Below are 72,089 nucleotides of genomic sequence, written 5' to 3'. Positions count from 1 at the left end.
ATATAGGTTGAAGAGGATTTGAAAATCATTGTATTCTGTTTTTATTTACATTTCACACAATGTCCCAACTTCATTGGAATTGGGGTTGTAAATTTAATAGCTTTACTATTTTTATATTTGTTTTGATAGTACCTGTACCTAGATGTGTTATATGGTTAACTGATTAAAAAAATGTTGAAAGCATAAAAGGTTCATTCAGTAGTTCAGCGCATTTGGAACCAAAACGGCGCCATGTTCCAAATTGATGCTACTCTCTCCATTAAGGGAGTATCGTCAAAACCAGTCCATGTAAAAATTGTTTTCAACTGGGAAATGTTCACAGTAGAGCAAAATTTCACATTATTTGCAACTGTTTTTTTTTTTTCGATGTTGCCACAGCCATTGTTGGGGTTTTGTTTCGTTTTCATTTCGTCACTGTCATTTGACAGTGTGATGGAAGCTCCAACTGAAAATTTTGCCAGTTGAAAATGAAATGTAGTCAGGACTGTACTGTTTGGTATGTGTCTGGAGAATAAAGTCTCCCCGAGCCAGTGTTGGTGCATTCATGTGCCGTTGGAGAGTTGTGGGTATATTTAAAAACCCAGAGTCATTGTTATTTCAACGAAACTAAGTGTTCTTGTAGCTGCTGCACTCAGCATCAAAGAGTTGTGAGAATTTCGTTTGAAGCAACATTAACAAATCTTGTTAACGTTGTATCTGCTGTGGTTATCGTGATTATGCTGTGTCACTTTAATGGTGGTTGACAAAACTGTTGGTGTATTACCGCCACCATCTGGACAGGAGTGTGTGGCAGCAGACTGACAAAGTAAAAAGCAAAAGTCCTGCATTGAAAATGTTGCTGAAGTAACACTATATAGAATGGCCCATTTCGGAATGATGTATATTATATGTTATTGGATTATATTTATGCACTTTATATGATATTATGGCATCTTTCAGTGATGTTGTGCAATGCAAATACCATTCTCAATTCAATTTATTTAGTTTATATAGCACCATATCACAACAAAGCTGCCTCATATTCATACAAATAAGGTCTAACCTTACCAATCCCTAGAGCAGGCACACAGGCAACATTGGTAGTGAAAAACTCCCTCTGACATTGAGGAAGAAACCTCAAGCAGACCAGACTCAAAGGGGTGACCCACTGCTTAGGCCATTCTACCAAAAAGGTTTACAATACAGAACACAACACAAGAGCAATTGATGAGTCCATGCAGGCGTCCAGTCCACCGTCAGGGGAGAGGCGTCATCGAGCCACTCGTTGGATCTGTTCCTGCAGTAGAGTCCGTTCCGTGTCCATTTCAGAAATCCTCTAATCCAGCGTGTGGATCCAGCCGCACCTCGGACAGAGAGAAAAAGAAAACAGTCAGTCAGCCAGAAAAACTACATAATTAAGTATAATTCGTCAGCATTAAGCAGCAGGAAAGCAGAAGCGATGCTAAGATGATCCTAGCCTTAAGCTTCACTAACCGACCCAGACTTCAGATTAAGTTCTCGGCCGAGACCCGCTCTGTTTACTATTGAAATTAATTTTTAAAGGGTGATCGCCAGCCACTAGCCCTAAGCTTCATGAAAAAAAAAAACAAAATTTAGATAATACTATGCCAGTATGCTAACCATATGAAAGGGAAAATAAGTGCGTCTTAAGTCTGGACTTGAATGTCTCTACAGAATCTGTTTTATTGACACATCGAGATCATTCCACAAAACAGGGGCAAGATAAGAGAAGGCTTTGTGGCCCACAGACTTTTTATTCACCCTAGGGACACAAAGCCGTCCTGTGCCCTGAGAACGCAGAGCCTGGGCCGGTACATAGGGCTCGACTAAGTCAGCTAAGCAGGGAAGTGCTAGTCCGTGAATAATTTTATAGGTTAATTGCAGAACCTTAAAATCCAATCTCACAGAGAGAGGAAGCGAGTGAAAAGGCTGAATCTTCAGTATGTTTCACAAGTGGAAGAAAGCAGCCTTCCTCATATCTCTAATGTGGAGGTCAAAGGACAATGTAGAATCAAAAATCACCCCAAGGTTCCTCACTTTGTCAGTGTGATGTATGACACACAAATCTAGGCATGTCTAATAATAATAATACTGGTCTCTTTTAATGTTTCATATTTATCACTTTTGATATAATTTCTAAGTTTCTGTTGATCTGAAACCAGACAGGATTTGACTCCTCGAGTGCACCAGAATGCAACTCACAACATGTAGAATTTCAAAATTTCCAGACCCCCTTTGGTGGCTTTGGGCCTTTGGCTCTCACATGTGGCCATTGTGCAGCCACTGGTGTTCTGCCAACTGCCTAATTCCCCCCTTCTTACTTTACTTTTATTACTGTGGCATTACATAACAAAAGCGTTAACAGAAGCATTATGCTCCATTGTAAAATGCCATATTTCTGCTATTTCTTTTAAAGATAATCATAAAATATGCTTTTGATGTTTAATTTAGCATGGCTCTTCTTTAGTTTATTTGTGGCATCATTTTGTGTGTCCTGTAGCCTGTGTTTGTTAAATGAAGTCCCTGGTGAGGCTGCCAGATCCTTCAAGCGAAGAGCTGATCTTCCATATCTCTCACATCGATAAAGTGTACATGCTGCGTACTGAAAACATCAACGAGAGGTAGCTTCACATTCACCGCAAAGGTGTTTATGTGTTTCATGTCACTTGCTTTAGGTTTGCTGTGTTTGTGGTTTCAGGACAGCGTGGGTTCAGAAGATCAAGGCTGCATCAGAAGAGTTCGTTGAGATCGAAAAGAAGAAAAGGGAAAAGGTTTATCAAGGTCGGACTTTAAACTCAGACAGCCACACTCGCTATATGTAATAATTTCACTGGATTAATCAGTCTTTATTTGCAGCTCGAGTTATGAAGATTAGTGCAGTTGGAAGACTTCTTGTTACTATCTTGGAGGCTACTGAGCTCAAGGCATGCAAAACCAATGGTGAGCATGACTCAGATGTTTTTACAGAGTCCTCCTCAATGTACAGTGGGCTAATAATCAGTGCAACCAGTTAGATGGTGACACATAAGAGACTCAAGTCACACATACACTGAGTGGCTGTACTTTAGTTACTTTTCAGCAGGAGCCAGTAATATATGTTGGTTCATCAGTTTTGTGATTCCTGAATATTCACTGCAGACAGGCCATAAGTGGGCAGAACAGGCTGTTAACAGTACAACAGTCAGGATGAAATCCTGGTTACTCCTGCCTGTCAAAGTGTCTATGAGCAAATCACTATACCCTGATTTGCTTCATCTTCACAGGCTTACCCATCATGATGGGTAAGCCTGTGAAGATTAATCGTGGGATTTGCATTCCAGTTATTTTTTCATGTATCGATTGATTGGCCCAGTTTGAAACCACATCACATAGGAATGCAGCTGTGTACAAAAAAACTGCTACAGCAGTGTTCTTTAACCAGATGTTTTCTTAATCAAATATTTTATTTACGGTACCTGCGCATCAGAATGCCCACCTCCTTTTAGTACGAGTTGTGCACAAGACATAACAAATCTGACACAGTCTGCCACTAAACAGGTGGGTTATTTGTTATGCTGCGTTTACACATAACGACGACAAGTCACGAATGCCATGAAGTACACATTCTTGGCCGCTTATCACGAATGTGATTATTCGGGGCAGAGGCGTCAGGTGTCCTCAGGAACTGCTGCAACCTGTTACCACACATTACGATTAATGGCACATGTTGCCGGAGAATTATCAGGAACCATTACGCATGGTCAAGAATAGTGTTCTGCGTTGTTACGCGCTATTGCGCGTAACAGAGCATCGTTAAGTTCTGTCACGTTGTGAACGAGATGAATTGTCTCCACACACACTCCCATATTCATCCAACCGAATTCAGATCGCTCCAGTTTTCAGAAGAACTTTGTGACTGCATGCATAGTTGGGCTCTGTGCCATGGAGTGGCGCAGAGAGGAGGAGGAGGAGGACAGAGCCAGATGTGTGGCTTCATGCGGCTCTCGTCTGGCGCATTTTCCCAAACATCAGACACATGCAGCAGGTGGAACACCTGCAGGAGCGCGCTGAAGAGCACTGAAATTAGACTTTTAGCCGACTTGGTGTCAGCAATCAAACTGAATGTTGTGCAGCAGGGTTTAATTGTGCGCACACTTCTTCCTCCGCCGGACAGGAGGAGGTGCAGAGATGTCTGGCTGCATGTGAGTCTCCTCTCGCTCCTCTGGTTGCTCAGACTCGTTCTCCCGCTCATCGGTTACAACAGCAGGTGGAACACCTGCAGGAGCGTCCTGAGGAGCTTCAGCAGGAACCGTGGAAGGACACTTGGAGCCGAGTTTAATTGTGCGCACGTGACAGAAAACTGATTCGTCGTGGCGCGCAGTGAAATGTGACGCCGCGTTACGAGTCATGTCAAAACTTGACAGTTTCCGTGTCACTTCGTAATAACGCGTGACAGTTTGGGCTCCAAGAACCATCACAGGAACCACTACGAACGTTGTCACGTTCTATTAAGGATCACTACTCATCAAGACGGATCAATACGCTCAGTTGCGACCTCCACGACGTGAGACGAAATGAGGGTGGTGTGTTACATTCGTGGAAGATTTTTTGACAGGCAAAAACATGCTCCAGGAATATCAAGAATATCACGCACCAACACGCACTATTAAGAAACATATTCAGATACGTTAAGTCACATTAAGAATGTCAGAAATGTGTCACGAATGACAGAAAAATGACATTCGTAACGCGTCTTGCTTATGTGTAAACGCACATTTAGGGAGGCACCGATCCCGATACCAGTATGAGGTATCGGCCCGATCCTGTATTCATTTACTCACATTTGTAATCATAAAATGCCTTCATACAGGCTTTCATGTAATTTACTCATAAGTCAAATACATCTCAGTGGTGTCCACTGATTGGCTGAAAGCCGCTGTCCATCAGGGGAGTAAATTCACAGACACACAGTAAATAAAAAGTCTTACCTGTTCGCTTCAGTAGAATTCATCATCATATGATCTTGAAGAAAAATAATCCACATAAAGCCTCCTGAGTTCGGGGTGGACATTTAAGGAAAGTAATATTGGCTGCACCCTCATGAACCCACCCACTCCCTTTTCAGGCAGAATTTCACACTGAAGCGTGGATACGGTATGTATTTCGTATGTAAAATTCCAGGGGGAAATGTGAAAACATTTTGCTTATTTTTTTCAGATGGCATTTTTCCAGTATTTTACTCGAGCAACAATCCAAACCTTAACGATTTAGATTTTGCATTAAAATGAAAGAGTAAAGCAGAAGTCATCATCACTGAAGAAACTGGAATCAGTTAAATCTTGTCTGATTGTTCTTCCCACATCAAGGTAAAAGTGATCCCTACTGTGAATTGACCATGGGCGCTCAGGTCTACACATCCAGAACATTGATGGACACTCTGAACCCAAAGTGGAACTTCAACTGTCAGTTTCAAATCAAAGATGTCTACCAGGATGTCCTCAGCATCACTGTCTACCAAAGAAACCAGTTTTCACCTGATGGTCAGTTGTACACTTGTTTTTTTTTTTTTTTCGTTTTTTTTCTCCTAACCTTTAATCTCTTCATAAGACCCAGTATCTCTTCAGAGTGAATCACACTATAACTGGAGAAACGTGTGTGCACGTGCATGTACCCGTACTTGGGCCTGATCTCCTAAGATCTCAGATAAGGAGTGCAACATTGCGTGGGCAATCCACACCTTTGTGTGCCATGTTTTTTTGGCGTCATGTTGGCAGCAGTGCAGTGTCACAGTGAACCCATGAACATAGCGCCATTTTGATTCCTACTGCACTGAACTACTGAACGATCGTTTTTCAACATTTTCAAAAATCATTCAACCACATACAGCAACACATCCATTTACAGGTGCTATCAAAATAAATATAAAAAAATAGTTAAGCTATTAAATTTACAATTTATAATGACTTATGTAATTAATTTAAAGCCTGATTTATGCAGCTGCACAGCTGTAACCCCGTGTTATGCAGTGACGTGCGTGACAGGTTTAAAGTTCTCCGTCGCTGGATTATGCATTTTTCTGGACTAATTTCATCAAGCTTTTCTTTCGACAGTCATCACCTCCAATCAAAGGTAAGCTGTACAATTTCATCTTTTACCGACTTCGTGCTGTAAATGTGCAGACTTTTCTGATCCATTTGTAATCAGCACTCACTGCACAAACTTTTAAAATATGATGGCAGATGGAGTAAAAGCAGAAAAGTGTCAAATCACAGCCTTTTGTGTTTGATTTAACAGGTGCACGTCATGCTGCAAATCCGACTCTGAGCACGGTGTAAAAAAAACAGTCGGACTTTTAATCACAGAAATGGCTCCAGTCCCACTTTCCTCAAATCGGCGAGTGTCAGCACTGAACTTTAATTTGTACTTCTGCACATCCAGACTGCTTGGATTTTTAATGGAAATACATTGTGATCGGACTCGGGCAATTTATACGATGTGAGCGAAAAATTCATTATACAAATCTGCTATACACGGTGTCTATTACATGGGAAACAATACAAAAACATTCAGACTTTTTTGTCTGGTGACTGCGAATATCTGGTTTATACGATGATGGTTTAGATGAGTTTTACTGTACATGGGACTGAGCAATAAATTTACCTCTCAAAGCTTTGACGATGAAGTCGCTTCCATCCCACAAAGCTGACTTTATTTTCCCAAATTTTTCTTCTGTTCGGATCTGAAGGGTACTGCACATCTTGAAGCCCTTGCTTTGTCTATTTGTGCATCCAAATGCACAACAACCTGGCATTTTCAGCGAATAAATAAATAAAATAGCTGGATTTCCATGCAGACAGATTAACAGCAAACGCTATTTTGGAACCAAGATGGCACCATGAGTCACGTGACTGTTTTTTCCAACTCGTCATGTCACCACTCTCTCAATTAAGGCACACTAGTTTTAGGTGCACACGGGTTGTTTGGTAAACATAACTTGCATGAGGGAGTCTGGGAAGGACACTGACAGCCAGTCAGAGTAGAGAGGCACCATGACATCACTGGCTAGTCTCTCTCTGGCTGCTAATCCAACATGGCACCCAGGACAGGACACCAGTCTATCACAGAGCCATATATAGACAGAAACACATTCACACCTACAGACAATTTAAAGTTTCCAGTCCACCTAACCTGCACGTCGTTGGATGAGGGAGGAACAACATGTAAACTCCAAAAAGAAAGGCCACACGTGGGAATCGATCCCATGACCTTCTTGCTGTGAGGCAACAGTGCTAACCACTATGGCCCTGTGCTGCCCCATGTTATTGACTGAGTTCAGTTCATGGTTATTAGTGTTCAATATTCCTCAGTAAAGTGCATTTAAACCATAATTGTCCATTTGTCTGTGTTTCTTTTAATATTTAGTTCTGCTCTCCCATCTTTTATCAGACTTCTTGGGTCGGACAGAGATTCCTGTGGCAACCATAAAGAAAGAATTTGAGAACAAGGGGCCAGTGACACGTCGCCTCCTGCTGCACGAGGTACCAACAGGGGAAGTGTGGGTCCGCCTCGACCTGCAGCTCTTCATGTAGCACAGATAAGGTTCCAGTACCGAGAGTCTCTTGCAGGAGAACCAAATGAGGACTGCTTTTTCTGTTTGTTTGGTTTTTTTTTCTGTTTTTTTTTTTTTTTAACACTATGCACCTGCACTGTTACAATGACCTTCAAAAAGATCTCTAGCAAACTGGATGCCACTAACCTGTTTTTCCAGCCTTGATGCCTTAATATGATGGTGCTTAACAGCACTGATCATGTCTCTTCTGAATTCCTGGATGAATCTTCAATGCCACCTGAACACACCTGCAGGTGTACTTTTATATTTCAGGATGAAGCTCAACTCGTGCATGAGCTGGCCCTTTGCACATGCAAAATGGTTAGCATTTATTAGTAGGAAGTGCTACAGTCTAACATCTTCCACCAGTAAAGACAGTGGATGTCATGTGTTTAATTACTCCGGGTCTTGGACTATGAAGATGGTTAACTTCCAGGGGAATACAGAAGAGCAATTTAGAAGCAAATGCCTTAAAAAGAATACTGAATATAAATATTAAACATCCTCTGTCCTCTCATCCAGACCCAAATCAGTCAGAGCTTCCTAACTCCACCTTTGCCAAGTTGAAAGACTTTATATGCGTCTTATCGTACCTGCTGTCTTTCTTTAGCGATAGAATCAGGAGACTGCTGAGCTGTTTAACTGTTGTGTGTGTGTGTGTGTGTTTAATGTCTCGTGGACATTCAGGACTTTAAATTAACAGGTGGGAGATGAAAGCCAGCAGTAGCTGTTGGTCGCTTGTTGCCACAGGAGTCCTCTTATAATTGTAGCCCTCATAATGTATGTTTGTGGGTTGAGTCTGTGTCATTACTTTATTAATGTGGATCATTTGTTTGATCTGTGCCTGCTGGTGTTTACAGGTGTTTTAGGATGGACAGAGATATACAGGGGGTCTTGAGATGCTACATTTATAGTTGCGTGGTTCACGCTCCTGGCTGTAACATAAATAGTTTTTGAAGTTGTAAAATTGTTGTTCAAATTGTTTGAGGTCATTGGGATGATGTGCAGATCACTGGGACAGCATATACCTTGTTTAATGGTAGACATGCTTGTGTGGAAAACGTCAACGAATCGATAATTTTCTCAACAAGAAGATAATTTGCTGGATCAAACCAGATCTGTAACATGTTACTGAACACAGAGTGGTGTTCCTGTTCTCTGTGAAGGCTTTAATAAGGGGTGGGCGGTATACGTTGTCATAGTCATCACCGGCATGATAGACTCAGAGAAATCCATTTTTCTCCATAAATATTTTAATAATGTCAACTAAAAATAAGGCCAATGAAATAACACTATAAAATCAATTATTTTGGAATTCTAATTATTTTGGCACAGTTCTGACGGCGCTACAGTGTTGAGGCTGTGATGATCAGAGACAAACGTGGTTTGTGCGGCCATTAATCTTTTTTGTTTCATTTTTTTTCTGCTGACTTCCACATGAGTCAAAACAGTTAGTAAATATTTTTCTTACAGAAGTGGCTTTAATCTTGATAATGAAGACATAATTTAACAGTCATGGAAATATTGTTAAACTGTGATTCTCTTGTGTGAACCAGCAGACTTTTACAGTGTGTTATGGGCTTATTTAATGTTTGACAGGTTTGTTAAATGTAAAACTAAAAAGCTTTGATTCATGAAGTTTTTCCATGTACATTTTAACTTTGGAGGTGCAGATTTGAAAATGGATAGTCCAGGAAAATGTTACTGAAGTAAGATGATTATTAAAGGGTTACTTTTTATTAAAGTGTTCATATCATGCAAACTATAATATGACATGACACATGTTGCCATCCAAACAGTTAAAAAGAAAAGTCATATTCATGTTACGATATATATCACCCACCCCTAGCTTCAACTAGTCATCATTTTGAGGTTACACACAAACTGAAATGTTTGTCAATGTTAGAAACCAGTATTGCTCCACTTAATCTTATTTTTACACCACAAAGATCTTACATTAAGTGTCGTTGTCCAGTTCCAAACCAGCACAAGCTTTTTCTCAAACATCTGCCATCAGAAATGAACAAGGTTAAGTTGTGTAAAAGCTTTTTATGTATTTTTGTTCTTGTCTTCTGCCTCTAGAAGAGAATTTTGTCTCTACTCTTCGCTAACACCTCTGGGTATGCTGGATATTCATGGTAAACTTTTATATTTATTTATTAATCATTTGTAACTTACAAGGTTTTACAGCATGTTTGCCACTACAGTGGCCCATCAGGTGGAATTCACTAAATGATTGTTTTGACCAAGCTAAATATTTAAAAAGATGTGTTCATTGGACACGTCGATACTGTATTGAAAGGCAGTGTAACATCTGGGGTGAGTGGAATTCTGAGTGTAAGTAGATTAGGTCATTAGTCATTTTGTTAGACCTGCTATTTTTATTTAAAACAGTTCTGTTTTAAATTCAGTGTTAGTGAAAAATGTTTTGAGAGACTGTGTGATTTTTATTTTTCAATCTGTGTCAGGGTGTTTAAGATTGTCATCTGTTTTTAACATTTATTTTCCGCTTTCGCATGCACTGATCACTGCTGTGCAAGTTAACCCAAACGGACTGTTAACCTGCTCTTTGTATTCACTTGGGTCTCTCTGGCACTCTCTCAATCAGGGTTTCATAAGTCAAATTAAAGACAATAAAAGTGACTGTTTTCTGAAATTATTTCACAACATTAAAAACTAAACGCTCTCTGCAGCAAACTGTTGCAGCAAACTAGTACACAAAGATTAAAACTTTTATTTCAGAATGGTGGCCAAGTGGTTGATGCGCTAGGTTTCAATGTGGAAGGTTCCCTGTTCAAACCCCACCCCTGCCATGTTTCTCCATGTAATGTGGAGTTACTTCACTGAGGGCATCCGGCGTAAAAACGTCTGCCAATTCCAACTCTGACCCCTTGAATAGGTTCCAGTTGAAGAGAAAACGTGTAAAATTTTGCTTGTATAAATAAATATTTAGAGGTAGCTCAAAAGCACATTTTGCTATTTTGTGTTATATAGTACTATACTAACTAAAGCTTGAAAATCACCCGTGGAAGCCATCTTGAATTTCATCTTGAAATTCATCTTGAATTTCCATGCGTATGTAGCAGTATGAATGAGCTTAAGTATCTTCAGCTGGTGGTTGGATTTTAGGCAGTCAGCGTAGGAGAGTGTTCTCATAAAAGGGGGCGGACAGTGCTCTTCTTTCTCTTGCTTGTGGAGGTTTGCTCCAGGTGTTTGTCTGGCATTTCTACTTCAGTGTTCCTGTGAAAGGAGGTAGGTGCTGGCCACGGCTGTGTGTGTGTTGAAGTGTTTGCACTATTAAATGTTGGGAAGGTGTCGTAGCATGGACCCACAACAGGGGGCGCAAATGAACGGACAATGAATAAGCCAAAAAGTAACAATTTAATGTTGTGACAATACACAACTAAATACACAAAATTTGCAAAGTCAATTAACACCAGGTGACGTGTGGGCAGGCTCGAAGATAGAAGACCCCCGACGAGAGAGAAGCGCGTCCCACACGGTTTCCACCACCAACGGTCTGAAGAACACCGGAGCCGCCAAGTCCCGAGTCCCCAGGTGGCCTCTGTCTTCGGCTGTCGACCCTGGTACTGCTGGCAGAAAGCAATGACAAGATGAATGAGTGTGAGTCCGCACACTCAGTAATCCACAGTCTGCACACAGTTAGGAGGGAGCACCTCCACCTCCAATCACACACTCGTGCAGCTCCTGATTAACCACTTATCTGATTTGGGGTGTGAGGCGAAGCCGTCGCTGTCACACCAAATGCCAATCCCACAGATAAGGAAAGCACCAGGAAAACGGCTGCAACAGAAGTTCAGATTATTACTCAACGTATGAGTCAGCAGAGAAAATTACCTCTTCGGTAGTCGATTTCTCGGCGAGGAGGTGGAGTTGCAGTCCGGCCTTTATGGTGATTGATATGATGATGAAACGAGTGACAGCTGGTGCAGAGGATGAATGACAGCTGTCACTTCTTCTGGGTCTGGCGCCCTCTCGTGCTTGGAGCCCGCACTCAAAGCAGGGTGCCCTCTGGTGGTGGTGGGCCAGCAGTACCTCCTCTTCAGCGGCCCACATAACAATTAAAATGTTTATGCAAATGGTTTTGTTAATAGAGACCTGTGGGAGTTGTCACTGGTTGCGCGTTGCTCGGCACGGGTGGTGCCGGATGGTTGCTGGGTTGGGCGCTCCGGTGTGGTGTTGATTCCTCGGCTTGTGCTGTTGGCTGGGACTGACAGAGTGGTATGTATTGGTGGCTTGTCTTCTGCCTCCAGACAATTGTGTGTCATTTATGTTTATGCTGTTAAAGTTACAGGTTCATGATGGAAAGGAGTGAGCTCTGCAGATGCTACGGCTGCTTTGCCTGGAGTTGAGTCCGTTACTCCGCCCTGATGTCTGCTGTTACCTGCCCGGATGTGTCGTCAGCCTGGAGATTAGGCTGACGCCTGCTCGCGGAATTGGATAGCGCCCTAGTGCCCTCTGGCGTTCCGAATGGGCATGTGCAGATGGGGAGTGTTGATTCATGGTAACACGTGGACTGCTTTGGTTTTATAATTGCTGTTTCTGTTTTATAATAAATTAGTGGGTTTGTGGGTAAATCAGTTTGTTTTTTGAGTGAAGCGCCTACTCGGTTGCAACGAACCTGTGTGCCTAACTTTGGAGTTAATTTGATTGGAGAGAATTCTCTGGGTGAAATTCCCACGGTGGTGTCAGAAGTCCGACTTACCATGTTCATGCATGAGTTCTAATTGTTTCATGATGAAGATGACCGTCCGCTTCGCCACACATAGAAAGGGTAACTCAGCTAGTAGTATTATATAGCAAAAATAGCAAAATTTCAATGCTTTGAGCTACTTCTATAAATTTATTTTTACAAACAAAATTTTACACAGCATGTTTTCCCTCATCAGTCTGGAACCTATTCAGGTGGTCAGAGCAAAACTTTGCAAAATATGGACCAGTCCTATACAGTATGCAGATCCTCCTCAGATTTTACTGTGGTGACTTCTAGTGAAACAGAGCAGCCGAAGGGACTTACTTCAGAATAAAATGAACTCTTTAATGGAGCTACAGTAAGAACATGCATCTTGTGAGCCTGAAACTTTTGTCAATTTCACTTTGTGCAATCAGTAAACTTAATCATTAACTTTATTATTTCAAATATGAGTAATGACAAATTCCCTGCCACTCAGTGACACTTAGATACAAAGGTTTCTTGGTGTTATCAGGTGTTAAACAATATAAATGTACAGATGGTCACATAAATGAGGAGAAACTACAGTTTAAGGCCTAAAAGGAATTTTTTGTGTGTAATAACATTTCTATTACTGCCACAGTCTTCAAATTCACAGGGAACATTCTTGGACACAGACCTTGGACAAGTTCAAAGATGGCTAACCTTGACATATTTTAAGAGGTTAAAAAGTCACATTCTGTTTGAATCTGTTCTTTGTTTTGAGTGGTGGGCATGACAACCAATCAGAATAGAGCTGCAACCCTGAGGTCAGTGGCTGGTCTCTCCAAAACTGCTTTGTTTTGTGTGTTTATATACATGTTTCTCATATATTATATAAAAGCTAGCGAGGAAATAAACACTTCTAAAACCAAAAATGCCATTTTGGACCTAATAACACATCTGAACGTATTTCATGGATGTTAGCATGGTGATGTCACAGGCTGGTAGCTAGCTACCAGTGGAGATAAATTTGTCTCATCAATACCAGCAAATGCACAGAGGGTGATCTACAAATATTCCGTTGATTTGCATAACTCCGCTTTTGTCAAAAGCTCATGTACACCCACACGCAAAGCCTCCTGCAGACGCTGTTAAACATATTGTTTTTGATTGACTTATTAATAGTGGGGCTTCACTGAACATGTACAAATTGTATCACCCTGCTCAAGTGCTGCTCTCATTGGACCGGACATCTCTGCTATTTTGGCATTGTGGGATAGCTCGCCTACAGATTGAGCTCGCCGGACTACTTTTGCCGCACTGCTCCAGCGTGCCGCCCTCGTTGGAGCGATAACACACAGAATGTGTCTCTTCCCAGATAGATCTTTTTCAGTGCAGCTTCTTGTTCTGACTTTAACACGAATTAACACCCAAGTCTTTTATCGCCAACTGTAAATGGTAATCAAAACATTCCAGTTATATCTTTCTGAACTCTTCTGCATCAAACTCCATGTCAATGTTACAATGTGCTTGAGCGATAACAGGTGAAGTTGCTCATAAACTTTAAGTTTCTTAAATATTTATTACGGCCACTCTTAAAAATTCAGTTATCTTTGTATTTTATTACTGATACATTTTCGAATTGAATTAGATGAGATATACTCTTTATCTCACAGGAATTTATCACAATTATCTGACAACTACTTTTTGCGCAGGAATTCATCAAGCATGTTGGCTGCGGGCGCATACTAACACAGAATCCCCAGAAACTGAACAGTTGTTCGGCCATAATGAGAGCGTCCACTTTTATCTTGTCATAAGCTAAGCTAGTGGCGTTCGTGAGAGTGTCAAATTATATGCAAGACAGGATCTTAATAATTAACTGCAAATTATAAAGAACACAAGGCTCATATGGCCGAGGGTATTTTAGCATTGGTCATATTCTAGCCTATAGCTGCTGCAGGCAGCTCAGTGGGATAAGGAGTTGGGCTAGCAATATGTAGGATGGTTTCTGTTTCTGCTCACACTACATGTGTGTCCTTGGACAAGACACTTCAGCTGTATTGTCTGTCTACCCAGCGCAAATGGATACAGGTTTTGGCTGAGGAAGTAACTGTGGTGGACTGGCGTCCCGTCCAGGAGTTGTCAGAGAATCTCAACAGCTTCACATTAAATATCTAAGAATAAGAACTAGCGTTGTTTAATTTCTGCGCCTGTATTGGATATAGGACAGTCACAGTGGTCTTGATGTTGTTTTAAAATGTGGTCCCTAGATCTTTTATTACGAGGAAGATTACATTTCAAACAAGTCAAAAGAAACTGCAGGGGATTCTACACTCAAGGATTTCACTCAAGTCTGTTTATTGATCATCTACTCTTCTAGTTACATATTTTTACTCCTTACTGCCAAGGTGTCATGTACCACACAACACCTATGAGTACATTTCAGTCTATTGAAATACTGGTAACACTTTATAATGGTACATTAATGCTATATTAAGCATTAACTAACAGTGAATTAAGACTTCATTAATCATTTATTATGGTTGTCCATATTAAGTATAGGTGTAAATTCATACTGGTACATTATTTCATAATTTATAAAGGATACTGAACACCATGATAAATGATTACTAAACACATTAAGTTAACTCTTAATTTAGTGTTTGTTCAAGCTTATTGCTGCACTGCCAATTAATGTACCATGATTGTAAAGTGTCAGTCTTCTTCTTTAGGCTGTTCCCGTTGGGGGTTGCCACAGCAGATCAATCGTTTCCATCTCACCCTGTCCTCTGTAACTTCCTCTGTCACACCAGCAACCTGCATGTCCTCCCTCAGCACATCCATCTCTTTTCTCCTCTTGCCTGGTGGCTCCATCCTCAGCATCCTTCTCCCTTTATACCCTGGCTCCCTCCTCTGCACATGTCCAAACCATCTCAATCCTGCCTCTCTGACTTTGTCTCCAAATCGTCCCACCTGAGTCGTTCAACTAATATCTTTATTCGTAATCTCGTCCGTCCTCGTCACTCCCAAAGAGAATCGCAACATCTTCAGCTCTGCCTCCTGTCTTTTTGTTAGTGCCACCATCATAACTGGTCTCACTACTGTCTTGTAGACTTTCCCCTTCACTCTTGCAAATATTCTTCAGTCACAGATAACTCCTGCCACCTTTCTCCACCCACTCCACCCTGCCTGCACTCTCTTCTTCACCTCTCTACCACACTCTTTATTACTTTGAACAGTTGAACACCCCAAATATTTAAACTCATCTACTTCACCACTTCAATTCCTTGTAACTGCACAATTCCACTGGGCTCCCTCTCATTCACACATGTACTCAGTCTTGCTCCTACTGACTTTCATTTCCCTTCTCTCCAGAGAATATCTCCACCTCTTCAGGTTAGACTCAACCTGCCCTCTACTCTCACTACAGATCACAATGTCATCTTCATACATCATAGTCTGTGGAGACTCCTGTCTGATCTCATCCGTCAACCTGTCCATCACCACTGCAAACAAGAAAGGACTCAGCTGAACTTTGCTGTAATCCCACCTCCACCTTGAATGAGTCTGTCATTCTGACTGCGCATCTCTCCACTTTCACAATATCTTTGTACATGTCCTGCACTACCGTCACATACTTCTCTGCCACTCCAGACTTCCTCATACAATACCACAACTCTTCTCTTGGTACCCTGTCAAAAGCTTTCTCTAAATCTACAAACACACAATGAAACTCCTTCTGGTCTTCACTATACTTCTCCAACAGTATTCTCAGAGCAAACGTTGCATCTGTAGTGCTCTTTCTTGGCATTAAACTGTATTTATGCTCACAGATCTTCACCTGTTTTCTAAACCGAGCTTCTATTACTCTTTCCCATAACTTCATACTGTGGCTGATCATCTTAATGCCTCTGTAGTTACTGCAGCTCTGCACATCACCCTTGTTCTTAAAAAATAGGAACCACCACACTTCATCTCCACTCCTCAGGCATCCTTTCACTTTCTAAGATTTTATTTTTATTTATTTATTTTTCTTTCATTTATATAGCACCAAATCACAACAGAGTTGCCTCAAACCGCTTCACACAAGTAAGGTCTAACCTTACCAACCCCCAGAGTAACAGTGGTAAGGAAAAACTCCCTCTGAGGAAGAAACCTCAACCAGACCATACTCGAAGGGATGACCCTCTGCTTGGGCCATGCTACAAACATAAATTACAGAACAATTCACAAAATGAATATTCCAGTCACAATGTCTTATTAAACAATCTAATTAGAAACTCCACTGCCATCTCTCCAAGACACTTCCATGCCTCCACTGGAATATCATCTGGACCAACTGCCTTTCCGCTCTTCATCCTTTTCATAGCTGCCTTCACTTTATCCTTACTAATCCCTTGCACTTCCTGATTTACTCTCTCCACATCTTCCAGCCTTTTCTTTCATTTTCTTCATTCATCAGCTCTTCAAAATATTCCCTCCACCTTCTCAACACACACTCCTCGCTTGTCAGCACATTACCATTTGCATCTTTTACCTCCCTAACCTGCTGAACATCTTTTCCAACTCTGTGCCTTTGTCTGGCCTGGAGCTCAAGAAAGTCATCCACTACAGAAATGGCATCACTATTGGTATTATAATGAGTTCAAACAAGGCACCTTTTCATGTTTGAAAACAGATGGAAGTCCAAAGGAAACAAATCAAGGAAATAAGGTGGATGCAGAACAATTTTGAAGCCACATTCATGAATGGCAGCCAACCGCAGCAGACCAACATGTGGACCAGAGCATTGTTCTGATGAAACAGACAACCTCTTTGAAGCATTCCACACTACCTCGGCTTTATTTTCTCCCACAGTTGTTGCAGAAGGGAAGCATAGTAGTCCATGTTAATGGTCTGTCCCTTCTGAAGATAGTCCTCGATTATGATGTCTTCAGCATCCCAGAAGACAGGGGCCATGACCTTTGCAGCAGATGAGACAGCTTTGCCTTTCTTCGGTGGGGGAGAACCCACTTTTCCATTGCTTTGACTATTGGATTCCGGTGTGAAGTGATAAACACAGGTCTCGTCCATGGTCATGAATCCGATGGGGCTGCCATGGTGTCAACTTTTATTCTTCGGGACTTTTTTAGGTCCTGTGATCTGGATCTTTTATGTGTAACTGAGATGTGATTCCAGTGCTCTCGTCGAGCTTTTACCAGCGGATTGTTGCCATTTTAACTCTCCCCGGATTTCTGGGAGAGGTGGGGACACAGCGGCTGTGTATAAAAAGGATTATAAATGCAAGCGGTGTTTGTCAGTCTTCCTTTTCCAGCTTTGAATGTATCTCATTTGAGATGGGTCAGACTAACCCTGTTCTATGTGCTGTTGTCTATCGCCCTCCCAGTATAAGAACTTTATTAATGACGTTTTGGTCTTTTTAGCTGAGATCATGCCTCATTATGATCGTGTTTTAATTATTGGAGATTTTAATATTCATCTGTATTGCCCTGATCAGCCACAATTAAGAGACTTCTCTTTTTGATTCTTTTAATTTGGTTCAGTCTGTAATTGGTCTCGCACACGATTGTGGCCACACGCTGGATCTAGTCCTTTCCTGCGGTCTGTCAGTAAGTGATATGGAAATTTGTGATTTTGGTTTTTGGATCACTTTCCTGTGTTATTTTGTTGATTTGGTACAGGCTGCTGTGCCCGCGCTCGGCGTTGTCAGGCTATGGACCCCTCTACTGCTGCTCAGTTTTCTGCTGCCTTTCAACAGTTATGTACTTCTTTTGAAGCCTCTGCCTGTGATATAGAAGAACACGTTTCTTGGTTGTATTCGTCACGTCAAACCATTTTGGATTCGGTGGCTCCATTCAAGATTCAACATTCCATGGTTAATTCTGAGCCTTAGTTAAATGATAGAACTCGTGATGCCAGGAGTAAATGTCGCTGAGCACAAGTGGAAAAAGGACTACAGGAGTCTTTTCAAACCTTGAAAAACTGATGGTACTGCTATTAGACCACAGTAAAGGAGGCAAGAAGGGAATATTTTGAGAATATTATTTCCTCTCATGGTCACAACCCACGTGTGTTGTTCAAGATCATTGACTCTGTATTAGATATTGCACAAAATGCATGTTTGGATGCCTCCCCAGATACGCTGCCACAATTTTACCCGCTTTTTTATGGAGAAGGTTGATAAAATTAGGGCTTCTATTTTAGTTCCTGTTTCTGACCCTTTGGCTTTGGTTTCTTGTCTTGTTGTTTTTATTCAGTTTGAATCTGTGACCTTTTCATTTGTAAAAGATGTAGTTGGTCACATGAAATCTGGTTCTTTTTTATGATCCTGTCTCTCCATGATTTTTTTTAAAGAAATTTTGTTGTGTATTGGGCAGCCGGTGCTTGCAATTATAAATCATAGTTTGTCTTCCAGGGTGGTTCTGGCAAAATTTAAACATACAGTGGTCCGGCCTTTGCTTAAAAAAACCCAGTCTTGATCACATGGTTTTTTTCTAATTATTTCATTTCTAAACTGCCTTTTTTGTCTAAGGTTTTAGAAAAAAATGTTTATTGTCAATTAAGCAATTTTTTGAATGAAAATGTGATTCTGGAAGAGTTTGTCAGGTTTTAAGCCATTTCATAGCACAGAGTTTGTGTTAAGATCTTTAGTGACATTTTTCTCACATGTGAAGCTGGAAACTGTGTTATATTGGTTTTGCTCGATTTAACGGCTGCTTTTGATACGGTTGATCACTGTATTTTATTATCTTGACTACATCACTTGGTGGCCATGGTGGTACTGTGCTTGAGTGGTTCCGGTCCTATTTGACAGACAGGATGTTTTCTGTGAATATCTGTGGCTTTGAATCTTCTGTACTCCCTTTGTCATGTGGTGTTTGTTCTACAGGGCTCTATATCTTGGGGCCTTTGCTTTTCTCTCTATATTTATTGCCTCTGGGGACTATTTTTAGAAGACATGGGATTTTATTCCACTGCTATGCAGATGATTCCCAGATTTATTTGCCTGAGACTCAGAGGGATGGTCAGTCATTGAAACGTCTCCTGGCATGTTTAGAGGATATTAAAGCCTGGCGTGCCTTGAAAACAGAGGTGGCGGTTTTTGGACATAGTAGTCTTTGAGCCCTCCTTTGTCGATTTGGGACCTCTGGAAGCATATTTTAAACTGGTTATTCGTGATCTTGGTTTTAAGATGGATGGCGATCTTAAATTGGACAGTCAAACTGCAGCACTGGTGAAATCTTGTTTTTTATCATTTGAGGCATTTGGCAACAGTGAAACCTTTTCTTTCCAGGCAACATTTTGAAATGGTTATTAATGCTTTTGTGGCATCTTGTCTGGATTACTGCAATTTGCACTATGCGGGAGTAAATCAGGTGCTTCTCTCCTGTCTGCAGTTGGTCCAGAATGCTGCTGCGTGGCTTTTGACAGGCTCGGAGGAGGGAGCATATGACTTCTGTCCTGGCCACACTTCACTGGTTGCCGATTTATTTTAAAATTCTTCTGTTCGTTTTTAAGTCCCTCCATGGTCTGGCTCCATCGTACCTCTCTTTCTTCAGCCTTATGTACCTAGTTGGTCTCTCAGGTTGGATGACCAGCTGCTCCTGCAAGTGCCTAGGTCAAAAGAAAGCTCAGGGGGGATGGGGCTTTTTCTGTTGTTCCCCCCAAACTGTGGAACAGCTTGCCTCTGGGTGTTAGGGAGGCACCCTCATTGGTCATTTTTATAGTTAGTTTAAAAACTTATCTTTTTTTTCCTTGGCTTTTGACACCAATGAGGCTTAGTTTGATAATTTTTTAAATTGCATTTTAGTGGTTATTTTTATTTTGTTGTGTTTTAATTTGTATTGTGTTTGTGGTGTATAGCACCTTGTGTCAGTGCTGGTTGTTTTAAGGTGCTTTATAAAATAAAGTTGGTATGAATTGTCACTTAAAGTTATCTGGATCTGCCTCAAAAATCCAAAGATTCTCCCCAGACATCTGGAACCTTGTGCGTGTCTGATTAGCTGAGAGAAGCCTTTGGACCCATCATGCTGAAAGTTTATTCATTCCCAGTTCTGTCAGAACCAAATGAACTGTGTCCTGGGAAATGCTTACAGAACTGACTGTGTGTCACTCACTTACTCTTCTGTCAGTGAGGATCATATCGTGGATCATGTTGGTGGAGGTGGTAGTTCTGGGTCTTTTTGATCTTCCTCCACCTTTGACACTTGTTCTGCTCTTGAATTCGGCTCACCAGCGTTTAACTGTCACATAAGATGGGGCATCCTCACCCAACTTCATGACCATGTCCTTGTGGATCTTTTGGAAATGTTCCCTTTTTCATGAGATTTTGAATCGCAGCACACTTTGTCCTTTTTACCAATCTGACACATCCCAATACCCCAATGCACTTCACTGAAATATTGTCTGCAACATTGCACCCAGTGTGTCAAAATTTCACACATTCTCAAGAGAAATGTTGGATTGTCAGAATGCAGAAGATGGATAAGCATATCCTGCTTTTTATGCATCAGGCTCCAAAATTTCAGTTGCCCCTTGTGAAATGAAATCTTATTCTAACAGGAAGCCCTGTCTGCCCCCTGTCATATAAAGACTGAGCTTCAGCTATCTAAACTTTCTGACCACTATTCTACAAGAATGTGAAACTGCGTAGTCATCTCTTTGTGCAGTTGCAGAATTCAACAGTAGATGTCACTGTCTACAGGCACAGCAACCAGTTTGATCACTGATGCAAATTTATAGAAAGTAATCTCCAATCATCTGTATCAACTCAGCTATGGTCAAAGAAACTCAGGTGAAAATGTGAAGCCAGGACTTTGGTTTCCTGACTACTCTGTCATTTTTATACCAACAGTGATGAAAAAGGAAAACCCACAAAATGAAAAATAGGAAGTTTAGGGCATGGATGTGCACATGTAATGTTACCTAAAGACAATGAAAAATGTGACGAATATCTTAATGATTAATGAATGCCATCTAATGTTGAACTAAACATCTACAGTGAAGTTAAAAGAATTTTGTTAGATGTGTGTCCCAAATTAATAAAGCATGTATATTCAAGTTCAGTTTTGTATTTAACATGTTGTGATGGTCAGAAAATAATTAAAACAGCTAAACAGTTCAACCCACTATGATCTTTATCTGAAAGTTAAGAGACATACAGGGCTGCCAAACAAAAAGATTTAATTCAAATCTGATGAGGGTGTTGACATTTTCACTAACTTGAGCATCGCCACCTATACTCTTGCACCTTCATTATCCCACATTAATTTCAAGAGGCACAGTATTGGACTTGCTAATTAAATTAGATTGTGCATAAACTAGCTTGGGTGCCGTTCAGATATTCTTCAAATATGTGTCACTTCAGAGAAATTATCCTTTACAGAAGAAGGGCTTCAGAAAATCACTGAAAAATTTATTGAAGGCTACACCAAGCTTGGTCTTCACATCAACCTGAAGAAGACCCCGATTCTGTATCAGCCTCCACCCAACATGGTCTATCCAGTGCGTCCTGCTGTGAAATTGCACAGGTCCTGGAGAACAAGACCCACTTTCCATGTGTCATCAAACAACATTGATGTCGAAATCCAACACCAACTCAAGTGTGTAGGAACTGGCTTGGGCCAGCTTTGCACCTGTGCTTTCAACAACAGAGACCTTCGACATGAGATGAAAATCATTCATCTACAAAGCTGTTGTCATGCCAACCCTGCTGTATGGGTCAGATACCTGGAAGACCCTTGAGCATTTTCACCAATTTTGCCTGAGTATCCTCCACATCAAGTGGGAAAACTACCTCCACCATCAGCATCCTGGCTAAAGCCAAGCTCCAGAGCACAGACCCAAAGAACCAGCTTTTGTGGGTGGATCATGTCCTTCAGAGTGATGACAGCTGACTTCACAAGCAGATCTTCTATTCCCAGTTGAGCAAAGAAAAACGGTCCAGAGAAGGGCAGAAGAAATGCCACCAGTACCTCTTAAAACATGACCTCAAGAGCTGCTCCATCAACTGGAAGACCTGGGAAGAACACATGATGGAATGCGTCAGCTGGTGAGCAGTGAAATGGAAGGGCAATGGAAGTCTTTGAAAAAATGAGGATAAACAACAAGGAGGAGAAACAGAGGAGACTGAGCAAGATACTGAGTGGTAGAAGCTTCCCGCAGCCAACACATGCAGCTTCTGTCAGAAACAGTGTTAAGTGTCAAGACTGGGCCTGTTGAGTCATCTCTGCATCCAGCATCCCATCTGGGAATCTTCCTCACCACAGAGGGATTGCCACGACAGCAAAAATGAATGTTTTGCACCGTATCCTATAGGCAACACCATCAACCGCAGTTGATATTTCGCAATTTTTTGAAACTCATTCTGTCTCAGATTGATACCAGCCAAAATGAAACTGAGCATTGGGATTTTGAGATATTTCCACTTCAAGAAATAAAATTTTGGGGCAACTGGTTTAGGGGACAATGATTTTGGAGTTTTTGTCTACCCACAGACCTTAAAGCAAAACAAAAAAAAAAAGTGAAAACCGACAAATCTGACACCACACACTGCCTGACTTAAAAAAAAAAAAAATAAGTTGCAAAATGTAAACAAAGCAATGTGATGCTGTTACGCCATAAAAGTTGCACAACTGTTTCATAATCATAACAGTATCTCAGCCATTGCCTGTGTGATAAAAGATGCAACTGGGACTTTGAAGCACTCAAATTGATAAATATTCAATTTCAATGAACAGAAACACAGGAATTGAAATCACTTAGCCATTGCTTATTTAAAGAGGAGGCTACTGGATTTCATTTAGATTAATTATTTGCAATTTGTTATACAAGATTGTGGCTAAAAACACTATGATAACAAACGTAATGTCCACTCTATAATGAATATCTGTGCCAGTTACCAGCTCGCTTCCTGGTACATTAACGTAGTTGGTTGATATAACTGACACACACACACTAACAGAGGTACCCGTCTTTGCCCGGGTGAAGAGTAGTTGCCAAGTTGCATTGTGTTTTTTGTAAAAATATATAAAGAAAAAAAATGTAAGTACATCACTGGAAACAACACATCAATACTGTGGTTTTAGGCTGTAAATAAGGTACAGCACTAACAGAGTGCTCTTGTTCAGTCTTTCAAAGTACAGTAAGTTTGTGCTTAAACTATCAAATGTGCTGTTTCATTTTGATTTTTTAATATTTTGTTTCATATTCTGTATTATATTGACTTGGAATTAATGCCATGATTCCACACACTCCAAAACAGTAGGTGGCAGTATTCCCCTCTGAAGCTGGTTTACGATCCCCCAATAAACACAAGGCAGTGGCTATCCGTACATAGCCGTATTCATATAGAGTAAAACTCACATATAATGGATTCAGGTGGACCAGGGAATTTTGTCTGTTATCAAAACCCATAAAATGGACAAACTCCACTATACGTATAAAAGGAACAACATCCATTATATGTATAAAACGGTCAAAATCCGTATTTTGTAAGTCCACTGTGGAGTGGTACCTTAAAATCCTAAAGCCTGATTTATGTTTCTGTAACTCTGTGGCCATCCAATGACGAAGCATGTGTGACCCTTTTAAAGTTCTCTGTCTCGTCTTTATGCAATTTGCCGCAGGAATAGCGGCTTTTTCTGGATTAATTTGTCCCTCAACAAGTTCCACTTCTTTATATAATCATCAACCTCCAAACCAACGATTTGGTACATACAGTTTCCCACCATGAACTGCAGGTCATTTGGGTGTCTTTATCTGACTCCTTGTAAAGCTGGTACAGTGAGGAAAATAAGTATTTGAACACCCTGCAGTTTTGCAAGTTCTCCCACTTAGAAATCATGGAGGGGTCTGAAATTTTCATCTTATGTGCATGTCCACTGTGAGAGACATAATCTTAAAAAAAAATAAAAAATCCGGAAATCACAATGTATGATTTTTTTAAATAATTTATTTGGATGTTACTGCTGCAAATAAGTATTTGAACACCTACCATCCAGCAAGAATTGCAAAATCGCAGGCTGTTCAAATACTTATTTTCCTCATTGTATTTGCGGTATTTTCTGCCAAATGTTCCTCTATTTGATCCATGATCAAAATGCAATCAGCTGGTGCACTGCAACAACTTTTACAATATGACTGGAGAGGAAGGACTGAAAACATAAAACTCGTTTAGCAGGTGCACGTCAGGTTCCGGGGAGGGTTCACAGCCACACAGAGGGCTCTGATCTAAAGCAGTTCTGTTTGGTTCGTCACACATAGGGATATGTGTGAAACTTAACACCATATTGCAGTGCAGGCAGCAAGCAGTGTTTTGTTAATAATCACCGGCCTTGAATTACACCCTGCCTTGTTTAGTGTGATCACAATTTGAAAAAAATTAACACCTGGGCTTTTAATCAAGGAAATGTGGTGCCCACTTTCCTTGAATCGGCAAGTGTCAGTGCTGAACTTCATTTCATACCTCTGTTACTGGGCACATCCAGACTGCGCTGTCTGGTGCATGCCAGGGTTTTTTAATGGAAATACATTGAGATCCAACAGGACATTTTCTTTGATGTGAGCAAAAATCTGTTATACAAAATCTGGTATATATGGTGTTTATTACATGGAAAATCATACAAAAGCACTGGGACTTTTGTTTTTGTCTGGTGAGTGTGAATATCCAGTTTATACAATGACTGTTTAGGCGATTTTTACTGTAGTGAAATTCTATTCATACATAGCATCTCTCTCATTGGTCAATATAGGTCACGTGATCATGAGGCTACGTACTTATACATGCATTTGCCTTTGATACGTAGACTCCTAAATTATGTTAATTGAAAACCCCTAACCCTAACCACAACAAGACTACGCTACGTACGAATCGAATTTAGAATTCTTAATACGGCTGCATATGAACAGCCACTTCCTAAACACAAAGAACTAGTTGTTGAATTTTTTTTTATTAATTTCTAAGTGCTAAGACACACTCTACGGTGCTGAGTTTATTTTCAGACTGTGGTTGATGACAGGAACAAGGTGAGTGGTGGAGCAGTGATTCATGATGGATTTAATCATTCACGTGCTTTGAAAATGTCATCTTTTACATCGCACAATGATAAAACATGACAGAATTGTCATTGTGTTACTATTTTAAATATCTAAAAGTATAGCTTATTTGCTGTTGATTGATTGCGGTTTTCAGTGGCGTGAGGTGTTCATGTGGAGACAGAGTCAGAACCACACACACAAGGTGATTTTATGTATAAGATACTTTCAGCCATTCATTTAAGGGTGATTCTTTAACTACGGGCATTATTGGCCTTGTAAATGTAATTTCCACCACACCATTGCCTTACAATATAAAGTGCCTTGGGGCAACTGTTTGTTGTGATTTGGCGCTATATATCAATCAATCAATCAATCAATTTTTTTTTTTATATAGCGCCAAATCACAACAAACAGTTGCCCCAAGGCGCCTTATATTGTAAGGCAAGGCCATACAATAATTATGTAAAACCCCAACGGTCAAAACGACCCCCTGTGAGCAAGCACTTGGCTACAGTGGGAAGGAAAAACTCCCTTTTAACAGGAAGAAACCTCCAGCAGAACCAGGCTCAGGGAGGGGCAGTCTTCTGCTGGGACTGGTTGGGGCTGAGGGAGAGAACCAGGAAAGACATGCTGTGGAGGGGAGCAGAGATCGATCACTAATGATTAAATGCAGAGTGGTGCATACAGAGCAAAAGAGAAAGAAACAGTGCATCGTGGGAACCCCCCAGCAGTCTACGTCTATAGCAGCATAACTAAGGGATGGTTCAGGGTCACCTGATCCAGCCCTAACTATAAGCTTTAGCAAAAAGGAAAGTTTTAAGCCTAATCTTAAAAGTAGAGAGGGTGTCTGTCTCCCTGATCTGAATTGGGAGCTGGTTCCACAGGAGAGGAGCCTGAAAGCTGAAGGCTCTGCCTCCCATTCTACTCTTACAAACCCTAGGAACTACAAGTAAGCCTGCAGTCTGAGAGCGAAGCGCTCTATTGGGGTGATATGGTACTACAAGGTCCCTAAGATAAGATGGGACCTGATTATTCATATATTCATATTCATATACATGTGCTCTGATGTTACTGTTTATCTCCATAGAAACTACCCACACAATCTTTCATACAAACTTTTTAAAGGGACATTATTGTTGTGGTGGAAATTACGGCAATAGTGTGGGACAACTACATTTTGTTTAAAAAAATCACAACAGTTGTATGACATTGAATACCCCAATTATGTTTTGATTATTTTACTGATATTTTATTCAGAGATATTTTAAAACATTAGAAAAAACGTTTGTTTACTATTCATTTTCATCATTGAAGATCATAAGTCTGGGTGTGGGACAAGCACAAAACGGCAATATTTGCATATAATGATGCTGAAAAAAGGTGAAAAAGTCATCATAGACTACTAGGACAAATTTCTTCAAGCACTTTCATTGTAAAGATAACTATAAAAGTGTGAAATTTCCCCCTTTTTCTTTTTTTCATGAAATATGATCAAGGGACATAAAAGTGCCCATAGTCTAAGAATCACCCTTAAATATGTTACAGTTCTTTCTTCAGAGTCCAGACCTTTGTCAGTTTCATTATGTTTAAAAAAAAATATTAGTTTGGTTAAGAACAATTGTTTGTTTGGTCTAACCTTACCAACCCCCAGAGCAGCAGTGGTAAGGAAAAAATTCCCTCTGAGGAAGAAACCTCAAGCAGACCAGACTCAAAGGGGTGACCCTCTGCTTGGGCCATGCTACAGACACAAATTTCAGAACAATTCACAAAATTAATATACATTGTTGTCACTTTGCAAGCATTTTTTTTTGTTATAGTGTTTATTATTTTGCATAAAGTTAAATCTAAAAATATTCAGTGAGGTGTGGCTGTAGAGAGGAAGGAGTGCAGAAATGAGTGAGAAGAAAATAAGAGAATTGTGCAGAAAGGCAGAGTGAGCGAGGGAAAAGCATAAAATTGCTACAAAGTAAAGAAGTGTGTTTTAGTAGTAGAGAACGGGGGAAAGAGAAGAAGGGGAATAAATACGTACTGTACATATGGAGATGGAGGAGGAGAGTATGTCAAGAGAGAGAAAAAGTGACATGTTCTGAGGATGAGTCTGAGAGGCCCCGAGTTCCACTTGGTTCAGTCATGGGAATGATTCGATTATCGCCACATGAACAACTGTCTTATATAACATACACACACACAGAGAGAGCTCAGAAATAATGAGTGGCCTGTGTGTTGGCCAAAAAGCCACACCAAGCACAGGAGAGACAGAGGATCCACATCACTAACAGACAGTGTCAGTCCAACACGAGCACCTCAAATTTAACACGTAATTTCCTGTATAAAGAAGGAGAATCTCTCTGCCTTCTCACCTGCTGAATTGTACATTGAATAAACTGAGTAGAAGAAAACAGAACACAGACAGATCTTGGATACAGTGTGTAAATAGTTGAAGTGAGGTTATTAATAATTGTTGTTTTGTGTTGATGATGTGGCCGAGCTGAGACGAGTCTCCCCATGCTGACCTGAAGGTTTATACCCATCTGTCATGAATAATAAAAAGAAATGGCTGTAGTGCAGATTGTGTGTGTGTGTGTGTATGTATATATATATACGTATATATACATAGCTATGTACCACCTAAAACACAATTCCTGTTCCGTGCTACTAGAGATGACTGGCAATTCCACACAATGCGCACTGCACAGAATTCTGAGTTAATATTTTACTGCACTGTGCAGGAGGTGCAGAAATGGATGCATTATGGATGCTAGCTGTTGGTGTATATTGTAAACTGTGTAAAACAAGGTTTGAGTTGGTTTTCTTGTAATGCAGGAGTGCAGCCAGAGTGCTGCAGCACTCCTGCAGTATTCACATCCCATCAAACTTACTTATACCCCAGCCAACACTGGAGTGCTATTTGTAGTCATTCTTATACTTTATCCGTGAAGCTTCCCATTTGAATGCTGAAAACAGTACATTGATAATCCAGTACACTTTTCAGTTGACCTTTACAAATACCAAAATAGTAAAATAGCTACAGTGGCTGATAAGTCACAACACTAGCAAATACAAAAAAAAAAAAAAAATCTGCACCAATTCAAGAAGTAGTTTTATCAAACGTCTTGCACATTGAGAAAATGCTTGCTAACATAGAGAACCAAAATAAGTACTGAAGTACATGTGACATTTTGGTTTAAAAACTAGCATGTTGCCGATGGGGATCCACAGGCTCTAGATTGGGTAGTGTTTATAAAATAGGTAGCTGACATTTTAGTGGTAAGGGTGGCAGGTGGAATGGCGTACGAGTCCAGAATGTTTTTAGAACCTTAGACCTCAACAATTTTTATAAGAGGAACTCAACTCTTTTGTTTCCTGTTAATTATGTAATTTTTTTATTGGTAATTTATTGTATTAATGTGTTTATGAATTTAGATTATCATGTACACACTAATTATTATTATTATTATTATTATTATTATTATTGTTAATATTTCTACTTCTATTTTGTCGTTTGATTTTTTTTTAAAGGACCACAGTGGAAATACGTGTTTTCACTTTCTTGTCATCCATGTATTTTTAATGTGTGTGTGTGTGTGTGTGTGTGTGTATGTATATATATATATATATATATATATATATATATATATATATATACAGTGAGGAAAATAAGTATTTGAACACCCTGCGATTTTGCAAGTTCTCCCACTTATAAATCATGGAGGGGTCTGAAATTTTCATCTTAGGTGCATGTCCACTGTGAGAGACATAATCTAAAAAAAAAAAAAAATCCGGAAATCACAATGTATGATTTTTTTTATAATTTATTTGTATGTTACTGTTGCAAATAAGTATTTGAACACCTGTGAAAATCAATGTTAATATTTGGTACAGTAGCCTTTATTTGCAATTACAGAGGTCAAATGTTTCCTGTAGTTTTTCCACCAGGTTTTCACACACTGCAGCAGGGATTTTGGTCCACTCCTCCATACAGATCTTCTCTAGATCTTTCAGGTTTGGAGTTTCAGCTCCCTCCAAAGATTTTCTATTGAGTTCAGGTCTGGAGACTGGCCAGGCCACTCCATGACCTTGAAATGCTTCTTACGGAGCTCCTCCTTAGTTGCCCTGCGCTGTGTGTTTGGGGTCATTGTCATGCTGGAAGACCCAGCCATGACCCATCTTCAATGCTCGTACTGAGGGAAGGAGGTTGTTTGCCAAAATCTTGCAATACATGACCCCATCCATCCTCCCTTCAACAGGGTGCAGTCACCCTTTCCCCTTTGCAGAAGAGCACCCCCAGAGTATGATGTTTCCACCCCCATGCTTCACGGTTGGGATGGTTTTCTTGGGTTTGTTCTCATCCTCTAAACATGGTAAGTGTAGTTGATTCCAAAAAGCTCTATTCTGGTCTCATCTGACCACATGACCTTCTCCCATGCCTCCTCTGGATCATCCAAATAGTCACTGGTGAACTTCAAACTGGCCTGGACATGTGCTGGTGTGAGCAGGGGGACCTTGCTGCCCTGCAGGATTTTAAACCATGACAGCATCATGTGTTACTAATGTAATCTTTGTGACTGTGGTCCCAGCTCTCTTCAGGTCATTGACCAGGTCCTCCCGTGTAGTTCTGGGCTTTCTCAGAATCATCCTTAACCTACAAAGTGAGATCTTGCATGGAATCCCAGACTGAGGGAGATTGACAGTCATCTTGTGTTTCTTCCACTTTCTAATAAATAATCATAAAAGTTGTTGTCTTCTACCAAACTGCTTACCTGTTGTCCTGTAGTCCATCCCAGCCTTGTGCAGGCCTACAGTTTTGTCCCTGGTGTCCTTAGACAGCTCTTTGGTCTTGGCTATGGTGGACAGGTTGGAGTGTGATTGATTGAGTCTGTGAACAGGTGTCTTTTATACAGGTAACAAGTTCAAACAGGTGCAGTTAATACAGGTAAAGAGTGCAGAATAAGAGGGCTTCTTAAAGAAAAATTAACAGGTCTGTGAGAGCCAGAATTCTTGCTGGTTGGTAGGTGATCAAATACTTATTTGCAGCAGTAACACACAAATAAATTATATAAAAAAAAAAAAAAAATCATACATTGTGATTTCCAGATTATTATTGGAAATCCACCCACCACTTTAATCATATCTTAGATCTTGTTCTGACTTATGGTATGGAAATAGAAGACTTAACAGTATTCCCTGAAAACTCCCTTCTGTCTGATCATTTTTTAATAACATTTACATTTACTCTGATGGACTACCCAGCAGTAGGGAATAAGTTTCATTACACTAGAAGTCTTTCAGAAAGCGCTGTAACTAGGTTTAAGGATATGATTCCTTCTTTATGTTCTCTAATGCCATATAACAACACAGTGCAGAGTAGCTACCTAAACTCTGTAAGGGAGATAGAGTATCTCGTCAATAGTTTTACATCCTCATTGAAGACAACTTTGGATGCTGTAGCTCCTCTGAAAAAGAGAGCTTTAAATCAGAAGTGTCTGACTCCATGGTATAACTCTCAAACTCGTAGCTTAAAGCAGATAACCCGTAAGTTGGAGAGGAAATGGCGTCTCACTAATTTAGAAGATCTTCACTTAGCCTGGAAAAAGAGTCTGTTGCTCTATAAAAAAGCCCTCCGTAAAGCTAGGACATCTTTCTACTCATCACTAATTGAAGAAAATAAGAACAACCCCAGGTTTCTTTTCAGCACTGTAGCCAGGCTGACAAAGAGTCAGAGCTCTATTGAGCTGAGTATTCCATTATCTTTAACTAGTAATGAGTTCATGACTTTCTTTGCTAACAAAATTTTAACTATTAGAGAAAAAATTACTCATAACCATCCCAAAGACGTATCGTTATCTTTGGCTGCTTTCAGTGATGCCGGTATTTGGTTAGACTCTTTCTCTCCGATTGTTCTGTCTGAGTTATTTTCATTAGTTACTTCATCCAAACCATCAACATGTTTATTAGACCCCATTCCTACCAGGCTGCTCAAGGAAGCCCTACCATTATTTAATGCTTCGATCTTAAATATGATCAATCTATCTTTGTTAGTTGGCTATGTACCACAGGCTTTTAAGGTGGCAGTAATTAAACCATTACTTAAAAAGCCATCACTTGACCCAGCTATCTTAGCTAATTATAGGCCAATCTCCAACCTTCCTTTTCTCTCAAAAATTCTTGAAAGGGTAGTTGTAAAACAGCTAACTGATCATCTGCAGAGGAATGGTCTATTTGAAGAGTTTCAGTCAGGTTTTAGAATTCATCATAGTACAGAAACAGCATTAGTGAAGGTTACAAATGATCTTCTTATGGCCTCGGACAGTGGACTCATCTCTGTGCTTGTTCTGTTAGACCTCAGTGCTGCTTTTGATACTGTTGACCATAAAATTTTATTACAGAGATTAGAGCATGCCATAGGTATTAAAGGCACTGCGCTGCGGTGGTTTGAATCATATTTGTCTAATAGATTACAATTTGTTCATGTAAATGGGGAATCTTCTTCACAGACTAAAGTTAATTATGGAGTTCCACAAGGTTCTGTGCTAGGACCAATTTTATTCACTTTATATATGCTTCCCTTAGGCAGTATTATTAGACGGTATTGCTTAAATTTTCATTGTTACGCAGATGATACCCAGCTTTATCTATCCATGAAGCCAGAGGACACACACCAATTAGCTAAACTGCAGGATTGTCTTACAGACATAAAGACATGGATGACCTCTAATTTCCTGCTTTTAAACTCAGATAAAACTGAAGTTATTGTTCTTGGCCCCACAAATCTTAGAAACATGGTGTCTAACCAGATCCTTACTCTGGATGGCATTACCCTGACCTCTAGTAATACTGTGAGAAATCTTGGAGTCATTTTTGATCAGGATATGTCATTCAAAGCGCATATTAAACAAATATGTAGGACTGCTTTTTTGCATTTACGCAATATCTCTAAAATCAGAAAGGTCTTGTCTCAGAGTGATGCTGAAAAACTAATTCATGCATTTATTTCCTCTAGGCTGGACTATTGTAATTCATTATTATCAGGTTGTCCTAAAAGTTCCCTAAAAAGCCTTCAGTTAATTCAAAATGCTGCAGCTAGAGTGCTGACGGGGACTAGAAGGAGAGAGCATATCTCACCCATATTGGCCTCTCTTCATTGGCTTCCTGTTAATTCTAGAATAGAATTTAAAATTCTTCTTCTTACTTATAAGGTTTTGAATAATCAGGTCCCATCTTATCTTAGGGACCTCGTAGTACCATATCACCCCAATAGAGCGCTTCGCTCTCAGACTGCAGGCTTACTTGTAGTTCCTAGGGTTTGTAAGAGTAGAATGGGAGGCAGAGCCTTCAGCTTTCAGGCTCCTCTCCTGTGGAACCAGCTCCCAATTCAGATCAGGGAGACAGACACCCTCTCTACTTTTAAGATTAGGCTTAAAACTTTCCTTTTTGCTAAAGCTTATAGTTAGGGCTGGATCAGGTGACCCTGAACCATCCCTTAGTTATGCTGCTATAGACGTAGACTGCTGGGGGGTTCCCATGATGCACTGTTTCTTTCTCTTTTTGCTCTGTATGCACCACTCTGCATTTAATCATTAGTGATCGATCTCTGCTCCCCTCCACAGCATGTCTTTTTCCTGGTTCTCTCCCTCAGCCCCAACCAGTCCCAGCAGAAGACTGCCCCTCCCTGAGCCTGGTTCTGCTGGAGGTTTCTTCCTGTTAAAAGGGAGTTTTTCCTTCCCACTGTAGCCAAGTGCTTGCTCACAGGGGGTCGTTTTGACCGTTGGGGTTTTACATCATTATTGTATGGCCTTGCCTTACAATATAAAGCGCCTTGGGGCAACTGTTTGTTGTGATTTGGCGCTATATAAAAAAAAAAAAATTGATTGATTGATTGATTATTATTATTATTTTTAGATTATGTCTCTCACAGTGGACATGCACCTAAGATGAAAATTTCAGACCCCTCCATCATTTCTAAGTGGGAGAACTTGCAAAATGGCAGGGTGTTCAAATACTTATTTTCCTCACTGTGTGTGTGTGTGTGTGTATATATATATATATATATATATATATATATATATATATATATATATATATACACTCAACAAAAATATAAACGCAACACTTTTGGTTTTGCTCCCATTTTGTATGAGATTAACTCAAAGATCTAAAACTTTTTCCACATACACAATATCACCATTTCCCTCAAATATTGTTCACATACCAGTCAAAATCTGTGATAGTGAGCACTTCTCCTTTGCTGAGATTATCCATCCCACCTCACAGGTGTGCCATACCAAGATGCTGATTAGACACCATGATTAGTGCACAGGTGTGTCTTAGACTGCCCACAATAAAAGGCCACTCTGAAAGGTGCATTTTTATCACACAGCACAATGCCACAGATGTCACAAGATTTGAGGGAGCGTGCAATTGGCATGCTGACAGCAGGAATGTCAACCAGAGCTGTTGCTCGTGTATTGAATGTTCATGTCTCTACCATAAGCCATCTCCAAAGTCGTTTCAGAGAATTTGGCAGTACATCCAACCAGCCTCACAACCGCAGACCACGTGTAACCACACCAGCCCAGGACCTCCACATCCAGCATGTTCACCTCCAAGATCGTCTGAGACCAGCCACTCGGACAGCTGCTGAAACAATCGGTTTGCATAACCAAAGAATTTCTGCACAAACTGTCAGAAACCGTCTCAGGGAAGCTCATCTGCATGCTCGTCGTCCTCATCGGGGTCTCGACCTGACTCCAGTTCGTCGTCGTAACCGACTTGAGTGGGCAAATGCTCACATTCGCTGGTGTTTGGCACGTTGGAGAGGTGTTCTCTTCACGGATGATGCGAAGGAGATGTGTTGCACTGCATGAGGCAAATGGTGGTCACACCAGATACTGACTGGTATCCCCCCCCCAATAAAACAAAACTGCTCCTTTCAGAGTGGCCTTTTATTGTGGGCAGTCTAAGGCACACCTGTGCAGTAATCATGGTGTCTAATCAGCATCTTGGTATGGCACACCTGTGAGGTGGGATGGATAATCTCAGCAAAGGAGAAGTGCTCACTATCACAGATTTCGACTGGTATGTGAACAATATTTGAGGAAAATGGTGATATTGTGTATGTGGAAAAAGTTTTAGATCTTTGAGTTCATCTCATACAAAATGGGAGCAAAACCAAAAGTGTTGCATTTATATTTTTGTTGAGTATATATATGGAAGAGGGAGAGAACATTTTTAAGGGCACCTTTTCTTTTTTTCTTGAACCAGTGGAGAGCTGTCGTCCTGGATAAGTCCATCAGCCCCAGACCAGGAGTGATTTCCAGGCTCTAATTGCACAATGCAAAAATAAGCTGCAAAGACAGCAGGTTGGCTAGTTATCAGAGAGAGAAAGAACTATTTTCAGAAAAATGTTGATTCAGAGCTCAAAGATCTTCATTCACACAGACACTGGTCCTGTTTGTGAGGTTCTGTCCCTCCCTCTCTCCTCTCTCTGCTGAACGTGTGGAGAGAAAAGAGAATTCAGGGAAGCAGAGGGAGTAAATTTATAAGCGCATGTTTCCTTAAACTGTCTGAGTGTGAGAGAGAGACGGAGAGAGGAGAAGATGCCGCTGAGAGCTTTGTTTGTTCTGTCAGGATCTCTTATGTCACATGTCTGGCCTGAGGGCTTGACCTCTGTGTGTGTGTGTGTGTGTGTGTGTGTGTGCGCGCGCGCGCGCATGGAACATAAAAATGGAATATCACAAAACTCTTCCCTGGAAAACAGCCTCTGTCTGTCCTGCTGCTGTGTGCTGTTGAAGAATTGAAGGGATGAAAATTCTAATGATTATCTTCCGGAAAAGTGAAGCGGAGACAAACGCTTGTCCTCCTGAGAACAAGGTGACAACTCTGACAAATTCTGACCTGTTATAGATTTTGTTTTTTGTTTTTTTTTAAGCCTGCAGAAGGTGAGAAGAGGAGACATTTCACTCTGAATCTAGTTAAATGTAAGTACTCCTATGGTGTGTGCACGCTGCTCCTCTTGCCTGTGGTTTCCTCTTTTATTCTTCCTCCTTTCTTTTTGTTCTCTCCTCCTGTGTGTTCTCTGCTCCTCTGTCTGCAGGTCCTGTAAGATATAGTAACAGTGCAGAGGGAAAGGCCAGCGTCACGTTGCATTAGCGTTATGCACACATACAGGCTGAGAGGGGAGTAAAGCGTGAGAGGCACGTCTGTGCATGGTGTGTGTTGGCGTGCACGCCGGCGTGCAGTGTGTGAGCAAAGCTAAAATAGGCAGGGAAAACAAGTCATCTTACAAAAACAGCTCGTTTTGGGACATGTGATCAAGAGCTCCACCAGACTGCACAGAAAGACAGGAAAGTAAAGTTGTATTCAGCAGAAAAAGTATTTTCAGTGTCGCCACCTGGACCCGGGTCAAAGAGCAAAATCAGACAATCTGGTGTCTCGTTGAAGCTGGACATTATTAGACTGAGTCGTACAGGACGACAGTGTGCAGAAAGAAAAAGAGGTTTGTCTGGCATTTTCTGTCTCTTTGTTGAGTTATTTCTTTTTTTTCTCTTCTCTCTCCAGATAATTGAACTTTTATCCCTCATATTCCACTCTTTTTTAATGGACAAGTTGTGATGAATTTGGCTGCAATCAAGTGTCTCCTGATAAGATGATATTTTTTGACTGCATTGGTTTGTCTAACTGAGCAGGATCTCTTAAAAACACATGACCAGGTTTCAAGGATATTTTTGAAGAGGTAGACCTAAATTCAGTGATGAATAAATTGTGAACTACAGATGTTTTTTTTAAAGCAATGCTTTTATTCATTCATTCTAATTAACAGAGAATGCACAAAAGAAAACAGCAGATAAGGTAAATTAACATGCAATGCAAGTCAACTCCGAAGGTGAAGCTGCTAAAAAATAAATGTTTTCTGTTGTCTCTATTGTTTTCTTACAAGCTATAAAGATTTTTATGATCTAGATTTTATTGAGGCCAAACTGAGGACCATGAAGTAGATATAAGGTATTCCATTTAACTGTGACACAAGTCCAGAGTTGTTAGTTTTTTGAAGTGAGACATCAAGGACAGTGAGAAGAAACACACACACATATGTATCTTTATAGATCAGATGAGAAAAACTGATGTATAATGAATTTATCATTTCATATTTGCGTACATCATCTAGTTTTCCCCACCTTATATTAAAATTTTTAATTGCAAGTTTGTTTACTTAATTTCTTGGCTTCATTTTTCCTATTTTTGCTATCATTATAGTTTTTGTATTAAATATCTTTTGTCGATATTTAACCAGGTCTGTATTTCCCAGATGAATTACATTGAAAGCTAAATTAATCTTTGAGGCAATTATAGACATATTATTACACATTCTCCAACACTGTCCAAATTAAGGTTTGTTGCTTTGACTTTTTAACTTGGGTATGGGGTAATATATACATAAATGTTTGTCAGATTTTTACAAACTCTGTCCTTATACCTGAGCTTCAGGTGGAAGCTTATGCTCTGCACGCGTTCTGTTCATAATTTTTGATTAATATTTTAATATCTCATGTAATTTGTATGTGGAAAGGATGACCACATTTTTTTAAATTTGGCACAGCTGTCTGCCTTGAGCCAAGGAAAAATTGATTAAACTTTGAACTAGATGTGGGAAATGAATAATTTGTATTTCATATTTTTATAATGTCCCTCACTGATTTCTATGTTATTTGTATCTGAAATAGATTAATATATTTTAGCGGCGCTCAGCTTTGGGTCAAGGATAAAAAAAATCATTACATTTTGAACTAGATGTGAATTCAGAATAGTAAGTCCCTTCGGCTGCTCCCTTGTTTGCACTCGGGGTCGCCATAGCAGATCCAAGGTCTGTGTGTTGATTCGGCACAAGTTTTACACTGGATACCCTTCCTGATGCAACTCCACATTACATGAAGAAATGTGGCAGGGGTGGGGTTTGAACTGGGAACATTCCGCATTGAAACCAAGCGCACTAACCACTTGGCCATAACTTTTATTAAATATTTTTATTCTGAATCACATCGATTTCATGATATAGCAAAACAGCACACTCACCTACACTTCAACCCAGTTTTTATTTAGTGGGGTGCCATAGCAAAACAATATTGTGTGATAAAAGCATTGAATTTGGCACACATATTCTAAATTAACTCATGTTTATTTTCAGATATGGAGACATCCTGGAGATGACCTCTAATGAGCTACAGGGCTCAATAAAGAATTACACAGTGGTCCAAATTTAAAAATGCTCCAATCATATTGAAAACTATATCACATTATTTGTCTGTCACATTCTATGTTTTTATCACAAAATGCACAATTGTTAGGGAAATTTCACCTAAGCTGCACCACTAATTTGTTTGTTTGGTTCTCTGACCTGAATCTAACTCTGTTTTTCATATATTTTCTCATGCACATTGTTGAAGTGACAAGTGCAGGGTATTGTTTCACTGGTGTTGTGTGTTTGTGTATACACATATTTGCTTTAGTGGAATTCTTCCAACCTTGGTGGTAATATTGCTTAGATAGATATCTAGAGGTGATTAGATTTGGTCAAAGGTGAAGGAATACTTGGTCTGAAAAAAACACCCTTTTTAAAAAATATTCCAGCAACCAAGTAGTCAAGATAATTGAGCTGATGTATATATTGATCAACAAAATATTTGATTGTTTTGAATTTTGTTTTGTATGATTTCATGATGAAGTCATACATAGTCAAAAACAGCATTACAGACATATATTTACTAGTACATCTATATTGTAACCCTCTGATGTCGTTCATTCTAATGCTAGTGTTTTTTAAAACTTGGCATATAATTGATGTGTCTGTCAATCTCAGAGTTTGGTAAAACTATTTGGGGTCAGATTTTTTTGTGGATCCGAGAGGAGTTGGTGATTCTTTTCTTAGTAATGCACATCTGATTGAAAAGTTCGAATTTTGTGTCCTTTTATGACATTTTGACGAACAGACTATTGCTCACTCACAGGTGTAAATGTTGCAAACACACTAAGTATCATTCTAGTGCCAAGTGTTACAAAATACTCGTACTAAATTATGTAATTACTGTTGCACACAATGAGTTGCTTCAGTTGGCATGAAGATAATATTTGTGCTGGAACAAACAGTAACTCAAGCTGTCACTAGAGGAACAGAGAGAAGCGTAGTCGCATCCTGCAGCATTAAAGATTCTGCTGGAAAACCACCCTGACTCTCTGCCAATCAGTTCCCCGGGGTCGTGTTGTTTAGTAGTTTCTTTTTTTTTTTTCCTTTGGAGTTCTTGTGTTATGTTGTGGTATTCTATGTTCTTATGTCTTAACCTGTGGGTTTTTAAAAATGTTTTTCAACATGACTATTTGACACAAATCCACATTTTATTGAATGCATATTTTCCAAAAATGTGGCACAGTGCACATCTGTATCTCCCCGTTTTGAAAATGTTTTAAAGACATTTAAATCAAAAGAACAGATATTTTATTGCAAAGCAAGTCCAAACTGTATATTGGAAAAAGCCAATGAAATGTTGTTTGTAACACACACAAACACACACCAGAAACCACAGAAACTAAAAAAAAAAAAGTTAATCATGATAATATTAAAACTTACAAACATAACCATGCAAAAACACAATGACACAATGAGTATTTGTTCATTGACAGTTTTTATAATTTTGCCTCTGTACACCACAATGGAGTTAAAATGAAACAATCAAGATGTGCTTGTAGTGATTTTCATCATTAATTCGAGGGGTTCAGCAAAAATATTGCATTAACCATTTAGGAATTATGGCCACCGTCCCTCCATTTTCACGTCCAATAAGTAATTGGACAAACTAAATATGAGTATGTTTGTGAATAAAATCCATCACTGTGTTGCCCTTGACTTAAACAAAACCATCTAATGATAACTAATAATAGATAGTTAGATAGATTTATTGTCATTAAAACAAGTACAACGAAATTTCTTCACACCCAATCACCTCAGACAAAAATACAATTAATCCACAATTATTACAAGTTGAAGTGTCCCGCAGCAGTATCCTGCTCGGAGGGAGCGGCAGTGTGGAGGCGGGGGGGTAGTAGTTGGAGAGAGGGAGCGTGCTTCATGTGTGCAGATGAGATGAGTTTGTATCAGTCATATGAGTTTGTATCAGTTTCTGTCAGTGTCTGCACAATGTCTGGAGTTGCCTTGACAACATCAGACTGTTGCGGAGGGGAGAAGATAAAAGGGGCAGCCGAATGGTTCACCAAGGCCGTAGAAATTCTTCTGGAGGAAAACAGCGGGGTGTTTTGACCTTTGGAGGCTGATAAGCCTGCCATGTTTAGGGTTGAGCAGAGAAACACATTTGCAGCTCCTCTGACCGAACAAATCCAATTTATGAGTATTCTCTGGTCTCTGACATCTTCCTTTGCAACGCGTACATTTGTTCCGAGATGTTATCCAACTGTCTGAGATTGTATTGCCTTGCCCAACTCATTAATCATGATGGACAGGTGAGGGGTCGTGGTTCTGGTAGCAGCCGTCTTGCCAATTCTCCGGTAGGTCAGGGCAGCACATAAACCAATAAGCCAGCCCTTCCACAATAAAACCAAATATAAATAAGTCTTCAACGTCCTCCACAGAGAGTGGTACTAAGCACGCAACACGCCACTTCTCCCAGGCGTCGAGAACATAGCCTGCAGGGTAGGTTCCACCTGGGCACGCATGGTCCCCCAGCCCTGATTTCCTTATGGAAAAATGGTGTCAATAGCATTCAGAGACCAGCTGATCAATTCCATGGTCAATCCAAATACAGTTTGAAGAATTCACAGTCTGGTGAAGTAGGAACTTTGGAGGTTGGAGCAGAGATCAAGGAGAGAGTACAAGATGCAACCGCCTGCAGCGGAGTCCCAAGCTCAGCTAATTTAAGTCTAGATTTGCACACAGAAATACATTTAATTTTAAAACAAATGGATTGTTCGATTTCTGTCTGGAGTAGGCAGTTCTCAAAAGCTGAGTGACCGTGCAAGAAGAGCAGTGAGGGAAGCCACCAAGAAACCCAGACAACACTAAATGCCTTATAGCCTTTTGTGGCTGACTGGAGAAACTTTGTACAGTGAAAAAAAATTTGGAGTGATATTTACTTGAAAAAAACCTAGGCACGTTTTTTCACTCAGAAAATCCAAGTAAATTATACAAGAATTCTTAAGTAAATTTTACTTGCATATATTAGTTTATCTAAAAGATTAACTCAAGTAACATTTACTAACAATTATCAATTTAATATTTTCATTTAATTATTTTCTGTCTTTATTCATAAAAAGTAAAACTTTTCAGCTGTCCCCCCTTGTTTTCAGTCAAGGTTGCCACAGCAGATCCATTTTGGATCTGCATGTTGATTTTGCACAAATTCTACACTGGATGCCTTTCCTGATGCACCTCTAGCTTACATGGAGAAATGTGGCAGGGGTGGGGTTTGAACCAGAAACCATGGTGCAACCTTTGGTTGACGCATGACCAGTAACACAGTGTCACTGTAGAGTTATTGTTTTTATTTGATTTCATTAAATATCATTTAAATATGTTAAATCCCAAAAGTGCCCAAACCATATTTGTGTGTTCTACGCTGGTATGTGAGCACACCAACCAAGGATGTGATAACACAACACATTTTTAATAAATTTCCAGAAATGTCACAACAACCTTTTTCATGTTGTCATTATGTCATTATGGGGTGTTGTGAGTAGAATGTTGAGGGAAAAATAAATTTACTCTGTTTTGGAATATAAGGCTGTAATATAAAATATGGAAAAAGTGAAGTGTGGTGAATACTTTCCTGATGCGCTGTAATTGTGTGTAAGGGGGAGTTCCAGGAGAAGCGACAACCTGGGTGTGTAGGTACAAGTCCAGGCGCAATACTGTGCTGAAATATTTGTCTCTTGCTCTTCTTAATTGGTTGGTAAAGACGAGCAGTGGTATGTGCCATTACTCTGTGTGCGCAGAAAACAGTTTGGTGCTTTCAGGACAAAGGCTTAATATTCAAAACAGACTAATATACTGTAATAATGGCCAAATCATGATATTACACACTTTGATACAGTAAGTGGCACTTAGCAGCTTTCACACGAGTTTATAATGTCATTAAACCAAGAAGAACAGGCAATAGTGGCACAGAAGCTCGATACAGTCACATTTCCCAAAAGCATCTTGTGGATAAGACAGCTGCAGCTCATGGTGCAATGCGTTTGGATAAATAGGCTGAGGCAGAATCCGTGGATACCCTGACTGAGAGGATGAGTGAGGAATAAGAGTATCTGGGCTTGTGATTGTCCTGGATCAGAAAGTAAAATCCAGGCTTTCACTGACTTCCTGGACTCGGCCATCAGAACTGTATCTGGCAGTAGCGTTGACTTTGTTAGGACATTCACTTGTCTCTGTAGTGACGTTATGTCTCTGGGTCCTCAGGCTTTGAGACTGACTGACACCTGGGAAGAGTTTATGGAGTTATGAGGTTGCTAGATCGAGGTGTTTGGCAATGCCAATATCTTTCCAGGAGAACAAAGGTTCCAGTTTTTGGCTCCTGGTGGTTCCTGTTGTGGTTGTGAGAAGTAGACGCAAACTAGTAACCTCGGGTGACAACGGGATGTATTTGGTACTAGGTTTCTTCAGAGGATCTTTGGGTACCACTAGAATGATTTTGTGTCAAATGAGTGGTTGCTTCAGAAGAGACAGATGAGGAGTATTGAACATTTGACCACAACACCTTAGTGTTGTCTTCTCCTCACTGGCTGCCTGTTTGGGTGAGGGTCGACTTCAGGGTTCCATTTTTGACATTCAAAATACTGAATGGCTGTGCGTCAGTCTAAATGACTGAGTTGGTCGACACACACGTCCCAACTCACCTACTGCGATCACAGGAGGCTGGTTTGCTAAATTTCATATAAGAACTGTGGGAGGTAGAGCGTTTTATGTTTGTTCATCATTGCTGTGGAATAGTCTACTGACTGAGATAAGGTGGTTGAGTTTGGCAGAGATCTTTAAGACCAGATTGAAGACTCATGTCCTCGACTGCTTATGCTCATTGAAGGTCTGGAATTTTTATTTATGTCTTAATTTTGTTTGTATATATACTGTTTTTGTTAAATTATTGTTGCGATGCATTATTATTAAATTGTGAGAGAACAGCTACAACATCTGGCCATGTGGTGCATTTCTCTGGGCATGATCCAGCGTGCAGGTACCTCCGTGTCAAAGACCTTAATGGAAGTACAACGCTAAGAGGACGTCCATGCTTCACCTAACTGCAGCAGATAGATTCATACTTTTGAGAGGTGGTCCTGTGGTGTTTTGGGTGAACCAGCATACATCACCAGCGCATGCTTCCAGACCTGACCTGGCCAACGTTTCATTTGAAGCTCTAAAGTCGAGACAGAAACAACAACAGCTCACTTTGCTGTCACCGCTCAAACTTTTATTACTGCAAGAATCTCGTCTCTGCTGTTTGCGGACGATGTGGTTCTGTTGGCTTTGTCAAATCAGGACCTTCAGCGTGCACTGGGGCGGTTTGCAGCAGAGTGTGAAGCGTCCGGGATGAAAATCAGCACCTCCAAATCCGAGGCCATGGTTCTCGACCGGAAAAAGGTGGTTTGCCCTCTTCAGGTCGGTGGAGTGTCCTTGCCTCAAGTGGAGGAGTTTAAGTATCTCTGGGTCTTGTTCACGAGTGAGGGACGGATGGAGCGTGAGATCGATAGACGGATCGGTGCAGCATCTGCAGTGATGCGGTCGCTGTATTGGACCGTCGTGGTGAAGAGAGAGCTGAGTAGGGGGGCAAAGCTCTCGATTTACCGATCGATCTACGTTCCGATCCTCACCTGTGGTCATGAGATTTGGCTCATGACCGAAACAACGAGATCGCGAGTACAAGCGGCCGAGATGAGTTTCCTTCGCAGGGTGGCTGGGCGCTCCCTTAGAGTTAGGGTGAGGAGCTCGGTCACTCGGGAGGAGCTCGGAGTCAAGCCGTTGCTCCTCCACGTTGAAAGGAGTCAGTTGAGGTGGCTCGGGCATCTTTTCCGGATGTCCCCTGGACGCCTCGGTGGAGAGGTGTTCCGGGCACGTCCCACTGGGAGGAGTCCCCGGGGAAGACCCAGGACACGCTGGAGGGACTACATCTCTCGGCTGGCTTGGGAACACCTTGGGGTTCCCCCGGAGGAGCTGGGGAAGGTGTGTGTGGATTGGGAGGTCTGGGCGGCTTTGCTTGAGCTGCTGCCCCCGCGACCCGACTCCGGATAAAGCGGAAGAAAATGGATGGATGGATGGATGGATGGAAGTTCACTGCAAACACACACAGGCTGCAAAAGTCATAAAAGGAATTAGTTTATCTTGTCATTAACTAATATGAGGAGAATTAAGCAGATTCACATTTTCTCTGTCCAACATCCAGGCATGATCAGGAGCAGGAAGAGATTTACAAATATCTTGAAACCTTCATCAAAAATCAAGGAGGTTGTTGAAAATTAAGTGAGATCTTCAGTGTCTTTCCAAACACCAAATAAAGCGTTCAGTTGATGACAGGTTGGCAGCAGATTGACTGAAAATAAAGGTGGTAAATGCTTTAGGGCCCTAACTTTTTTTGTTTTTGCCTGAAATGCAGGAATATATATATATATATATATACACACACATACAAATGAAGTTGGCCACAAAAACTTCAAATATTTTAGGTTTATACTGTTTGCAGTGAAACAGAAGTTAAACTAAATGTAACAATCACTGTGGGGTTTTTTATTTGCATTTGTCATACCATCCCAACTTTTTCTGATTTGGGGCTGTATGGTGGCTATTGTTCATAGCAGTCATTACTTTTATAGGCAGGTTTCTTCAAAAAAGTCAGAGGATGGATGCATGAATATTTCCAAGTCGCCGAATATGTTCATTTACATCCGTTGTTAATACAAACTGTGGTAAATTTGTCTGGAGGAGGGAGTTCTCCAAAACCGAGTGACCATGCAAAAAGGAGACGAGTGAAGGAAGCCACCAAGACAGCTCTAAAGGAATTATTGGATTTTGCGGCTGTAATTGGAAAAGTGGGCATAGATAGCACAACCTTTTTCTGTCACTAGTGATAAAGCTTCATGGTGGAGTGGGATTCTCTAAAAAAGAAGATGCTGATTTTCAGCTACAGCGTGTCAGAAGACACAAAGCAGAATCAAACCTGTGGATAAAGCTGTGACTGGGGGTGTAATCGACAAAAGCTGCTCTGTGCAGTTTCTCCAGTCACAGCCACAGAAGCCTATAATGTCTTCAGAGTTGTCATGTATGTTTGGTGGCTTCCCTCACTAGTCCTCTTATGACATTATCATCTGATGTATCACACTGTTGGTATTTCGTAATGATTTATGGAGGTGATGTAAATTGAGTCCAAAACATATTGTTCACATATCCACCCCCTGACATATTAAAAAAACAAACAACAACAAAAAAAAAACAGTAACAACAAAAGATTGCAAAAATGATTTGCATTAACAGTAATCCTTACATGAACTGTCTGATTACTCATGCGCTCTGAAAATGGAGTGATTATATATAAAAATGATTGTAATTCTTAAATGGTTAATGTGATATTTTTGTTAAACCTCAACACTACAAGCACATTGTCTTTGTTTCATATACACTCTGTTGTAGTGTTTTTTTACAGAGGCAGCATTGGAAAAAGTTGTCACGGATCACTTACGAACTGGAGTCAGGTCGAGACCCCGATGAGGACGACGAGCATGCAGATGAGCTTCCCTGAGACGGTTTCTGACAGTTTGTGCAGAAATTCTTTGGTTATGCAAACCGATTGTTCCAGCAGCTGTCCGAGTGGCTGGTCTCAGACGATCTTGGAGGTGAACATGCTGGATGTGGAGGTCCTGGGCTGGTGTGGTTACACGTGGTCTGCGGTTGTGAGGCTGGTTGGATGTACTGCCAAATTCTCTGAAACGCCTTTGGAGACGGCTTATGGTAGAGAAATGAACATTCAATACACGAGCAACAGCTCTGGTTGACATTCCTGCTGTCAGCATGCCAACTGCACACTCCCTCAAATCTTGCGACATCTGTGGCATTGTGCTGTGTGATAAAACTGCACCTTTCAGAGTGGCCTTTTATTGTGGACAGTCTAAGGCACACCTGTGCACTAATCATGGTGTCTAATCAGCATCTTGATATGGCACACCTGTGAGGTGGGATGGATTATCTCAGCAAAGGAGAAGTGCTCACTATCACAGATTTAGACTGGTTTGTGAACAATATTTGAGGGAAATGGTGATATTGTGTATGTGGAAAAAGTTTTAGATCTTTGAGTTCATCTCATACAAAATGGGAGCAAAACCAAAAGTGTTGCGTTTATATTTTTGTTGAGTGTGTATATATATATATATATATATATATATATATATACACACACACACACAGTATTAACACAGTGATTGCAAGTGTTTTATTCCCAGTCCTTCTGTGTGTATATATGACTGAAAACACACTCAAACTAGTTGAAACAGGAATTCTTTTTGGCAAATAACAGTTAAAGATGGAGTTGTGTTGAGGTCACTCACTCATATAAAATGTATAAAACCTGAAGAGACTTTGTATGTCTTTGCAACAATCACACAGGTATTAAAGTTTTTAGATGGTGATGCCACCTACACACTGAAGTGAAACAACCTAAAAGTAACAATGTTTCTGGTTTCTAAGGAACAGTCTGTTTCTGTAGTGTTTGCTTTAAATAGAAAGTGGCTTTTTTTTTTTTTTTTTTGCCATTCTCTCTCTCTCTCTCTCTCTCTCTCTCTGATTGGAGACAGGCTATGTTGGCATATAAACTGGCTCAATTATACCGTCATTTTACAATTTAAATATTACCTTGGGGGAACCACCTGCCTTCAACAGCAGGAAATCATATTAAAAATCGGTTTCAGTTGGTAGGTCAAAGGTTACCGAGCTGAGGGTTTAAATTTCTGTTTTTACTGTAATTGGACACACAGGACAAACACAGTTCTGTCTCAGTTTACCAGTCATTACGTGAGCTGCAGATACTAAAATACATGTTACACTGTGGGTTGGATGCTCTGAAGTCAGAGTCATATGAACAATGCTTTCTAATTATTATGTACATGTGCTAACATGGGGAGTGAAAATAATAATAAAAATATAACGCAATGCTAAAATACCCTTGGCCATATGAGAATAGGAAACAGAATGTGACCTTTTGACCTCTTAAAATATGTCAAGGTGTCCAAGTCCAATATGTCCAAGGTCTGTGTCCCAAGAATGTTCCCTGTGAATTTGAAGACCCTGGCAGTAATAAGACTGGACGTATTAATCTGAACGAGCAGGCAGCAGAGAAACAGAAGCGTAGAGACCGTCTACAAAGTGCAAAAGTAAGACACAAAAACATTCAATAAATTCAGATGTGGTGTCACCAAATTCACTGCACACATCAGGCTGGTTATACTACAGCACTCAGTTTGGAAAAATGTTGTTTAATTTTTCAATAGTGTCAGTGTTGTAGTGACACAAAATTTGAGGCCAGGTACTTGACACCAGAAGCGAAAACTGCTGGGATGACCTCAGGCTGTGTGCGCAGTCATAGGGTTTGCGATCAAGATTTCCTGCAGTAACTGACCCGTAAACTGAAATCCATAAACTGCTTAAACTGAAAAAACATACAACCCCAATTCCAGTGAAGTTGGGACGTTATTCATTCATTCATTCATCTTCTACCGCTTAATCCAATCAAGGGTCGTGGGGGGCTGGAGCCTATCCAGGCAGTCATAGAGCGCGAGGGAGAGTACACCCAGGACAGGACGCCAGTCTGTCGCAGGGCAGTTGGGACGTTATGTAAAATGTAAATAAAAACAGAATACAATGATTTGCAAATCCTCTTCAACCTATAATGGATTAAAAAAAGTCTGCAACTTTACAACACGGAGTCGGAAAAAGAGGAAATTGTACAGCTTACATTTGAATTTGAGGTGATGATTGTCGAAAGAAAAGCTTGTTGAGGGTCACATTAAGTCATAGTAAAGCATAATTCAGCAATGGAGAACTTTAAAATTGACACGCATCATTGCATGACACAGAGTTACAGACCTGCAGAAGCATTAATCAGGCTATAAATTAATTAAATCAGTATAAACTGTAAATTTATGTACATCACCAATTCCAATGGGACATTGTGTAAAATGTAAATAAAACAGAATACAGTGATTTGCAAATCCTCTTCAAACTATATTCAATTGAATGCACCACAAAGACAAGATATTTAATGTTCAAACTGATAGACTTTGTTTTTGTGCAAATATTTGCTCATTTTGAAATGGATGCCTTCAACACATTTCAAAAAAGTTGGGACGGGGCAACACGAGACTGGGAAAGTTGATGAATGCTCAAAGAACATCTAATTGGAAACAGGTGAGTGTCATGATTGTGTATAAAAGGAGCATCCCCAAAAGGCTCAGCCGTTCACAAGCAAAGATGGGGTGAGGATCACCACTTTGTGAACAACTGCATGAAAAAATAGTCCAACAAGTGTAAGTTAAAACTCTACCATGCAAAGTGAAAGCTATACATCAACAACATCCAGAAATGCCACCGCCTTCTCTGGGCCTGAGCTTATTTGAACTGGACAGATGCAAAGTGGAAAAGTGTGCTGTGGTCTGATGAGTCCACATTTCAGATTGTTTTTGGAAATCATGGACATTGCATCCTCTGGACAAAAGAGGAAAAAGACCATCCAGATTGTTACCAGTGCAAAGTTCAAAAGCCAGCATCTGTGATGGTATGGGGGTGTATTAGTGCCCATGGCATGGTCAGCTTACACATCTGTGATGGCACCATCAATGCTGAAAGGTACATCCAGGTTTTGGAGCAACACATGCTGCCATCCAAGCAATGTCTTTTTCAGGTACGTCCCTGTTTATTTCAGCAAGACAATGCCAAGCCACATTCTGCACGTGTTACAACAGCGTGGCTTCATAGTAAAAGAGTGCGGGTACTAGACTGGCCTGCCTGCAGTCCAGACCTGTCACCCATTGAAAATGTGTGGCACATTATGAAGCACAAAATACGACAACAGAGACCCCAGACTGTTGAACAACTGAAGTCTTACATCAAGCAAGAATGGAAAAGAATTCCACCTGCAAAGCTTCAACAATTAGTGTCCTCAGTTCCCAAATGCTTATTGAGTGTTGTTAGAAGGAAAAGTGATGTAACACAGTGGTAAACATACCACTGTCCCAGCTTTTTTGAAATGTGTTGCAGGCATCCATTTCAAAATGAGCAAATACTTGCACAAAAACAATGAAGTTTATCAGGTTGATTATTAAATATCTTGTCTTTGTGGTGTATTCAGTTGAATATCGGTTGAAGAGGATTTGCAAATCATTGTATTCTGTTTTTATTTACATTTCACACAACATCTCAACTTCTTTGGAATTAGGGTTGTACACAAAGAATCATGTGTCACTCACGTTTCATGTTTTTGTTTCTCTTCCCATTTCTGCACTTCTCAGTACTTGTCACTTCTCTCTGTCGACTTGTCTTAAGGTCCTCACATCTTCCACACTGTAAACCTCTAATCCAGCACCCCACTCATGATCCCCACAGACGTCCAGTGATCTCTGCAGCCTCCACTCTCCAAACCTCAGAGTGAAACCATGAGTGCTCCACCAACAGGCAGCCAAGACATGGACGTGAAGGTGGAGTCTCAAGAGATGGCATTGCTTAGCAACTTACTGGCAGCTTACACCTTCATTGCAGGTAGGACCAGTCAGAAAGTGCAGGTGATCCTGTTCAGTTATTCACAACTCAGTGTGTTACTCTTCACCACCCTCACATGTCATAGCCATCAGTCTTTTAATCACTCCCTCAAGAAGTGTACCAGTGGACAAACACTTATCTTCTTCTGCCTCAACTGTTGAAGCTACAGTGGCTGAGAAACTCCACAACAATTCCAGTTCAAAAATCTCCAATCCATTTAGGTATATTAATAATACATGAAAAACAGTGTTTTCTCCTGGAAGTATCTGCTAAGATTTCAATCTGTAACAGTTACCTTTGTCCTCTACGCCAGTACGTAAACTTCAGATGGTATGATGTGGCCGCCATCTGGTGGCAGCACTGCAGTAATACATATACACAGATAGGACACACAAAATTCAATAAGTTGGTCAAATTTTAACATTTATTTGTGATTTCTGCCATGTAATTGTAACTAATTCCCTTCGACTGCTCCCTTGTTTTCACTCGGGGTCATCACAGCAGATCTGCATCATGATTTGGCACGTTTTACGCTGGATGGTCTTCCTGATGCAACTCCACATTTATTACATCGAGAAATGTGGCAAGGTGGGGGGGGTTTGAACCAGGGACCTTCAGCACTGAAACCAAGCGCACTAACTACTCCTGTCATGCGCTTAAATTTAATAAAAACTAAATGTGAATTGAAAATGCCTTATATTTCACGTTAATGTAAAAAAATAACAGTATTAGTTTGTGATTGGTTAAAATTACAGTGCAACAAATTTTTGGTTGTGGGTACACTTCAAGAGCTGTTTCAGAGCAATGTCATTTTTTGGGTGGTTAAATTAATTCACCATGCAATTGATACTGATAATAATAATCACCCTCCTAAGTATGATCACTTGTATCAACAGCATTTCCTTGTGCCTGTAAAATTATATACATAATAAGAGCACAAAGTAATCATTGCCATTGTGGAATAATCAAGATGCAATTGTGTTTTCTGTGTATGTAAAACTGGTGAATAAGAGACACTAAGCCCATAAGTCAGAGTAGTTCCACTGGGAAACTTTTCTATTAAGTCAAAATGAACTGATAACGGGAGAAAATACAAATAGTTGCAAGTGACTGTTTCATGCAACACTGCAGCCAATGCAGGAAACACAAATACAAAAAGCACCTCAAAAAGTGTCTTGCAAATTTGAACATACGGAAAACCAATTATGTTAATTTGATAACATGGCTACTGCAGACGCACACAACACAATGCATGCAAAACACACATGCGTTGCAAATACTCACAAAACAAAGTTGTAGTCTGTAGGATTTTGTGTCATCTGCTGGTAAGGTTACAGACTGCAGTGTGCCATCACTGGTCACAATATTGTTGCTCTTCAGGTTTTCTCTTCTTTAAGCCCCTTTCACACCGGGCCTGCTTCGAGTTGCGTCATGACAACGCAGGAAGCTGCAGGTCTGTGCTCTGAGTTCTGATATAGTTTATCTTTTCTCCTTTGATCGCTAGATGCGCGCGCACGTGCAACAGAACTGTCTGTGAGCAAATGTGGAGATGTCTAGAGTTCTACTTGATGTGGACATGTCCTGTCTCTGGCAATCAGTCTGTGAGCAGGACCTATGTGCTTTTTTTTTTAAACACAGTGATGAGAGAGTTTGAGGGGAGAACAAGGAACTAACTGCCTGCAGCCAGACAGTTTTTTTTCTTTCTTTTAATTGTTCACAAGTGCGCGCGCTAACAAATCGTACGTGAGTGGAATGGAGATGTCCGGACTTTTTACTAGATGTGGACATGTCCTGTCTCTGGCAATCAGTCTGTGAGCAGGACTTTAATGGACTTTATTTAAACACATTTGTGAGAGACATTTTTTTTCTGTGCTCTTTTTTGAGTTTGAAGTTTTACTGCATTGTGTACACGGTATAAAAACAATCCTGCATGATTTATACTTTGGGAACAATGGAACACAGCAGGAATCATAAATTGGCGTCGGGTAACGTTGTCTTGTGAGTGTGTGGCTTCCAGTCACGTTGAGTACCGTCCTGTTGCTCTGACTTGTGATGAAACCACTTAATTTCTGACGTCCGATTTGCTTCGTCCTTTGCGCCCCTCGCACTGTTGTGGTGTTGAGCTGCATCGTCTCGGCACTGCGTTGCTTCCACGCAGCGTTGTCATGACGCCACACGACGCAACTTGAAGCAGCCCCGGTGTAAAAGGGGCTAACGCAGAAAGGAGGTAGTTTTCTCGCAAGTTGAGGCAACTTAGCAGCACTTAACTGGATGCCACACCCACACAATATAACGTTACCCGATGCCAATTTATGATTCCTGCTGTGCTCCATTGTTGCTAAGCTATAAATCACGCAGGATTGTTGTCGAACGTTTTATACCGTGTACACAATGCAGTAAAACTACACCACTCAAAGAGCACATGTGAATAATTAAAAGGAAAAAAAATGCTCATTACAGCCTGACTGCAGTTCGTCGCTCTCACCTCAAATTCTCTCATGATTGTGTTAAATAAAGTCCATTTAGTCCTGCTCACAGACTGATTGCCAGAGACAGGACATGTCCACATCCAGTATAAGTCCTCACGGAGGACATCTCCACGTCCACTCACGGACTGTTCGCGTATGCCGGCTGCAGCTCCGCGGTCACAGGAAGAATGATAAACTTTTAACAGAAATCAGAGCACACATCTGTAACGGTGCACACAAAGACATAAACTAGAAGAGAAATCAGAGCGCACACCTGCTCATTACAGCCTGCCTGCAGCTCCTCTGCACTCTTACCTCCTCAAGCTTCTCCCCCCCACTGCGTGCAACTGACGCAGACATTCCTGCGTTATTAGATAAACAGCATATGCAACTTGAAGCAGGCTGGTGTGAAAGGGGCTTAGCAATGGAGATTCATGCTCCCCTGCCTCCTCTTGTAAGTGTTATGAGCCTCCATCTCACAATGAGGGTTCTCAAAGTTGTTAGTTTGCACTAGCAACCAGTAGTCAGAGTGCAGGGGAGTAACCACAATTCCTCTTCTTTTTTCTTTAGTTTTTCAGCCGTGCTAGTATATACAAACAACAACAACAACAAAAAAAACAACCCTGAATAAATATGTCCATTTTGGACATTTATTAACATGGCAGCCTTACGAGGGCCCACTCCCAAGTACATATTTTTATATGTACTTGGGAGTGAGATAAGAATGAGTCTTTTGACTTTGATTAATTGTTGCAAGCAGTTAATTATTTATTACTAAGCAGATGGCTATGAATGCTACATTCCACTTAAGCTAATAATAAACACCCCTAAATTCTACACACTGTAACTTTAAGTACTAGTACTACAAAAGAGGTTTGTTCCCAGAAGACTTTTACTGACAGACCATTGAATGCATCACTAATGAAATAATAAAACATGAAACTACAGCTATCTTAAGGATAAAATCTAGTAAATAAATAAACTTTACTCACTTCTGCCGACTGAATGTATGTAATAGCTCAAAGATAACAGAGCCCCATGATACATTCTGAAAGTAAGAGTCTGCTGGATATTTACAACATGTCTTTGTTTTTTGTGTACATTGTGTGATTTTGCAGCAGACTTGTTCATTCATTCATATACTGTATCTGCTTGTTCCAGTTAAAAGGTCACGGGAGAGCTGGAGCCTATCCTACTGGTCATAGGGCTAGAGGCGGGGTTCACCCTGGACAGACCGCCAGTCTATGGCAGGGCCACAGATAGACAGACAAACACATTCACACACTCATGCACATCTACGGTCAATTTGTTTTTGGAAGTGGGAGGGAGCAGGAGTACCCACAGGGAACACGGAAAGAACACGTAAACTCCATTGTAGTCTTAATTTGGAAGTGTTGTGGCAACTCATAAAAATCAGTTCCTGGTGGGGCAAAAAAAAAAAAAAAAAAAAAAAGTCAGAAATTTAAAAAAGTGCTCCATTAGTGAATCCACTTCTCTTAAGGGTATTTGTAACTCTGGAACAATCTCACCAGTCGAATTTGGTAGCTGCTAATATCGTTAATGATTGACCCACAGTGCGTCCATGAAGTTTTGATGTTTTATCAAAACTTGTGAAATGATGACCTCTGTGCTCCAGATCAACCAGAGAGGACAGCGCTGGTGTTTCTGGGTGGAGTGTGTGTTGGCCTGCTGGTCACACTCTGTGCCATCGTTTTCCAAATACACTGTCGAGCTGACTGCCACTATGGCAACAGCAACCAGCCACATTATCGCCGTGGTAACAGACACCACCATCACCCTCACAGCTGTCCCCACCATCAGTCTGCTGTCAGTCATCCAGACAGAAGTGCTATGGTTGTCTCAGGAGGAACTCAGCCTGCTGGAGAGAGCGAATCAGAGGACTGGGATGATACGTCAGACCTGTCGGCACGGCGCCGCAGACGCTTTGAGAGGGCCCTGCTTCACGCCTCTATGTACACATCAGCCGAGGGTATGACACACATGCACACCATATATACATACTAAAAAGAATGTAGTGAACATATGAGATCAAGAGCCACTTTGTAAGAGTTTATGGAGTCATGAGGTCGTTGGACAGAGGTGTTTAGTGATGTTGATATCTTTGTATGCAAGTCTTCAGGGTCCTGGTGCTTCCTGTCTGACTGTGTGGTTGTGAAACTCGAATGCTAACTAGTGACATAAGGTGACAAGTGGACGTGAGAGTCAACAGTGTCAACAGTGAAAACGTTTGGTGTAATATTTGATGACAGGCTGAAACTTGATCGACAGGTGAGTTCTGTTATGAACAACAACTTTTTTCATTTGAGGATTTTATCGAAAGTAAAAGGGTACCTGCCACGTAAAGCTCTTGAGACTGTAACCCATGCTTTTATTAACACATGACTGGATTACGGTAACTCACTGTATTTTGGCCCGGACCAGTCACTCCTGCACCGCCTGCAGGTGGTACAAAATGCACCTGCCCATCTCCTCACTGACAAATGCAAGCGTGACTACATATCCCCTGTCCTAACTTCACTGCATTGGCTCCTCATTGCTTTTAGAATAGATTTAAAAATGTTATTTGTTTTTAAAGCTCTCAATGGCCCAGTCCCTCAGTACGTGACTGAGCACCTCCATATCTACACCCCTGCCAGAGGATTGAGACATAAGAATCAACTGCTACTGGTCACCCCAAAAATGAGGCTAAAAACTAAAGGTGACAGAGCCTTTGTGGTGCCAGCCCCTAGGCTCTGGAACAACCTGCCCTGGCACATCAAATCAAATCAAATCAATTTTATTTATATAGCGCCAAATCACAACAGTTGCCCCAAGGCGCTATATACTGCAAGGCAAAAACCATACAGTAATCACAGAAAAACCCCAACAGTCAAAACGACCCCCTATGAGCAAGCACTTGGCGACAGTGGGAAGGAAAAACTCCCTTTTAACAGGAAGAAACCTCCAGGGGAACCAGGCTCAGGGAGGGGCAGTCTTCTGCTGGGACTGGTTGGGGCTGAGGGGAGAGAATCAGGAAAAAGACATGCTGTGGAAGAGAGCAGAGATCAATCACTAATGATTAAATGCAGAGTGGTGCATACAGAGCAAAAAGAGAAAGAAACACTCACTGCATCATGGGAACCCCCCAGCAGTCTAAGTCTATAGCAGCATAACTAAGGGATGGTTCAGGGTCACCTGATCCAGCCCTAACTATAAGCTTTAGCAAAAAGGAAAGTTTTAAGCCTAATCTTAAAAGTAGAGAGGGTGTCTGTCTCCCTGATCCAAATTGGGAGCTGGTTCCACAGGAGAGGAGCCTGAAAGCTGAAGGCTCTGCCTCCCATTCTACTCTTAAAAACCCTAGGAACTACAAGTAAGCCTGCAGTCTGAGAGCGAAGCGCTCTATTGGGGTGATATGGTACTAAGAGGTCCCTAAGATAAGATGGGACCTGATTATTCAAAACCTTATAAGTAAGAAGAAGAATTTTAAATTCTATTATAGAATTAACAGGAAGCCAATGAAGAGAGGCCAATATGGGTGAGATATGCTCTTTCCTTCTAGTCCCCATCAGTACTCTAGCTGCAGCATTTTGAATTAACTGAAGGCTTTTCAGGGAACTTTTAGGACAACCTGATAATAATGAATTACAATAGTCCAGCCTAGAGGAAATAAATGCATGAATTAGTTTTTCAGCATCACTCTGAGACAAGACCTTTCTAATTTTAGAGATATTGCGCAAATGTAAAAAAGCAGTCCTACATATTTGCTTAATATGCGCATTGAAGGACATATCCTGATCAAAAATGACTCCAAGATTTCTCACAGTATTACTAGAGGTCAGGGTAATGCCATCCAGAGTAAGGATCTGGTTAGACACCATGTTTCTAAGATTTGTGGGGCCAAGTACAATAACTTCAGTTTTATCTGAATTTAAAAGCAGGAAATTAGAGGTCATCCATGTCTTTATGTCTGTAAGACATTCCTGCAGTTTAACTAATTGGTGTGTGTCCTCTGGCTTCATGGATAGATAAAGCTGGGTATCATCTGCGTAACAATGAAAATTTAAGCAATGCTTTCTAATAATACTGCCTAAGGGAAGCATGTATAAACTGAATAAAATTGGTCCTAGCACAGAACCTTGTGGAACTCCATAATTAACCTTAGTCTGTGAAGAAGACTCCCCATTTACATGAACAAATTGTAATCTATTAGATAAATATGATTCAAACCACCGCAGCGCAGTGCCTTTAATACCTATGGCATGCTCTAATCTCTGTAATAAAATTTTATGGTCAACAGTATCAAAAGCAGCACTGAGGTCTAACAGGACAAGCACAGAGATGAGTCCACTGTCTGAGGCCATAAGAAGATCATTTGTAACCTTCACTAATGCTGTTTCTGTACTATGATGAATTCTGAAACCTGACTGAAACTCTTCAAATAGACCATTCCTCTGCAGATGATCATTTAGCTGTTTTACAACTACCCTTTCAAGAATTTTTGAGAGAAAAGGAAGGTTGGAGATTGGCCTATAATTAGCTAAGATAGCTGGGTCAAGTGATGGCTTTTTAAGTAATGGTTTAATTACTGCCATCTTAAAAGCCTGTGGTACATAGCCAACTAATAAAGATAGATTGATCATATTTAAGATCGAAGCATTAATTAATGGTAGGGCTTCCTTGAGCAGCCTGGTAGGAATGGGGTCTAATAGACATGTTGATGGTTTGGAGGAAGTAACTAATGAAAATAACTCAGACAGAACAATCGGAGAGAAAGAGTCTAACCAAATACCAGCATTACTGAAAGCAGCCAAAGATAACGATATGTCTTTGGGATGGTTATGAGTAATTTTTTCTCTAATAGTTAAAATTTTATTAACAAAGAAAGTCATGAAGTCATTACTAGTTAAAGTTAAAGGAATACTCGGCTCAATAGAGCTCTGACTCTTTGTCAGCCTGGCTACAGTGCTGAAAAGAAACCTGGGGTTATTCTTATTTTCTTCAATTAGTGATGAGTAGTAAGATGTCCTAGCTTTACCGAGGGCTTTTTTATAGAGCAACAGACTCTTTTTCCAGGCTAAGTGAAGATCTTCTAAATTAGTGAGATGCCATTTCCTCTCCAACTTATGGGTTATCTGCTTTAAGCTGCGAGTTTGTGAGTTATACCATGGAGTCAGGCACTTCTGATTTAAGGCTCTCTTTTTCAGAGGAGCTACAGCATCCAAAGTTGTGCTCAATGAGGATGTAAAACTATTGACGAGATAATCTATCTCACTCACAGAGTTTAGGTACCTACTCTGCACTGTGTTGGTATATGGCATTGGAGAACATAACAAAGAAGGAATCATATCCTTAAACCTCCACATCCGCTCAGTGGGATTGATCAAGGTTTTTAAATCTTCCCTGAAGACAAAATTTTTATTTAATTTTAATTGATTTTATTACATTTCATTATATTCTATTTTATAGTACTGTGTTATGTATTTTAGTATTATTTATTTATTGTAATTGCTGCATTTTATTGATTATCTTACTTTTAATGTGTATAGCACTTTGGTCAACCCCGGTTGTTTTAAATGTGCTCCATAAATAAAGTTTGAGTTGAGTTGAGAAGTTGACAACAGAATTTGCCTCCATTTGTAGCCACAGGGGCACCGGTGGCCAGTTTTTTGGGGGTCCCCTTTGCCAATACATGAGGGCCCTGATGCTAGCAGCCCAGTAATACTGCCTGAAGAGTGGCAAACCAAGAACCACCCTTGGACTTGGGTTTCTACAGATGGGTTTTAGAAATCCTGTGGGTTTTGAAGTTTCAAATATAGGATAAAATTATAAGGTCCAATTCTTGTGAGAAGGCAGATGTGAGAAAAATGGGTCGATTTTGACAAAGGTAAAGAAACCTTGGAAAAGAACACATCTTAATTGAATTTATCTGGCCAGTCACAGACAAAGGTAAAATTTTCCAACTTTCTATGTGCTGATTATGTTTTGACATGAACTCTGAGAAGTTTAATTTGAATAACAACCTAGAATCCCTGGGAATAGTTAAGCCAAGATAAAAGCAGTCTTTGACCACTTTGAATGGTGTATTCTCCAGGAAACCAGGGCCCATATCCACGAAGCAGCCTAAGGCTAAAAATAGCTCCTAGTAATGTTATTGTAAGAAAAATCTCAGAAATCCTCAAATTCTTAGACATTTCTTAGAATTTTCCCTTGGTAAGATGAAAGTTGCCTGCAAAGCACTTTAGGCCTTAAGAGAGCTCCTCAGGTGCCAAACTGGTAAGAGTAGGGAGGAGGACTTTTAAGAAGCGTAATGCTGCATTTACACATAACGACGACAAGTCATGAATGCCACAAAGTTTACATTCTTGGCCGCTGATCACGAATGTGATGATTCGGGCAGAGGTGGAAGGTGTCCTCAGGACATGCTGCAACCTGTTACCACATGTTACGATTAATGGCACGTGTTACTGGCGAATTATCAGGAACCATTACGCACAGTAAAGAATAATGTTCCACACTTTTGCACGCTTTTGCGCGTAACAGCACATCGTTAAGTTCTGTCACATTGTGAATGAGGTGATTTGTCCACATACGCACTCCCATATTTGGGTGATTCTTTAACTACGGGCACTATTGGCCTTGTAAATGTAATTTCCACCACACCACTGCCTTACAATATAAAGCGCCTTGGGGCAACTGTTTGTTGTGATTTGGCGCTATATACATGTGCTCTGATGTCACTGTTTATCTCCATAGAAACTACCCAAACAATCTTTCATACAAACTGTTTAAAGGGACATTACAGTGTTGTGGTGGAAATTACAGCAATAGTGTGGGACAACTACATTTTGTTTAAAAAAATCACAACAGTTGTATGACATTGAATACCCCAATTATGTTTTGATTATATTACTGATATTTTATTCAGAGATATTTTAAAACATTAGAAAAAACGTTTCTTTACCATTCATTTTTATCATTGAAGATCAAAAGTCTGGGTGTGGGACAAGCACAAAACGGCAATATTTGCATATAATGATGCTGAAAAAAGGTGAAAAAGTCATCATAGACTACTAGAACAAATTTCTTAACACACTTTCATTGTAAAGATAACTATAAAAGTGTGAAATTTCCCCTTTTTTCTGTTTTTCATACAATATGATCAAAGGACATAATAAGTGCCCATAGTCTAAGAATCACCCATTTATCCATCAGCTGCTGAACAATTGATATCGTTCCATTTTGCTCCTCAAAATCCGCAGCAGAAGAACTTTGTGATTGCATGCTTAGTTGGGCTCTGTGCCATGCAGTGATGCAGAGAGGAGGAAGAGACTGAGAGAGCCAGATGTGTGGCTCCACGTGGCTCTTGTCTCGCTTGTTTTCCCAAACATCAGGCACAGCAGCAGCAAGTGGAACACCTGCAGGAGCACGCTGATGAGCATTGGAACAAGACTTTGAGCCGACTTGGCGTCACTGTCCTTCTTCAGCATTACTGCAGAAATTAAACTGAATACGGTGCAGCAGGGTTTAATTGTGCGCACGTCAGAGAAGAACGCCGTCTCGCTCTATTAAGGATCACCACTAATCAAGACGGATCAACATGCTCAGTTGCGACCTCCACAACATGAGGGGAAATGTGGGTGGTGCGTGACATTCGTGGAAGATTTTTTTTGACAATCAAAAACATGCTCCATGAAAATCACAAATATCACGCACCAACATGCACTATTAAGAAGCCTATTCAAATGTATTAAGTCATGTTTAGAATGTCAGGAATATGACAAGAATGATGCAAATATAACATTTGTAACGCGTCTTGCCTATGTTTAAATACAGCATTAGATTGTCTTAAGCAAAGGAGATGGCAGAAAAGACAGAGATGAAACAGAGATATTCTCTGTATGTAGGATGACAGTGAGTCAGTAAAGGCCCCCTGACATGAGCATGTCTTTGATTCATGCAGTAGCACGCACGTTGTCGTGATGATCTCACCCGCTGTGTTCCCAGCTGGAGGCGTTCTTTGTTCTACCGGCTGCCATGCGCTCTGTGTGGATATAAAATAATTATTTTGTGTCAGATTAATCATTTTCTCTGAAAATTGGCCGTGGAAAATGGCTGTAATGACTTCCTAAATCACAGAGGACCGCTCCAGCTTCAGCCGTTCACGCACGCGCGCCTAACAAGCTGCAGAAAACATTTTGAGCCATCTAAAAAGGTAATTATTTGTCATGTTTACATTGTCATGGCTTGGTAAAACAGCAGAGGTGTCAAATCCGGTTTCAGAAAATAAAAACCCTCCCATGTGTTGCTTCTACCTGTGCACCTAAAACAGGTGATCTCAATAATTAGCTCATGGAACAAATATGTGGCTGGACTTTAACTTTCTGAAGCTGGATTTGACACCTCTGTAAAACAGTTGTGTGTTCTTTCCTTCCTGTGTGCAACTGTTAAAATATGTTTATAACAGATTTAACATCTTGTTATAATCATTCAGACGAGCTGTGCTCTGATGCGATCCGCTGACATCACCACTCGCTCTGTTTACTTCTTCTTTACTCCACTTGACAAGCTGCACATCCTGTTGGCGATTAGATTGCGCCACGGAGCATGACATCTATGCGTGAAAGTTTTTTGAACATTTCAAAATTCTCTATGTGCAATAGCACGCATCGGCGCCCCCTCACATCCTGTCTGCACCTGTTAAAGACGAGTTTACTCTCCAGCATGACACAGGTCATGCTAGTGCGTGAGTCAAAGACATACTCGTATCAGGGGGCCTTTACATGCTCCCGGCTTGATCTACGTAATTATTTTCTGTTAATTTACTGTCTTAATGTATGTATAAATTGTTTAGGTTTGTATAATAATAATAATAATTATAATTATTATTGTCTCATTGTTAATATTGTTATTTTATTACTTATATTTTTTCATTTGATTCTTAAATGGACCACAATGGAAATAAGTGTTTTCACTTTCGTGTCATGCATGTATTTTTTAACGTATTTACAATTATATTATGTACTCCCAATGGACGTATGAAAAACTCACACATGCACACTTTTGATATATAGATATTTGGCATGTGAATGAGATACATTCAAACATTTTCAAGCTGTGTAACAATTCATTTAATTTTGCTGAGTTTCAACATAATAAAGTTATCCTCACGATTACGTCTTAATGTAGTTGAAGTTATATGATCATCTCATTTCACTGTCCATTCATGACTAGGAGAGCAGAGCACATTTGTTTTTTTTATTTCTCTTCCCCTTTCCGTGACAACCACTCACAGCTCTTAGAGGACTGCATCTACCTCCTCACAAAGATAAGAGTTTCTGTCCCCTCCTTGCTCAGCGTTGCTCTGACACCTGCTCGCTCACTCGTCTGCCGCGTTCACACCGGGCGCGATCAGACGCTACAAATTCGCGTGGGTCGCCAGGCGACGGACGCGCATCCTTCGCCCAGTGTGTTGCTCTGCTTGGGTGGACTTTCGCTGCGAAAATTCGCCCCGCTGCGCCATCAAATAGGAGGAGCTTCCATTCCGCTCGCCGGCTCCGGTTGTCAGCTAACATGACGGACCTTGATCACACGGAGCGAGTTGTTGTGAAAAGCTCCCAATACAGAGAGTATCATTATTTGCTGCAGAAGCTGTGTCTGGGTGAAGGCCGCTTTCAGCGGTCCTTCCACCTCTGCGGGACCCAGTTTGAGGATCAACTGTCCCGTTCGCGAGCGCACATGTAAACAATAAAAAAAAAAAAAAAGAAACTCCGCTGCTTGCTGCCAAAAAACTCTGTCATAATTGTGTTTAGAAACCAGTCACCATTTGCTTTATACAGGTGTGTAGTTAATAACTAAAATAATCTCCAGGACGATTACGTGCGCACGCACGTAAAATAAAAAGAAACTCCGCTCCCCGCTGCTGCTGTTCGCTCCAAAAACTCTGTCATGATTGTGAAATAAAGGACAAAAGAGACATAAGTCCTGCTCACAGGCTGCTACCAGATACAGAACATGTTCCCAGCTAACAATGGAACGTTGCCTGAACGTTACATCAAAGTGGCAGTAACGTTGCATCACAACGTTGTAGGAACATTCATTTGTAGACTCTCCAGAACGTTCCAGGAATGTTGCCAAGAACGTTGCAAACCAACCAACCTAGAACGTTCTCAGGAGGTTGTGACACAACATTGCTGCAACGTTGTGGCAATGTCCCCCAACACGAAGGAACACTGTGAACACTGCATGAGTCTGTAAATTGCAAGTTTATTACTTTAGAAGTATTATTACAATAGCAATGCATTAAGCCATGGACAAGTTCTCAGTAATTTGATTAGTTCTCATCCGCCCTCCAGTATTATTACAATTACAATAGCATTTCTCATCCGTGATGTGACCCATGACTAAGGTTTAAAGATTATTTTCACTGTGCAATTGTATACACTAGAAAATGAAATTTCTTTTCTCAACCAGTGACTTCAGTGCAATAAAACTTCAATAGAATAATTTACCTTACATAAATAAATAAACACATAAAATAATACAGTCATAGAAACAGGTAAAATACACTCCAATCTCTCAGGTACTAAGCCAGGTGACATCATCCAGTATTATTACAGTTACAATAGCTTTAAGCCATGGATAAGTTCTCAGTATAAAATGAACTAGAAGGGTCAACGTCAACAAAAACTGAAGATGTCGCCACCGTCCACCCTTTAAAGCAGCAACATCAGTCCCGGATCCAGACCGGTTTGGACCAATGTAGTTGCATCGGTCAGATTTTTTTACGCATTGTTCGTCATCGGTAAAAAAAAACAAAAAAAAACAAACAAATAATCCTGAATAGTGCCGAATGTGTCCCCATGGTGAACACAGCTTTTGATTTGTTCCCACAATGGTGGGTGGATCACAAAGGTGGATCAAAACAAACATAGCGTCAGTCCAGTCGAGTTGATGATCATGGCATCCAGGAAAAAAGTTGTGCAAGGAAAATTGGGCACTTATTTCATGTCTCCCCCGCACCTTACAGAGGGGGAGGCATAAGTTCTCAGTATAAAATGAATCACTTCTCATCTGACCCATGACTAATTGTGGCATCATCACTCATGGCACTGCCGTCCATGGCGTCATTCACTACACAATGGTCCATGGCATCGGCATCCACATCGTCACCCATGGCATCGGCATCCACATCGTCGCCCAGGGCTTCATCCACCCCAGCATCTGAGTCAGCATTAACACCAGTACCAATTCTTTCATCCTCTTTCTTTGCCTAAAAAACAAAGAAAACCATTCATAAAAATACTATACAGTAACTTCTATAGTGCCAGTCCCCTCAGCACAGTGAAGTTCAAGGGCGCTCAACCAGTCCATGTATTAATATGCAGAATCCTTAATTCAATATCTCAATTTTTACAATTCATATTTTAATTTTTCAGAGGATACTATTCAATGGTTTCAATCCTATCTTTCGAACAGAAAGCAGCGTGTTGTGGATGGTGCCACATCCTCGTATCTCCCTAGTTATGTTGGTCTTCCACAAGGCTCAATATTAGCCCCTCTATTATTCTTTCTGTATAGAAATGATCTCCCTGATGTGCGCTCTGAACTAAATATGCAAATGTATGCAGATGACGCAGTAATCTTGTTCCAGGGAAAGAGTGACAAAATATCTGTAGACCTCACAAATGCACTATGTAAAATACACAAATGACTACATAAAAATTGTCTTCTGCTGAAGACCAAAAAACTGTATGTATGATGTTCACCAAAAGACCAATTAAGTTAGCCAGATCCCATGTTTTCTTGGAAGGGGAAGAACTGTGCTTGTGAACCAATTCAAATATCTCTGAGTGATATTAGACCCAAATCTTACATTCAAAAAACGTATCAAAAAGGTAAAATCACACTGTAAAGTTCAATCGATCTAATTTTAAATAGATAAGACCGTTTATTACAATAGATGCGGCCAAATCTTACTTACACTTCATGTCACATATAGAGTATTGCATTACAACATGGTCCTTTGCAGGAACAACTGTACTGAAACCAGTAGAACAGTTGTACAAAAAAGCCATAACGATTTCTCATCACCGTCCAATCTTAGAAAAATATAAGCTTTTAAGTTTTGAGAATTTCATGCTATTTAAAATGTGTTGTGCTGTGTACAGGTCCCTACACAATTTGGCCCCACTCCCTCTGAAGAACAATATTAACAGGAAAAGTAACAATGAAATTAACACCAGATCCTCCGCTAGGTGTGATTGCGAGATCAAATTTTGAAAAACTGTCTTTGCTCAAAATGTACTCAATTAGGGGCAATAGCACATGGAATACTCTGCCAATGACAATCAGGTTCAGCCCCACATTTGCTTTATTCAAGACACAGCTTAAAACATGACTGAAAGATAACCAAACCTGTAATCATTACAAGTTAAAGACATGCGAAAGCAATATACTTTCATATACACGCACACAACACATAGGTAAGCTTATGCACACCAGCACTTCAAAGAGATACTGCAGATGTATCGAGCACTTTACTATCACGACAAAGCACTTTAATTCAGCATCTTATAATAAAACTGACTGTACCTGTACACACCTACAACTGAATTCTACCTCAGTACTTTCCTGCACTTTATATTGAGATAACAGCATTTTAACCTCCATCTTGACAGGAACAGATTAACTCCTCCTTTATATGGCTCTGGGTTATATTAAAATATGACAGTGTATTATATTGTAAATTATCAATGTTTTTATGCTTGTTAAATGCTCTGTGTTTTATATTTTATGTCTGGAGACTACGGATGGAAATTAGTATTATGCTAAAACTGGCATATTTACATTAAAGTGTGTGCCCTATATATATATATATATATATATATATATATATATATATATATATATATATATATATATATATATATATATGTATGTATATATATATATATGTATGTATGTATGTATATATATATCTATATATATGTGTGTGTGTGTACGAGGGCTGTCAATAAAGTATAGGTCCTTTTTATTTTTTTCAAAAACTATATGGATTTCATTCATATGTTTTTATGTCAGACATGCTTGAACCCCCGTGCGCATGCGTGAGTTTTTCCACGCCTGTCGGTGACGTCATTCGCCTGTGAGCACTCCTTGTGGGAGGAGTCGTCCAGCCCCTCGTCGGAATTCCTTTGTCTGAGAAGTTGCTGAGAGACTGGTGCTTTGTGTGATCAAAATTTTTTGTAAACCTGTGAGGCACATCGAAGTGGACACGGTTCGAAAAATTAAGCTGGTTTTCGGTGAAAATCTTAACGGCTGATGAGAGATTTTGAGGTGATACTGTCCCTTTAAGGACTTCCCACGGAGTGGGACGTCGCGCAGCGCTCCCAGGTGCCGTCGTCAGCCTGTTTCAAGCTGAAAACCTCCACATTTCAGGCTCTATTGATCCAGGACGTCGTGAGAGAACAGAGAAGTTTCAGAAGAAGTCGGTTTCAGCATTTTATCCGGATATTCCACTGTTAAAGGAGATTTTCTTAATGAAAGGGATGCAGCCGGCGTGGTGCAGCGGCACAGGAAAAACACCTCCGTGTTGATAACCATTTGTAAAATCCAGGCGGCTTTTGATGGCTTTCAGTGGAGTGAGTATCTGAGAAATTGTTTAACAGTTGGGCATGTTCCAACTTGTCCTTAAGGCTTCCAACAGAGGTGTTTTTCCTGTGGCGGAGTGTCGCGGCGGCTGCGAGCCGACGCTGCAATCCGTCCGCACGTCTTTCATTAAAAAAAAATCTCCTTTAACAGTAGAATATCCGGATAAAATGCTGAAACCGACTTCTGAAACTTCTCTGTTCTCTCACGACGTCCTGGATCAATAGAGCCTGAAATGTGGAGGTTTTCAGCTTGAAACAGGCTGACGACGGCGCCTGGGAGCGCTGCGCGACGTCCCGCACCGTGGGAAGTCCTTAAAGCGACAGTATCACCTCAAAATCTCTCATCAGCCGCTAAAATTTTCACCGAAAACCAGCTTAATTTTTCGAACCGTGTCCACTTCGATGTGCCTCACAGGTTTAGAAAAAATTTTGATCAAACAAAGCGCCAGTCTCTCAGCAACTTCTCAGACAAAGGAATTCCGACGAGGGGCTGGACGACTCCTCCCACAAGGAGTGCTCACAGGCGAATGACGTCACCGTCAGGCGTGGAAAAACTCACGCATGCGCACGAGGGTTCAAGCATGTCTGACGTAAAAACATATGAATGAAATCCATTTAGTTTTTGAAAAAAATAAAAAGGACCTATACTTTGACAGACCTCGTATATATACTGTCTATAAACAACTGTACGTTCATTAATATGCACTGTCCCTGTCAAATAAACCAATAATGAATGAATGAATTCCAATTGTCAACACAGCCGAGTGACAGTTACACTATGGAGGGAAGGTGAGCCCAAACAGATAGGTTTTAAGATGTTTGCGGAAAGAGAATACAGAATGTGAGGAACGGATTGAGAGAGAGATTGCTCCAAAGAGCTGGGGTGCATGTGAGCCGCTCACGGTCTTTACTCTTGAAACAGTCAACACTGGACCGGGATTTGATTGAAGGGAATGACTAGGTGTGGCCATGGTGCTAGTACAAGTCACCTGTGAGTTGCTGATGCCATAAAAGTTGAACTACTTACCCTCTTTGCTGCATGGCGCAGTGTTTCAGTTAACGCATCATCGATAGCATCTGGTAAAATTTCCATCTTGTTGCTGAAGGCTTCTGTCACAAAAACAAAATAAAAAACGGTCTTGTATTTTCCTCTTTTTTAACTGGAGAAACGATAAAATTCTTTTTAATTGCTAACTAAAATTAAATGATGCAGTGAGACACCTTGATAACTTACTCTTCAAAACTCTAGAGAGTGAGAGGCTGCAGGGCTTTCTTCCCTTTCCATCCTTTGAGGCTGACGCCAGCCCACAACCGCCACATCCCAATTTCACCGAGCATCGTCCTGGCAAAGGAGTTCAGCATTGATCCAGATAGCTGTTTCAGCAGATTCACCTATGACAGAGTAAAAAGAAGTATGTGTGCAATGTCAATATGCAACTTTCATGAAAATAACCACTTCTGCTAAAGTGTTAGGAACAATAATTTACCACTGTCCTCCTAAACTCCTGGTCCTCCAGCGTTTTGCTGAATTGGTCCAGCTCCTCCGTTGTTTTAAGTCTGGCCTGCATTATCTCCAATGCAGTCAGCTTCTTCAGCAGCCTGATTCCTCCACAGTAGTTGTAGTATGCGGTCCACCTTTGACTCCAGTCTGTCGAGTCGTTGCTGTGTACCATCTGTTACAAAGTTGCTTCAAGTTTAGTATACATGAAACAGCTACAATGCTGCTGAAAGCAGGAACACGTATATAAATACAACAGAACTACTCGATCAGTTAATAGGCCTCTCATGCAATGAAATTTGATGACATGGTTGTTTGACATGGCAGCTCGGTTATAGAAATGAGTTTGTAGAGGGGCAGCTGGCTCTTATTAACAAATTACATAAAAACCTGAAACATATCTGTGCCTCTCGTGTGGCCTTTCAAAGGTAAAATGCTCAGTTCTTTTACATTCATGTTGTCAAAAAACATTTTAATAAATACACATAGCTGAGCCACGTCCACAGTATCAGTGGATTCATCGAATTGCAGAGAAAAACACTCACATACCTCAATATCATTCCTCAGTTTGCCGATCAATATCCTCCGCCATTAACTCGCATCGTCGTGCAACAGACTTTCTTGAGAGCTGCACATCCTGCAGACACGATCTCCTTCTGATTTTTAAAATCGGCAAAGAGCACATCTGCAGCTTCCATGAAAGCTTCTTTCACAATTTCACCATCCTTGAATGATTTCTTTCTTTTTGCCAGAACACGGCTGGCACGATAAGAAGCTGTGGTTGCAGCCTTACTGGTGGTATTTGTCCGCGGGGAAAACGGCCTGTTGCGCTGCAAGCCGGCTTTTAGCCGGGAAGCTAGCATCGTAGCTCTTGTGGATCGTCTTAAAATGCCGCTCCAAATTCCCTTTCTTCGGTAATGCCACGTTTGCATTGCAGATAAGGCAGATGGATTTGCCATTTGAATAAACGAAAAAATATTCTTCCCCCCACTCTGGATGAAAATGATAAGTTTGGGATCTTTTTCCTCCGCCATTATACGCTCGCGTCGCTCTCCACTGTAGCTCCTCACGACCTCTTGACCCTGCGCATGCGCAGATAGAATGAACCGCGGGAGTTCCCCCAATGCGATCGACCGTTCAATCCGGACTAGACTATCATCGGCACGGTAGGCCTACTAAAGTATCCCTGAGAATGAAAACTTTCGGAAAATTAAGCAAGTTATAAAATATAAGTGTTAAGAAAGAAAATACAGGAATGACTTTATTTAAATTTACAACAATACCAATTCACCAGCTTTATCAATCAGTATATAGATTGATAAGGCTGGTGAATTATGTAGTTAATAGAACGTCCCCTCAACGTAAGTACAACGTTCCAAAGAAACGTCCAAAAACTGTAACAAGTAAACGTTCCTGATGGAAGTTGCCAGGAGGTGGACAGAACGTTCCTAATTGTGCAACGAAAATGTAACCTCCCAGCAATGTTGCAAGGACGTTCTGTGTTAGCTCTTCAGTCAAACTCCAGACATCTCCACGTCACTACATATTCAGTCCCTGATTGGTCATCGCAGCGCGACGAGACGAAAAAGTTCAGATTTTTGAACTTGGGGAGGAGGGCAGCGCGACGTGAGGCGACGCAGTATCGCGCCACAAACGTGCAAAACGCTCAAAATCGCTTCACTCGCCTCCATCGCATCGCGCTGCGCGGTTTGGCGCCAAAACGCGTCCTTACATAGGGATTACATGGCAACCTGTGGCTGCAGTCACTCGCGTCGCGCCCGGTGTGAACGCGGCATTAGGCTAAGATTCCTTGCCAGGAAATTTTAGGCTAAGTTAGGAGCTCTTTGAGAGGGCTTTGAGTTGCTTTGCGGATATGGGCCTTGGTGCATAACTGTTGGAGAGAAGAATAAATTCAGTCTTTGCCCAATTAATGGTATACCCAGACAGGTTGCCAAAGGACGTAATAAGGTTTAACAAAATGGGTACAGATTTCTCTTGAGTTTTTAAGGTAAATTATTACATCATCAGCATATAAGCAAATACGTGTCTACACCTCCCACTTCCAGGCCGACAATGTCAGCATGTTCTCTTATGTTAGCAGCTAAGGGCTCTAACGCAATAGTGAAAAATGCAGGTGAGAGAGGACAGCCCTGCTGAACTGAGCACTGGAGTGAGAATACACCTGACCTATCAGAATGAGTTAAAACTGAACATTTGGGCCAAGCATATATTAATTTCACTATTATTATTTTTGAATATAAATGTTTCTCTGAACCCAGACCTACAAAGTGATTCAAATATGTAGGGCCACTCAACCTGATTGAAAGCTTTATGTGCGTCTTGGGAGAGGACCCCCAGTATTGTTGATCGTTGATCCCCTGCAGTATTGACTCAGCCATTTCCTTACACAGTTGCCTACACATTGGTAGGTTTTGTCTGGCAGCTCATTGGACTTAGTGTAAGAAGCAGCAGACACACTAGCATTAGCATTAGCATCTGCTCCGGTGGTATGGCAGTCGGTCATTTTAGGTTTGCTGGAGGCCTTTGGTTGCAGCATTTTGACCGCGAAGTGAGTAAATAACTGTGCTGACGTCTTTTAAGTGAGTAAAATGTGGTATAAATATAAATTTGCAAGGTTGTGGAGAGGAGCAAGCATCTACACTGTAGTCATGTGGTGTTCTTTCTTGTTCTTAACATATGCTTGTATTGTTTTAATATTTCTGCATGAAGAAGGTCTACAGTTTGATTATTTTAATTATCCAGTTTTGATGCTTTGTCAAATATGACGTTGATGTTATCAGTGGTATAATTTACACATTCTTCATTGTAAGGGAAAAATGTATTTAGAAATGCATCATATAATGACTGGATTTGTGGACAGTCAACTGCCTTTCAGTAGCTATCAGCGCTGTTAGGAGCCCATTTGTAGGAATGGACAGAGGGCTGCAGAGTGTGGGGTTCTAATTCTTTGTGACTGAGGTTTGCTCTGCTCAGACAGGTTATTTTAGTCAAGTATACTGTTATAGTTAACAGTACTGCTACCTAGGGATAAGCTGTAGATGTTATCTACCCAAACATTCTCCTCTCACTCTGCCATTGAAGATGTATAGATGAATAAGGTAGAGCTGTGGACCATGTGTCATGTTGATGTTGGTCAGTGGGCTGTATGTGTTTTGGGGAGGGATATGTGGGGTTTATACGGTTGTTATTACTCAAGTATGTGTAGATGTCCACGACTGCTTACAGGGTCTTTTGGTCATTACCCAAAGCTCATGGGCACAGGTGAGGATAGGAGTGTAAATTGACAGGTAAATCAAGAGTCTGGCCTTCTGGCTCAGCTCTTTCTTCACCACAACGTCCGCAAAACATCAGAAGCAGCCTCAAGCCATCTATTCTGGGATACTAGGAATCCTCCAGCTGGGGCAATAACTCTCCCCTGACTCAGAGGGGACATTCCACCCTTTTCCGACATAGGTCCATGGTCTTAGATTTGGAGGTGCGGAGTCTCATCCCATTTGTTTCACACCTGGCCTCAAACCTGCCCAGCGCACATAAGAGGTCATTTTCTGATGACGCCAACAGAACGATATCATCTGCAAAAAAAAAAAAACAGAACTAATTGTAATTCTGAGATCACCAAACTGGACTCCCTCCAGGCCTTGTCAGTACCTTGAAATCCTGTCTGTGAAAATCACAAACAGGATAGGTGACAAGGTGCAGCTCTGGGGGAGTCCATCACCCACTGGGAACAGGTCCGATGTAATGCTGAGAATGTGGACACAGCTCCTACTTTGGTCTTACAAAGACTGGATTAGTACTTAATGTCTCTGAAAAATCAGCCAAACTCCCATTTAATAATGAAAGTAAATAAATAGGATAAGAAAAGTTTTAAGTAACAGGATGTATCATCAAGTCTAATGTTTTCTTCCTCTCTCTCTCTACCATTCTTTTTGTCCCTCCACACCCCTCTCTCTGTCTCCCCCTCTCCTCTTCCTCCCTCCCCTCTCTTTCTCTCTCTCCCTTCTTCCCCTTCTGTTCATTTCTTCTTCTCTTCCTACACCCCCCGCCCAATCAGAGCTGGATCGGGCCCAGCGGCTGGAAGAACGGGAAAGAATTCTGCGTGAGATTTGGATGAACGGACAACCAGATATCAGCACAGTCACTCAAAGCCTCAACAGATATTATTGACATATATAAGAGACAACAGACAGTTGGACTGACTAGAGGCTGACCCAATACATGGAGACAGATGTGAATAAGTAAACAAACAGACTGAATACTGAGCAAATGCCATCAGATTGCTCCATGACAGACTACAGAGATATGAGTCTCTTACAGACAGACCTGTTACTGAAAGTACTGTGAATAGATCAATCACTGTTTGAACAACATGGATAAAGTTGACATGTTGGAAAAATGATGGTCTGATGCAGGGGTGGCCAAGTTCGGTCCTCGAGAGCCACATTCCTGACACTCTTAGTTGTCTCCCTGCTCCAACACACCTGAATCCAATGAAAGGCTCGAGCCTTTCATTGGATTCAGGTGTGTTGGAGCAGGGAGACAACTAAGAGTGTCAGGAATGTGGCTCTCGAGGACCGAACTTGGCCACCCCTGGATGCCTCTAAAAATTATGGGGCTGACAGAGCTTTCAATTAAAAGAACTGGTAGCAAATTAACTAACAAACTGTGGGGAAAACTGTATTTGGAGACACTGAATTTTAATTTGTAGCAGCTGTCATAAAGTTAATATTTATGAAAAAAGTAATTGGGAGCTGCAGGCATGTTTAGAAAATTGCAAACATTTTAAACTCATGCTTTCATGTGGAAGAGAGAGGTTGTCATAAGCGTGGAGTTGAAACTGTGCCACATCTACCACGGTGCACTTTTCCCAGCTTGCCTTTCTTTGTGAAGATGATATAATCAAGGCTTTAGTACTTAAATGATCAATACCCCTTTTCAGCCAGCTAACACAGGTCACCAGGTGTCTTAAAAACAGTTGTTAAAGGTTGTAGCTGAAAGATACAGAAGTCATGAATCCTAAAAGATTCAGTTTTCTGATCGGAACAGCCTGTTTGTACATCTGTTACTTTAAATGGGAAGGAGCTGCTGCTAGCCACACCCCCTCTCTGAATGACAGGAAGCAGGTGCAAGGAGAAATGGTACAAAATACTGCTAACAAAGAAAATGGACCGCATTTTGAGGATCTATAGTGCATAAGAAAAGTATGGGCGCATGTACTACTCCACTTTGCTGTTTACAGTGTTTAATTTTAGCGCAGTGCAAGGCGCCAAGTGCTAAGGGGTTGTATTTAGTCCCTTAATTAAACCATGAGTGTGTTTTTGGCTGAAATTATACCAGTCAGAATGTCATCTGCTCTTGTTTCAA

General features: G+C 40.8%; 2 protein-coding genes and 1 long non-coding RNA gene across 8 annotated transcripts in view; 2 read left to right on the top strand and 1 right to left on the bottom strand.

The window, feature by feature from the left end:
- Window positions 1-2,770, top strand: part of itsn2b (intersectin 2b) — a 110,593-nt gene extending 107,823 nt beyond the window's left edge. For all 4 annotated transcript variants that reach the window (XM_034187830.1, XM_034187816.1, XM_034187822.1 and 1 more), the window contains 2 exons: window positions 2,501-2,621; window positions 2,699-2,770. In XM_034187830.1, coding sequence (XP_034043721.1) covers window positions 2,501-2,518 — 18 coding nt within the window. In that variant the 3' untranslated portion in view covers window positions 2,519-2,621; window positions 2,699-2,770. The remainder of the gene's footprint in view (window positions 1-2,500; window positions 2,622-2,698) is intronic.
- A 32,246-nt stretch (window positions 2,771-35,016) lies between these two features.
- Window positions 35,017-70,937, top strand: eva1a (eva-1 homolog A (C. elegans)). Of its 3 annotated transcripts, none has more exons than XM_034187789.1 (4): window positions 35,017-35,174; window positions 48,877-49,089; window positions 53,194-53,547; window positions 70,780-70,937. In XM_034187789.1, the coding sequence occupies exons 2-4, from the start codon at window positions 48,987-48,989 to the stop codon at window positions 70,890-70,892; spliced, it is 570 nt and encodes a 189-aa protein (XP_034043680.1). In that variant the 5' UTR covers window positions 35,017-35,174; window positions 48,877-48,986; the 3' UTR covers window positions 70,893-70,937. The 3 variants fall into 3 exon arrangements, with proteins under 3 accessions (XP_034043680.1, XP_034043665.1, XP_034043671.1); XM_034187774.1 differs by having other exon boundaries at window positions 35,017-35,281; XM_034187780.1 differs by lacking the exon at window positions 35,017-35,174 and adding an exon at window positions 35,535-35,799.
- On the bottom strand, window positions 66,535-67,750 carry LOC117525864. Its single transcript, XR_004565159.1, has 3 exons — window positions 67,254-67,750; window positions 66,694-66,879; window positions 66,535-66,598 (listed from the first exon to the last, which is right to left on the bottom strand). It is a non-coding gene; the product is annotated as an uncharacterized LOC117525864 (long non-coding RNA).
- Window positions 70,938-72,089: the final 1,152 nt, after the last annotated feature.

This window comes from Thalassophryne amazonica, chromosome 2, assembly GCF_902500255.1.
Source record: "Thalassophryne amazonica chromosome 2, fThaAma1.1, whole genome shotgun sequence".
In the NCBI taxonomy this organism is placed as follows: Eukaryota; Metazoa; Chordata; class Actinopteri; order Batrachoidiformes; family Batrachoididae; genus Thalassophryne; species Thalassophryne amazonica.
This window is presented reverse-complemented; position numbering and strand designations above follow the sequence as displayed.

Coding starts and splice junctions, on each gene's coding strand:
- eva1a (XM_034187789.1), top strand. CDS start 48,987: ATGAGTGCTCCACCAACAGGCAGCCAAGACATGGACGTGAAGGTGGAG. Junction 49,090..53,193: donor AGCTTACACCTTCATTGCAG/GTAGGACCAGTC, acceptor TCTGTGCTCCAG/ATCAACCAGAGAGGACAGCG. Junction 53,548..70,779: donor TATGTACACATCAGCCGAGG/GTATGACACACA, acceptor CCGCCCAATCAG/AGCTGGATCGGGCCCAGCGG.